This window comes from Eubalaena glacialis, chromosome 16 (genome assembly GCF_028564815.1).
Source record: "Eubalaena glacialis isolate mEubGla1 chromosome 16, mEubGla1.1.hap2.+ XY, whole genome shotgun sequence".
In the NCBI taxonomy this organism is placed as follows: Eukaryota; Metazoa; Chordata; class Mammalia; order Artiodactyla; family Balaenidae; genus Eubalaena; species Eubalaena glacialis.
In genome coordinates, this window is record NC_083731.1 from 70,804,952 (window position 1) to 70,877,040 (window position 72,089).

The window sequence follows — 72,089 nt, forward strand, 5'->3', positions numbered from 1 at the left end:
CTCAAGGACAGTCAGCTCTATCTCCAGTCTCTTCTGCATCATCATGGACAGGCCTTCATTGCCCAGTTTTCTCCTCACCAGGCTGTCACTTAGACACCAACTTTCACATGATTATTATTTTATCCCTTCACGTTCACGGCTTCATTTTAAATCAAACTTTAAACAAAAATTGATTTACCAACCTCTTATCTTTCATTTTAGATTGCAAACCTCTAAATCTCATTTCAGGTTATCACCACACGATAAATTACATAAATCTGAAAATTGATTTTTCCACAGGTTTTTCTCACCCTTTAGTTTCAACATGACCCAAGAGCATGATTCTAATTACAGCCCTGCACACCTGACCCACGGCCTGCTAACATTTACATACATCATCTTTTAATTTCTCTAAATAGAATTCTTTGCCAGGCAGAAACAACTCACTAAAATGTAAATAGCTTCAATGTCCTGCTGGGGTTGTGAGTGTCGTTTCTCTTTTTTGGTTTTTGCTTGTTTTCTCCCTTAACATGTGTCAGTTTTTTAATCCCATCTGCTACAAAGCACCAGTATCTATCGGGCTTACTGTCCTAGGTTCTGTAGCTATGAAGTTGATACAATAGTCAAAATTGATTATATTCTATGTAGAAACTGGAGACGTGTATATGTATCTACTCAATTGTAACTTAGAGAATTTAAATGTTAAAGTAGGTTTTTCCACATGAAGCAGGTAGAGCTGTAGGGAAAGAAGCATCAAGACTGTATAAAGAATATTCATGGGTATACAGGCACACTGCGTTTTACTACACTTGACTTTATTGTGCTTCACAGATGCTGTTTTTTACAAGTTGAAGGTTTGTGGCATCCCTGCCTATCGGTGCCATTTTTCCAACAGCATTTGCTAACTTAGTGTCTCTGTGTCACATTTTGGAATTCTTGCAATATTTCAAACTTTTTCATTTTTATTTTATTTGTTATGGTGATCTGTTGGGATCGGTGATCTTTGATGTCGCTAATATGACTCACTGAAGGCTCAGAAGATGGTTTCAATTTTTTAGCAATAAAGACATTTTAATGAAGGTATGTATGCTGTTTTTTTAGATACAATGCCATTGCACACTTAATAGACGACAGTATAGTATAAACATAACTTTTATACGCACTGGGAAACCAAAAAATTTGTGTGACTCCCTTTATTGGATATTTGCTTTATTGCAGTCTTTTAGAACCATACCCACGATATGGCTGAGGTGTGTCTGTATGCGTGCTTGGCGGATGAGGTCGAAGGGTGTATGAGTAGCCACCAGCCAGCTGTTTCAACTCTCCCTTCTCCACAGAACGGACTTCCTCCCCCACCATTACATTATAATCATTCTTACCACGATTAGCTGTAGCCTGTTTCAACTGCACTAGATAGTTTTTGTCCCGTTACCTGACTTCTCAGCTGTAACTGATACTATCAATCGCTCCGGGTCCACCAGTTAAAGCAGGGTTTGAACATCAGCACCCACGGCCCTCTCCCGCTCAGTGGTCTGAGCATCAGAACTCTTCCAAGCTCCTAGATTCTCATTACTACCTCAGTCCTAGCAGTTACTAATCTCTGAGTGAACTCAGCATGCACTGTTTGCTTTCAGCACCCAGCAGGAGTTGTGATGGTTTTAAAATATGTCAATAAACTCCCTGATACTTCCCCCTTCAAGAATGGAGCTGGGAGGAGCTTCAAGATGGCGGAAGAGTAAGACGTGGAGATCACCTTCCTCCCCATAAATACATCAGAGATACGTCTACATGTGGAACAACCCCTACAGAGCACCTACTGAATGCTGCCGGAACACCACAGACCTCCCAAAAGGCAAGAAACTCCCCACGTACCTGGGTAGGGCAAAAGAAAAAAAAAAAAAAGAGACAAAGAATAGGGATGGGACCTGCACCTCTGGGAGGGAGCTGTGAAGGAGGAATAGTTTCCACACACTAGGAAGCCCCTTCGCGGGCAGAGACTGCGGGGCGGGCAGGGGGGGAAGCTTAGGAGCCACGGAGGAGAGCGCAGCCACAGGGGTGCGGAGGCAAAGCGGAGAGGCTCCGGCTTCGGTCGGATCCCAGGGAGAGGACTGGGGTTGGCGGCGTGAACACAGCCTGAAGGGGGCTAGTGTGCCACGGCTAGCTGGGAGGGAGTCCAGGAAAAAGTCTGGAGCTGCCTAAGAGGCGAGAGACTTTTTCTTCCCTCTTTGTTTCCTGGTGTGCGAGGAGAGGGGATTAAGAGCGCCCCTTAAAGGAGCTCCAGAGACGGGCGCGAGCCACGGCTATCAGCGCGGACCCCAGAGACGGGCATGAGACGCTAAGGCTGCTGCTGCCGCCACCAAGAAGCCTGTGTGCAAGCACAGGTCACTATCCACACCTCCGCTCCCGGGAGCATGTGCAGCCCACCACTGCCAGGGTCCCGTGATCCAGGGACAACTTCCCGGGGAGAACACATGGCGCGCCTCAGGCTGGTGCAACGTCACGCCTGCCTCTGCCACCGCAGGCTCGCCCCGCATCCGTACCCCTCCCTCCCCCCGGCCTGAGTGAGCCAGAGCCCCCTAATCAGCTGCCCCTTTAACCCCATCCTGTCTGAGGGAAGAACAGATGCCCTCAGGTGACCTACACGCAGAGGCGGGTCCAAATCCAAAGCTGAACCCCAGGAGCTGTGCAAACAAAGAAGAGAAAGGGAAATCTCTCCCAGCAGCCTCAGGAGCAGCGGATTAAATCTCCACAATCAACTTGATGTACCTGCATCTGTGGAATACCTGAATAGACAACAAATCATCCCAAATTGAGGAGGTGGACTTTGGGAGCAATGATATATATATATTTTTTCCCTTTTTCTCTTTTTGTGAGTGTGTATGTGTATGCTTCTGTGTGTGATTTGTCTGTATAGCTTTGCTTATACCATTTTTCCTAGGGTTCTATTTTTTTCTTTCTTTTAGTATACTTTTTAGCACTTGTTATCATTGGTGGATTTGTTTTTAGGTGTGGTTGCTCTCTTCTTTCTTTTTTTATTACTTTTTAAAATTTTTTATTCTTAATAATTATTTTTTATTTTATTTTATTTTTTCTCCCTTTTATTTTGAGCCATGTGGAAGACAGGGTCTTGGTGCTCCGGCCAGGCATCAGGCCTGTGCCTCTGAGGTGGGAGAGCCGAGTTCAGGACATTGGTCCACCAGAGAGCTCGCAGCTCCATGTGATATCAAATGGCAAAAATCTCCCAGAGATCTCCATCTCAACGCCAAGACCCAGCTCCACTCAACGATCAGCAAGCTACAGTGCTGGACACCCTATGCCAAACAACTAGCAAGACAGGAACACAACCCCACCCATTGGCAGAGAGGCTGCCTAATGTCATAGTAAGGTCACAGATACCCCAAAACACACCACCAGATGTGGTCCTGCCCACCAGAAAGACAAGATCCAGCTTCATCCACCAGAACAAAGGCATTAGTCCCCTCCACCAGGAAGCCTACACAAGCCACTGAACCAATCTTAGCCATTGGGGGCAGACACCAAAAACAACGGGAACTACGAACCTGCAGCCTGCGCAAAGCAGACGCCCAACACAGTAAGTTAAGCAAAATGAGAAGACAGAGAAACACACAGCAGATAAAGGAGCAAGGTAAACACCCACTAGACCAAACAAATGAAGAGGAAATAGGCAGTCTACCTGAAAAAGAATTTAGAATAATGATAGTAAAGATGATCCAAAATCTTGGAAATAGAATGGAGAAAATACAAGAAACGTTTAACAAGGACTTAGAAGAACTAAAGAGCAAACAAACAATGATGAACAACACAATAAATGAAATTAAAAATTCTCTAGAAGGAATCAATAGCAGAATAACTGAGGCAGAAGAACGGAGAAGTGACCTGGAAGATAAAATAGTGGAAATAACTACCACAGAGCAGAATAAAGAAAAAAGAATGAAAAGAATTGAGGACAGTCTCAGAGACCTCTGGGACAGCATAAAACACACCAACATTTGAATTATAGGGGTCCCAGAAGAAGAAGAGACAAAGAAAGGGACTGAGAAAATATTTGAAGAGATTATAGTTGAAAACTTCCCTAATATGGGAAAAGAAATAGTCAATCAACTCCAGGAAGCGCACAGTCTCATACAGGATAAATCCAAGGAGAAAAATGCCAAGACACATACGAATCAAACTATCAAAAATTAAATACAAAGAAAAAATATTAAAAGCAGCAAGGAAAAAACAAATAACATCCAAGGGAATCCCCATAAGGTTAACAGCTGATCTTTCAGCAGAAACTCTGCAAGCCAGAAGGGAGTGGCATGACATATTTAAAGTGATGAAACGGAAAAACCTACAACCAAGATTACTCTACCCAGCAAGATCTCATTCAGATTCGATGGAGAAATTATAACCTTTACAGACAAGCAAAAGCTAAGAGAATTCAGCAACACCAAACCAGCTTTACAACAAATGTTAAAGGAACTTCTCTAGGCAGGAAACACAAGAGAAGGGAAACACCTACAATAAAAAAACCCAAAATAATTTAGAAAATGGTAACAGGAACATACATATCAATAATTACCTTAAATGTAAATGTATTAAATACTCCAACCAAAAGACACAGACTGGCTGAATGGATACAAAAACAAGACCCATATATATGGTGTCTACAAGAGACCCACTTCAGACCTAGGGACACATACAGACTGAAAGTGAGGGGACGGAAAAAGATATTCCATGCAAATGGAAATCAAAAGAAAGCTGGAGTAGCAATTCTCATATCAGACAAAACAGACTTTAAAACAAAGACTATTACAAGAGACAAAGAAGGACACTACATAATGATCAAGGGATCAATCCAAGAAGAAGATATAACAATTGTAAATATTTATGCACCCAACATAGGAGCACCTCAATACATAAGGCAAATGCTAACAGCCAGAAAACGGGAAATCGACAGTACAAAATCACAGTAGGGGACTTTAACACCCCACTTTCACCAATGGACAGATCATCCAAAATGAAAATAAATAAGGAAACACAAGCTTTAAATGATACATTAAACAATATGGACTTAATTGATATTTATAGGACATTCCATCCAAAAACAGCAGAATACACTTTCTTCTCAAGTGCTCATGGAACATTCTCCAGGATAGATCATATCTTGGGCCACAAATCAAGCCTTGGTAAATTTAAGAAAACTGAAATCGTATCAAGTATCTTTTCCGACCACAGCGCTATGAGACTAGACATCAATTACAGGAAGAAGTCTGTAAAAAATACAAACACATGGAAGCTAAACAATACACTACTTAATAACCAAGAGATCACTGAAGAAATCAAAGAGGAAATCAAAAAATACTTAGAAACAAATAAGTGATAACATGATGACCCAAAACCTATGGGATGCAGCAAAAGCAGTTCTAAGAGGGAAGTTTACAGCAATACAATCCTACCTTAAGAAACAAGAAACATCTCAAATAAACAATCTAACCTTACACCTAAAGCAATAAGAGAAAGAAGAACAAAAAAAACCCAAAGTTAGCAGAAGGAAAGAAATCATAAAGATCAGATCAGAAATAAATGAAAAAGAAATGAAGGAAACAATTGCAAAGATCAATAAAACTAAAAGCTGGTTCCTTGAGAAGATAAACAAAATTGATAAACCATTAGCCAGACTCATCAAGAAAAAAAGGGAGAAGACTCAAATCAATACAATTAGAAATGAAAAAGGAGAAGTAACAATTGACACTGCAGGAATACAAAGGATCATGAGAGATGACTACAAGCAACTATATGCCAATAAAATGGACAACCTGGAAGAAATGGACACATTCTTAGAAAAGTACAACCTTCCAAAACTGAACCAGGAAGAAATAGAAAATATGAACAGATCAATCACAAGCACTGAAATTGAAAAACTGTGATTAAAAAACTTCCAACAAACAAAAGCCCAAGACCAGATGGCTTCACAGGAGACTTCTATCAAACATTTAGAGAAGAGCTAACACCTATTCTTCTCAAACTCTTCCAAAATATAGCAGAGGGAGGAACACTCCCAAACTCATTCGATGAGGCCACCATCACCCTGATACCAAAACCAGACAAAGATGTCACAAAGAAAGAAAACTACAGGCCAATAGCATTGATGAACATAGATGCAAAAATCCTCAACAAAATACTAGCAAACAGAATCGAACAGCACTTAAAAAGGATCATACACCATGATCAAGTGGGGTTTATCCCAGGAAGGCAAGGATTCTTCAATATACGCAAATCAATCAATGTGATACACCATAACAAACTGAAGAATAAAAACCATATGGTCATCTCAATAGATGCAGAAAAAGCTTTCGACAAAATTCAACACCCATTTATGATAAAAACCCTCCAGAAAGTAGGCATAGAGCGAACTTATCTCAACATAATAAAGGCCATATATGACAAACCCACAGCCAACATCGTTCTCAATGGCGAAAAACTGAAATCATTTCCACTAAGATCAGGAACAAGACAAGGTTGTTCACTCTCACCACTATTATTCAACATTGTTTTGGAAGTTTTAGCCACAGTAATCAGAGAAGAAAAAGAAATAAAAGGAATCCAAATCGGAAAAGAAGAAGTAAAGCTGTCACTGTTTGCAGATGACATGATACTCTACATAGAGAATCCTAAAGATGCTACCAGAAAACTACTAGAGCTAATCAATGAATTTGGTAAAGTAGCAGAATACAAAATTAATGCCCAGAAATCTCTTGCATTCCTATACACTAATGATGAAAAATCTGAAAGTGAAATTAAGGAAACACTCCCATTTACCATTGCAACAAAAAGAATAAAATACCTAGGAATAAACCTACCTAAGGAGACAAAAGACCTGTATGCAGAGAACTATAAGACACTGATGAAAGAAATGAAAGGTGATACAAATAGAGGGAGAGGTATACCATGTTTTTGGATTAGAAGAATCAACATTGTGAAAATGACTATAGTACCCAAAGCAATCTACAGATTCAATGCAATCTCTATCAAATTACCAATGGCATTTTTCACAGAACTAGAACAAAAAATTTCACAATTTGTATGGAAACACAGAAGACCCCGAATAGCCAAAGCAATCTTGAGAAAGAACAACAGAGCTGGAGGAATCAGGCTCCCAGACTTCAGACTATATTACAAAGCTGCAGTAATCAAGACAGTATGGTACTGGCACAAAAACAGAAATATAGATCAATGGAACAGGATAGAAAGCCCAGAGATATGGTCACATATGGTCACCTTGGTCACCTTATCTTTGATAAAGGAGGCAAGAATATACAATGGAGAAAAGACAGCCTCTTCAATAAATGTTGCTGGGAAGACTGGACAGCTACATGTAAAAGAATGAAATTAGAACATTCCCTAACACCATACACAAAAATAAACTCAAAATGGATTAAAGACCTAAATGTAAGGCCAGACACTATAAAACGCTTAGAGGAAAACATAGGCAGAACACTCCATGATGTAAATCACAGCAAGATCCTTTTGACCCACCTCCTAGAGAAATGGAAATAAAAACAAAAATAAACAAATGGGACCTAATGAAACTTAAAAGCTTTTGCACAGCAAAGGAAACCATAAACAAGACCAAAAGACAACCCTCAGAATGGGAGAAAATATTTGCAAATGAAGCAACTGACAAAGGATTAATCTCCAAAATTTAAAAGCAGCTCATACAGCTCAATATCAAAAAAACAAACAACCCAATCCAAAAATGGGTAGAAGACCTAAATAGACATTTCTCCAAAGAAGATATACAGATTGCCAACACACACAAGAAAGGATGCTCAACATCACTATCATTAGAGAAATGCAAATCAAATCTACAATATCACCTCACACTAGTCAGAATGGCCATCATCAAAAAATCTACAAATAATAAATGCTGGAGAGGGTGTAAAGAAAAGGGAACCCTCTTGCGCTGTTGGTGGGAATGTAAATTGATACAGCCACTATGGAGAACAGTATGGAGGTTCCTGAAAAAAGTAAAAATAGAACTACCATACAACCCAGCAATCCCACTACTGGGCATATACCCTGAGAAAACCATAATTCAGAAAGAGTCATGTACCACAATGTTCACTGCAGCTCTATTTACAACAGCCAGGACATGGAAGCAACCTAAGTGTCCATTGACAGATGAATGGATAAAGAAGATGTGGCCCATACATACAATGGAATATTACTCAGCCATAAAAAGAAACGAAATTGAGTTATTTATAGTGAGGTGGATGGACCTAGAGTCTGTCAGAGTGAAGTAAGTCAGAAAGAGAAAAACAAATACCGTATGCTAACACATATATATGGAATCTAAAAGAAAAAAAAAATGGTCATGAAGAACCTAGGGACAGGATGGGAAGAAAGACACAGACCTATTAGAGAATGGACTTGAGGACACGGGGAGGGGGAAGGGTAAGCTGGGACAAAGTGAGAGTGGCATGGACATATATACACTACCAAATGTAAAACCGATAGCTAGCGGAAAGCAGCCACATAGCACAGGGAGATCAGCTCGGTGCTTTGTAACCACCTAGAGGGGTGGGATAGGGAGTGTGGGAGGGAGGGAGACCCAAGAGGGAAGACATATGGGGATATATGTTTATGTATAGCTGATTCACCCTGTTATAAAGCAGAAACTAACACACCATTGTAAAGCAATTATATTCCAATAACGATATTTTAAAAATAAAAGAATGGAGCTGAATTCCCCTCTTCTTGGGGCCTGGACTTAGTGATTCATTTCTAATAGAGTGTGGCAGAAATGACAACGAGAGGAGAACACAAGTATCTGAGATTAGAACACAGAAAGAATTGTAGCTTCCTTCTTGTTCCCTTGGATCACTTGCTCTGGAGGGAGCCAACTGCCCTATCACAAGGACACTCAATCAGCCCCGAAGACAGGTGGACACAGGGAGAAACTGAGGTCAACAGCCATGTGTGGGGGCCATCTTGGGAGTAGTACTCAAACTTGCAAATAACCGCATCAACAGAACTACCACCCAGCTGAACTGCTTCCAATCTTCTGACACATAGAAATGATGAGATTAAAATTTTGTTGTTTGAAAATCACTAAATTTGGGGATAATGTATTATGCAAGAATAGATAACTAGAACACTGGCATTACATCCTCTCTGACATACCAAGCATTGTCGTTAATTCCTGACTAGACCCAACCAATACAAATGCCAATATCTTCTGAGCTAATCACTGGCTGGCATTCTTTGGAATGATTTTTTTTAAATTAAAAGCCAAAGACTTGGACTTTTAATTATAACTTTATCACAATTTTAAATGGTTTAATGGCTCTGATTTAGTGTTTTAATGTATAGGCAGGGAAGACAGACCAATATATAATCATATGATATACATATAGTTGGTTTCAATATATATATATTTCATGTGTTCTCTATATAATTTCCCTCCCTCTCTCTCTTTGCCTCTGTCTCCCTCTCCCCTCCAAATAATTCTAGTGAAGATGAGAAAGGAGCTTGAGGAAACTGAGGTACACTGAAATTTAGAAACTTGCCCAACTTATATAGCTAGTAAGTAGTGGAGCCAAGATTCAAACCAGATTCAATTTCAAATTCTGCACTCATAATCAATTATGCTATGCTGCCTCTCATTGTGTGTGTGTGTGTGTGTGTGTGTGTGTGTGTGTGTGAGAGAGAGAGAGAGAGAGAGAGAGAGAGAGAGAGAGAGATCACGTTTTAAGAAATAGGTAGAAGTTCTCAAATTCACCAGCATGTTTACATACATAGTCTAATGCTTGGCTGGTATTTCCTTCCATGGTACTTACACTGTTATTATCACATGGTTTGAACATTGTTAATAGTTAAATATCAACTGTTCTATGCAATGAAGAAAAGATGGACATGTACATATATACATACACACATACACAAATTGGGACACAAAGGACAATGTGGGCTTTTTGGAGAAGGTACGAGATGGCACACATGTAAACAGCAGAATTCAACTGAAATATCTGTAGATCACTTTATAATATGTAATATCATGCCCCAGTACATGATCTACAAATCAGTTATTGAGAGGTGTTTAGTGCAATGATAAACACATTACCTTCAGTGTTTACTTAAAAAAGAAAAAAAAAACATTAATGCAAATCACATTGGGAGATTTTTTATTAATTTAAATTGACATTGTTAATTTTGTCTGCCAAGTCCTTAGTAAATATATCCTTACATGATACAAACCTACAGGTTCTTCTCAATACCACAAGATCATGAGGACTTGCAGATATCAGTGTTCTGTAATGATTAAAACAATGCTCAAATAATTCACAAGTTACTTTACTGAAATACTTAAAAGAATATTCTGGGGAGTGTTTGAAAGGTCTGTTTATAAATAGTGACTTGATATATTTAGTTAGGTATTTGGTGTTGAACATAGACACTTCTTATATAAACATTGTTTTAATACACTGCTCTACTAATGAAACTAGTTATTAGATATAATACATTTCTAACACTAAAGAATAAAGCTTTGTCTTCATATTTATTTCATTCATAAGACTCTTATCAATGAAGAATGCTGTACCCAACAATAATAAACTGGCATATTGCAAGTGACATTCTGTAAAACTGAAAAAGAAAGCTGCAACAAAACAAACTAGATAACTGCATTACACATTCTTTATACAAACAGCCCATTCTGAACAGAATTAAATGCAGACCAAATGCTTTTAAAAATTTTTGTGCCTAGACGGTAATTACAATCTTCACACACTAAAGAGAAAAGGAACAATAATAATACAGAACTCAGTATTTTTAACAATTATAACACATTTAACATCTTCAGTCAACCACTGGGTTCTCAAATCAGATTGGCAACTGAAATTTCACATCCACCTGGGCTTGCTTGGCTAAGGTCACTATCTCAGAGAGCTTTACAACCTGAAAGGAAAAAAACAAGCTTTGTCTCTATTTTCATAAAAACAGAGAATCAGAACGATTGGTCAATGTAAAATTAATTGCATGTTCAGTCTTTTTCATTTAAAATATCTGGGCTATTCTGACATTGTTATAAATCACTTCACAGTCTTATACGCATTTGCCGCTCTTGAAGGATAGTCAAATCTAACACTGTTCACAACCCACACCATAACCCACACTGGATTTTATTCATATATATAATATCAGAAGGTATTAAATAGATACATATCTGATATATGTATATATCTCTTTGTCATTGCCTAAATTTTATCTATATTTTTTTCCTTTTTTAAAAATTAGTTGATTTACAATGTTGTGTTAGTTTCAGGTGTACAGAAAAGTGATTCTGTATTTTATATATATATATATTCAGTTTTATATATAGATTCTTTTCCCTTATAGATACTGAATACTGTTCCCTGTGCTATACAGTAGGTCCTTGTTGGTTATTTTTTTATATATAGTAGTTTGTATCTGTTAATCCCAAACTCCTAATTTATCCCTCCCCATCTCCCTTTCCCCTTTGGTAACCCTAAGCTTGTTTTCTATGTCTGTGAGTCTGTTTCTGTTTTGTAAATAAGTTCATTTGTGTCATATTTTAGATTCCACATATAAGTGATATCATATGGTATTTGTCTTTCTCTTTCTGACTTACTTCACTTAGAAAGATGATCTCTAGGTCCATCCATGTTGCTGCAAATGGCATTATTTCATTCTTTTTTATGGCTGAGTAGTATTCATTTGCATATTTATACTACATCTTCTTTATCCACTCATCTGTTGATGGACATTTAGGCTGCTTCCATGTCTTGGCTATTGTAAATAGTGCTGCTATGACCATAGGGGTGCATGTATCTTTTCCAATTATGGTTTTCTCCGGATATATGCCCAGGAGTGGGATTGCTGGATCATATGGTAGTTCTGTTTTTAGTTTTTTGAGGAACCTCCATACTGTTCTCCATAGTGGCTGCACCAATTTACATTCCCACCAACAGTGTAGGAGGGTTCCCTTCTCTCCACACCCTCTCCAGCATTTGTTATTTGTAGACTAAAATACAGACTGGCCATTCTGACCAATGTGAGGTGATACCTCACTGTAGTTTTTATTTGCATTTCTCTAATAATTAGTGATGTTGAGCATTTTTTCATGTGCCTGTTGGCCATCTGTATGTCTTCTTTGGAGAAATGTCTATTTAGATCTTCTGCCTTTATCTTTAAAGATAGAAACAGTGACTGTCTTAGCTGGATACTACAGAACGCAAAGCACATCTAAATAAAAGCAATTCCCTAGTGGTCCAGTGGTTAGGACTCGGTGCTTTCACTGCCAGGCCCCAGTTTAATCCCTAGTCGGGGAACTAAGATCCCGCAAGCCTCTCAGTGCGGCCATAAATAAATAAATAAATAAATAAATAAATCTTTTTTAAAATGTAAATAATCTTAACTTACAATGTTGGGATAGGAGCTTGGGTTTAGGAGTTAGTATTTTACTTTCTGTCAGTAAGTTAACAATTATCAAGTTGAATTCCAATGTTCTCTCTATAATCTGTCTGAGAATATCCAGCTGGTACCATACAACATATACAAATTAAACATATCTAAAACCAAACAACAGATTTAGCTTCTCTCCTCCCCAGCAGAGTAGTTAAGAGAAGGTTTTAAAGTTAGACACCTTGAGTTCAGATCCCACTCTGATGCTTATGATACATGATCCTGAATAAGTTAATTTATCTAGCCTCCGTTTCTTTATCTGTAAAAATGGAGATTATTTCACCAAACTTTTATTAAATAAGATAATACTTGAAGAAAAAAAGGCTTAGCATTGCATGCACAATAAATTATAAATGGTAGCAGTTGCTAATATTATCATATTATTAATATTGTCATGACTTCCATAACCTCCTACTCAGTAGAAAAACACTACGGACACAACGAAAATCAAGTGTTCACTTTTATCTTTCATGGTCTATTTGATCAAGCTCTTATTGATTCTTCTCCTTTCTCTCCATGTCCACAAAGCTTTTCTTAATTCAGGCTCTCATTGCAAACATATTTTCAGAGAAAAGTTCTAACCTATCCATTACCTTCACCTCACAGCTAATTATTACACTAGCCAGACTCCTACTGTCTCTCACTCTTCCCTTCAACAATTGACTCCACATCTCAAAGTCAAAACAGGCTTTCTGAAACACTTTCTCCCTACCATTCCCTTGTTCAAAATCTTAATTTAAACTCAGGACTGAGTGTAAATTCCTCTGTCTCTAAACTGCAGTTGAATTTTATTTACTAGCTAAGTTTTTTCCCAAAGTATGTCCTAAAGAAGGAAATAAGACCTTTATTATTCTTATGAAAAGATATCACATTAACAAAGCAAATCTCAAAAGCCTAGTTACTGATTAAACCATATAGCACCAAAGAGTATTCTGTGAAACGTCTATAAACATAGGTGGGAAAGAATCAGAAGTTCTCATTTAAAAACATCTCTGTATCTACTAGGGAGTGTGCACCAAGATATAGTGTTAAGTAAAAGAAATGAGGTAAAATACATGTTACCATCATATAATGTGGGAAAGTGGAGAGATATATGTATACGTACATCTGTATGTATACACATACATTATTTGCTTGTGTTTTTAAAAAAGTGAAAAGAACAAAAAAATCCTAAGAAAACCAAAAAACTGGTTACCTATGGGGAAGGAACAAACAGGAATAGGTATAAAGGCTAGATTCTCTAAGTATACCTTGTTTTACAGTTTGACTTTGGAAATATTATAACAAAAAAATTTTTAAGCAATTCCTTTAAAATAAATAAATGAAGCTAACCATGCATCAAAGGTGGGATAAAACAGAGAACTGTTTCATGTGAATTTTAAAATCCAGCAAATTATGGGAAATACTTCAAAGGACAAAAAGAACTGTGCATACAAGTCTTGAACTACTTTCAGTAGTCATATTGTTGGTATTATTATTCTAAAACTGTCATGTCTGTATCGAGGGACAAAGCAAAGGAATATTTATGTTAGTACAGAATGGGAAAAAAGAGAAACAGATATCAGATAAGAAAAAAAAAACTGTACCTTGGATTTGCATTGGAAATATTGGAAGTATGTACTCATATATTTATCTCTTTAAAAAATACATATTTTCCTAGATTTGTCACTTAAAAGTATCTAGAAACAATGAGCAACCCAATAGTTGTAAGTACCCTTAAAGCTTAAATTGTGCTGTCTATAAACACCATCTGGCTGATTCTAGGTCTGCAGCAAGAAATGTAAAGATGAGCCTGAAAAATCTCATCATATCAGAAAGCATATCACAGGGCATGTAGGAAGGACTCAGGAGTCAACTTGAAGAGGTTCCCACTGACCAAAGGTGAGATAATCTAAGCATCAATAAAAATAACTAAAATGGACTGAACCACATCAAATATATTTAAATCCACGAGTTCAAAATAGCATGTGCATACATGCATGAATGCAACACACAACACACACACCTAAAAACAAAAACTAAGAAACAAAAAAGCCTGGGTCACTTTAGTAGGCCATAATGGAACAAACCCATTATTTTGAAAACTGATCAATAAAACCAAAGAATTAAGTAAGTATCCTGCTTTTTCTATGAAAAATGTACTTCACGCCAACAAATAGTTGATACAAGAAAGTTTTGCTTTTTATAAGTATTCCATATAATAAATAATCACAGAGTTAGAAAATCACCACTTTGCATAAACAAAATATTGGATCTAAGTTATGAATGTCAATGACTGCTAGTATTACAAAAAGAGAAATTATCTGACATTTATATACCTCCTTATGGAATTACACAAAATCAACCATAAAATATTCTTGCTCCCCGCTCCTCAAAATCAAATACATATATGATCAAACCTATAGATTGAACTACCAGTTTACAGGAAATACAGGAGCAGAGGAACATGTTAAATGACACCCCATGAATACAATCATTAAAATCCAGACTATAGGAATCACTACAAGACCATCAGCCTGGTTTTTTCAACAAATAAAGTTAAGAATAAAAAAAGAGGCAAGGGAGAATCTATAAAAAGAAATTTAGTGATATATTAACCAACTGCAAGCATAGACTTATTTTGATCCTAATTCTAACAAAGAACCTAGGCAAAAAATATTTAAGAGAATCAGGGAAATTTCAACACTGACTCGATTCTTTTTTTATTAAACATAAACATAACACCACTATCCCAACTGAAACAAGTAATAATAATTCCTTTATACCATCAATACCTTTATCTTTTACAGATACATGATGATAAGTATGAAATAATATAATGTCTGGGATTTGCTTCAAAATAATCATGGGCAAGGAAGGAAGTAGGTAAGAATAAGATGAGACAAGACTGAGCATGAGCTGGTAATTGTTTAAGATGGGTGATAGGTATATGGGGTTCAATACTCCTAGTGTTTAGCTGAAACACTAATTATTAGCAATATTAGCTGGTTCATTTTAGAATCTAAATGTTTATAAATCTTTCATACACTGCAAATTTATCCTCAGATCAACATAACCTGTTTACCATTTTAGCAGCTTCATCCAAGTCATCACAAGCAAGAATTTTAAGTCCACTGTCCGCTATCAGTGCCTTAGCATCATCAACTCGTGTACCTGGAAATGATTTATGCAAATACAGACATTTTAAATATCTACACAAAATCATTTAAAATGTTTGTCACAATATACATTCACAAATATGAAATTTCAACTAACTTCTGTCATTTAATACAAATGCTTCTAAACCAAAGAAAATACTATAAAAACCTGGAGTTACCTTGTGAAATACTTTGCCTTATCACATTAATGGTAATTCAGACAAGTAAGAATTCAAGATACACACAACAAATAAATAATGTATCAACTTACACCAAGCAAAACTATGAACAATTTTGCTCCAATGTTAGAATTTTTTTTTAACCCACGTTTTAAAAATTCCCTACTACACTCTCATTTTAAAAATACAGCTATTGGACAAAGTGAGAGAGTGGCATGGACATATATACACTACCAAATGTATAATAGATAGCTAGTGGGAAGCAGCCGCATATCACAGGGAGATCAGCTCGGTGCTTTGTGACCACCTAGAGGGGTGGGATAGGGAGGGTGGGAGGGAGATGCAAGAAGGAGGGGATATGGGGATATATGTATTCGTACAGATGATTCACTTCGTGATAGAGCAGAAACTAACACACCATCGTAAAGCAGTTATACTCCAATAAAGATGTTAAAAAATATATATAGCTATTTAAAACTAAATTTAAAACTAAATGAACCAAACCCCTTGGAATTATGAACTTTTAAGCAATTAGAGTTCACAGAACAACTGCAAGATCCTTTTACACTTACCTTGTAACCGTACCACAATAGGTATTTTAATTTCCAAATCCTTTACTGCCATGACTATACCCTGTGCAATAACATCACACCGCATGATTCCTCCGAAGATGTTGACCAGAATAGACAGTACCTGCCAATAAAATGTTTTAGTAGATTAAAATTTTAAGGGAATGACTATTTTTCCTTCCTTCCCAAGAAAACACTAGTATCTGTGCCTTATGATAAAAGTTAACTCCGTGGAAACATTTTCAGACCAAACAGCCATACTCTCTGCATACAGCTCTCATCATTGAAGTCTGTGCAGTCCACCACCCAGCAAAACTTATTTCCCCTCCTTGGGTTATTTCAACACCTGGCTCACAGTCTCTTCTCTCCTGTCACATATTAACAAGACCTCCTGATTGCATTTACTTGTTTCCTATTAAGCATAGCCATTACCAACATTACTAACCCAGACCACGTTGTAAGACAACATCATATGCAAGATCTCCAATTTAGTCCTCATTAACTATCATCTCTTCATTTTTCCCCATTAACTCTACCAAGTTTTCACACAAACCAGGCCCTCAAAATTACTCAACATCTGTATGGCCACTCCTGGCTACACATCACATCCAAACCTCAGGGCCTATTTGGGTTGGCATTCTTTCATCATCACACTGATAGTCTGAATCGCTGTTCTTCTACCCTTTAGAAAAAAACCTTATTTGTTTTTTAAAAAGAGGCTTAGTTTATTCAGCTACACTAGAACTTCTCAACCAGTGAGATACCAATGGGTTATACACACACCAAGATATTGTTCCCCTCACCCCTTAGAGCAGGGGTCCCCAACCCCCGGGCCACGGACCGGTACCAGTCCGCAGCCTGTTAGGAGCCCGGCCGCACAGCAGGAGGTGAGCAGCGGGCAAGGGAGCGAAGCTTCATCTGCCGCCCCCTACCGCCCCCCACTGGTCCCCACCGCCCCCCCGCTCCCCATTGCTCCCCCCCGCTCCCCACCGCTCCCCATTGCTCTCCCCCACTCCCCACCGCTCCTCCCGCTCCCCACTGCTCCCCATCGCTCGCGTTACCGCCTGAACCATCCCCCACCCCCACCCCGTCCGTGGAACAACTGTCTTCCACGAAACCGGTCCCTGGTGCCAAAAAAGCTGGGGACCGCTGCCTTAGAGCAATTAGGAAGGTTCTGGGACAGCTGGCACCTTGAGCCAGTGGTCTCTGACAACAAGCAACCTTCCCCATGTACCTCCCGTGCCCCACTGAAATGTTACTTTCTGTGAATGCCATGACAGGAAAAAAGTTGAGACACACTGAGTTATACTACGCATTCCTTACCTTTACCACTATTATTTCTATACTTCAAGAAATAAAGGTCTAGAATTCATAATGGAACAGAACTCACAGTGGACTCTGGCACCCTCCCATCTCACCCCCTCCCACCGCATTTGGGATAACTACAGTATGCACCACAGGCATCATCTAGCACTTGAGCCTTAAAGTGACTGGAGCTCTACCATGTCACTTTTACCTCCAGTGCGTATCAACTGATTACTACCAAGGACAAATCCTTGACCTGACCAGAATGAACGTCTCTAGAATATCAAATGTGTAAATCCCACTCTTGCTCAACCTCCTCTCCTTTCACTTAACGCCTTTCATCTCTAACTCTATCAAATCCAATCTTTTAAAGCCTCTAGTCCCTCAACCCCTTCCTAATCAACCAGTCTATCAGCTCTCCCCCAATCTGGCGTGCTTCACTATAGAGCCTAGAAGCCACAGCTGAGCAAATCAATGACACTGTCGTGGGCACACTCAGCTTCCTCATAGCCACTCCTCTCTCATACCCAGTCTACCTGCTATCCCCATTCAAATAATGCATGATTCCAGCCTATTAGTTTATCCATTCCAACTTCAAGAAAAGCAAAAGAGTGGGAAAAAACAAAACCAAACACCAAACCTGTGAAACACGAGCATAACCTGAAGAGCAGTATAATAATGATTCATCAGCAATAGTCTGACTCATACCTTAGGAATCTGACTCATACCTTTCAACTCTCTTCATGAGCCTCCTATCCCACTTCAAACTCTCTAACTTCTAGCATATGATCTTCCTTTTCCAGTAATACCTTAAGGAGTAACCTCCTCTCCAAAACTAACCTCATCACTAATTACTGTACTGTGTCTCCTCCAGGTCTTCACTCCTTTAGCTATATTCACTCTCTTCTTTATCTTCAAATCTCTTCTCCAGCTAGAAACAGCCCATCTTCTTGGTCTTCTGCACAAACACGCGTACACCGCACAGCTCTTCTCAAGCCGACCTCCACTCAACTGCGAGCACTACGTCCTTCTGTGCCTCCTCAGACCCCACCGCCGAAGGAGTAACTCTCCTGTATGACTCCACACCCTCAATTCCCAATCACAACTCAACCCACTGCAGCCTGGCCTCTGCCCCCCTCTCCTCTCTTTCAGCATCTAACACTACTGCCCATTCCCTTACTTCTCAGAACTCTTCACCCTGGCCTTTGATGTCACCACTCTCTCCTGATCTGCAACTATCTCTGTCAGTTTGTTCTCTCCCTCTTTTATTGGGTCTTCCTTCCTTATTCAATCCTTCAGCACTGGGTGGGAGGAGCCAGGTTCCATTCTTGGTTTCCTCAAATCACTTGCATGAGTCATATCACCAATGCCTAACACTTCAACTTTTCTCAATATACTGAGGACTCTCAAATACACATCTGACCATTATAGGAAGAATATCTTTACAACTATCTACCAGGTATAATCACCACAGGGCAAACTTAACACATTCATTCAAAAATACCAAATTTCTTTACTTTGCCTCTGACAGCACAAAAGATATCACCAACCAATGATTCTCTGCAGCCAGAAGTCCTAACCAATCCCTCACCATGCCACGCCCAAAAAGGAAAAAAATGAACTTAAGGATTCTATCTCAGCAGTGTAGGTTTCATTGCTTTATTCTTACTGACACTGCCTTTGTTATGGACCTCTTCATCCTTCCAAACAAGCAGGTATAATAACCAAATTGATCTCTCCTGCCAGTGTCTCCCTATTCTCCTTTTCACCCTTTACTAACAGAATTACCTTCTTTTTTAAAAATAAAAAAACAAAAAGGTAAGGAGTTGATATATGTATTTGTAAATGTGCTGGGGTAGAAGTGTTAAATTCAAAACTCCTTAGCTATAGATACAGGGATCTTCACAACTTGGGTCTCAATTTGCCAACATTACTTCTTATCATTCATCCCAATAATGCTATATCTTTATGCATAAGCGTCTTACCAATCCATGAACACAGTGGCCCTCTCTGGACCCCATGCCTCTGCACATTTCCTTCCCCTTGCCCAACTCATTCAATTCGCAACACAGTTCAAGGTATCTTGATCCCTACCAATGACAAATTCTCAGTCTAAATTCAGTAAGACTAGTTACATGAAGGCCATTATCTTATTTCCATAAGCCTTAAAAAACCCACATTGGTCACAGAGTAGATATATTCCTTAAAAAAAAATCTGATGAATGATAATATGTCTGTTTCTTGGATCACAATGCTTCACATCTCTTGTATTCTGATAATCATTTATAAATTCATAATTATAAATTATGGCATATCTATATATGACAGATTATGCAAACATTACAATGAGTGCTTTAGAATAATACTTTACACAAAAAGTGCTCAAGAGATGTTAGCAAAAAAAGACTCAAAATGTGTGTATTAAAAGATATATATATGAATGGGTGAAATATATGGAATGTGAATTATATCTTTTTTTATTTTTGGAAGCCGGGGTTTTTTTTTTTTTTGGTTTATTTTTATTTTTATTTATTTTATTCATTTATTTTTTGCTGCACTGGGTCTTCGTTGCTGCGTGTGGGCTTTCTCTAGTTGCGGTGAGCGGGGGCTACTCTTCCTTGTGGTGCACAGGCTTCTCCTTGCGGTGGCTTCTCTTGTTGTGGAGCATGGGCTCTAGGCACGCAGGCTTCAGTAGTTGTGGCAAGCAGGCTCAATAGTTGTGGCGTGCGGGCTCTAGAGCACAGGCTCAGTAGTTGTGGCGCACGGGCTTAGTTGCTCCACAGCATGTGGGATCTTCCCGGATAAGGGCTCGAACCCGTGTCCCCTGCATTGGCAGGCAGATTCTTAACCACTGCGCCACCAGGGAAGCCCCGTGAATTACATCTTAATAAAGCTGTTTCTAGAACGATACATATGCAATGTGTATGAGTGTATGTGTGAAATATATAAGCATTAACAAGCCTTAAAGAAAATAAATCAAATCAATAGTAACAAAAGTTATGTCTGGATAGAATTAAAGATGATTTTTATTTCCTTTTTAGCTTTACAGACTTTCCAGATTTCTGGCTTTTTTGGTCAACTAACATCTCCAAAATTTTTTCTATAGTAATGGGTTCTCATGCCAAATCACTACCATTTATAGTATTATCTAATACCATCCAGTATTTCTTCACCTTGTTTTCTAAATCACAATGGGAAAGTTTATCTTTCTTGCTAACTTTTATTTTATTGATTTCAGCAAATTTTTCCAAACTATTGAGGACTTCTGAATTTTAACGCTCAACTACTATAACGACCACATTTACTAATTAATCAAGTTACTTCTCGCCATTCAAATTCTAAAACATAAGTTCTGCCCCTACCTTTTTATCTGAAGTGATAAGTTTAAATGCTTCTGTTACTTGATGGACTGTGGCACCACCACCAACATCAAGAAAGTTGGCTGGAGTCCCTCCATGAAGCTTTATTATATCCATTGTGGCCATTGCCAAACCAGCACCATTTACTATCAAGAAGGGAAAATGATTTGTATAAGCAACAAACAAAGAAAATAAATTAAGCTTAGCCAATCCAACTCTTAACACAAAAACAGGTGGTACCTAGACAGCCTATATTTCCATCTAGGCCAATGTAGTTGAGATCTGCCTTAGCTGCATCTTTGTCCCTTTCATCTTCCTGGGTCCAGTCCTGTAGGTCAAAGATTTTCTTCTGGCGATAAGCTGAATTAGAATCAAAATTGATCTTTGCATCCATACATAGCACTTTGAAGGAAAAAAAGAAAGTGATGTTAATTTCAAGATAGACACAATAAACTATAATCAAATGTTTTTGACTTCAGAAGAAAAACACATTTTGTTACTTACTGAAAGTATTTCAATTTATGTTCACAATTAATTCAAACTGTTTCTTGAAAAAGAATATGTGAGAATTAAAACTGCCCCATCAAAGTTACTGGTTCTACACCTATCCTAAGCAACAGATAAAGAAGGGAAAAAAAAAACCCTCAAAAGCATTTAATTTTCTTTTTAATTACCAAGAATTAACTGTCCATGCTCCTAGCTAACTCCTTTGCTTGGGCTCAGGGTCTCAACCCAAGGGGATTGTTCCACTAATTCTGTCTTTCCTGCACTGTAAATTCCACCCCACCCCACTTTGCTATTGGCTAAATCAAACTGACTTGTAAAAATGCTGTTCTTTCCCCCACCTTAATAAAAAGAAAGAAAAAACTCTTTACTCCCTACCTCCCCCCACCCCCTTACTCTCCTCTTTCTATACAGCATAACTCACGGAAAGAGTTGTCTCTTTAAACCTGGGGTCAGCAAACTATGGCCTATGGGCCAGATTCAGCCTGTGCTGGTTTTTTTATGGCCTGTGAGCCTACGAAGGGTTTTATATTTTTAACAGGTTATGAAGAAGAAAGAAGAAAGAAAGGGTAAAGGAAGAAAGAGAAGAACAAGTAGAGAAACAGCAGTAACTGAGACTACATCTGCCAAGCCCTGCTTAAAAAACTCCCTGTACCAAGTTTTTCTCCTGCCATTCTCTCTTAAATCCACTCTAATCAGGCTTTTACCTCCAGCACTCTACCAAAATGGCCCTTATGAAGGTTAATTCTCTGACTTCATCTTTCAATATGTACTCTATCCCTTCCTTGCTCCAATGTAACTACAACTTTCTCCTTATTCCTGAACAGATAGAGGCTAAAAGAACTGAGCAGTTTCAGCTGTTGCACAAAACAAGAGACAAAGTTTAGAGTCAGCCAAGTTAACTATTAACAACAAAAAACAACATTCTTTCAGAGGAAGATGACAGAATTCAGTCTCCCAAAATGTCTAGTATACAACTAGAAATTACTAGATCTGTGAAGAAACAGGAAAATGTAACCAACAGTAAAGAAACAAAGCAGTCAAGAGAAGCCAAACTCAAGATGACTCAAATTTTAAAGTATCAGAGGACTGTGAAATAGCTATTTTAAACATGTTTAATGATTTAAGGGAAAATATGGTCATAATAAAGCACCAGGTAAGTAATCTCAGCAGAAAATAAAACTATGAAAGGAACCATATTGAAAATTTGGAACTACAAAGTACAATATCTGAAATCACTGGTGAATAATATGTATGTTTCTTGGATTGTGATCCTTCAGATCCCTTGTATTTTGATAATCATTTATAAATTTATAGTTATAAATTGTGTCATATCTATATATGACAGATTTTACAAATATTAAAATAAGTGTTTTAGAAGAATGCTTTAGTAAATGCAAAAAGTGCTCAAGATATGTTAGCAAAAAAATCTGCATATAACTTTACAGTTGGCCCTCCATACCTGCAGTTTTGCATCCACAGATTCAACCAACCACGGATTATGTAGTACTGTAGTACATACTTATTGAAAAAATAATCTGCTTATAAGTGGACCCTCATGGTTCAAATTCGTGTTGTTCAAGAGTCAACTGTATATCTATTAAATTAATAAAATTAACATGCCATTCAAAAAACAATGAGGAACACATAGTAAAGGCATTAATCCTTAGTAGGCCTCTAAAGTATATAGACTCAAGAAGATAAAGACAGGTTCACTCAGGTGATGGTGATTCTCCAATAAAAACATACTTGGGGTGAAATACCTAGGAAGCATATTTCCTAGACCTGAGCTCTGCAACAGTCAGTAGAACCAGCCACTGACAACTCTGCTAACAGCAAGGGTATGTGTAATATCAGTAAACAGAGCCCATACTCAATTCATAGTGTTCAAAAGCGGAAAATCTTTTAAGAAATGTACATTTTGGGTTTTTTCCCCCCAGAAGTCACAAATGCACCAGGCCAAAATTAATTCCTTACTTGGAGATTTCTCTCAACTGATTTCAGGTCCATAGGTAAGATAATCAAGACAACTGGCATCCTGGGGAGACTAATATCAGTCCATTCTCTTTCATTCAGCTTTCACTGAGTTTCTGCCATGACCCTTGATAAAACGAAGTACATGGTTCTGAGAACATTATCGTGCCTGAGATCACTGTCCCTGGCAGTGGGAATGGCTTGAGATTTGGGGGGGTTTTTTTCTCCAAATTTGGTAATTGAGGGCCAAAGCTGTGATAAACTTATATGTATTATTAACCTTTTGTACACTTTTAGAATTCAGGCACATAAGAGGTCTGAAATTCAAATAATATAACTTCTGAGATCACAAAGAAACTCTACCCATTCTTATGACAGACAGTCCAAACTGCCATGGCTAAAAGAATTTAAAAACCATCTAGAATTCATAACCTCTCATTCAATCAAAATATTTACAAAATTAGAAAGAACATTAATTTCTTTGAACTTCTAACTCAGATAAGAGAATGTGACTTGGGACTTCAGTTCTCTAGGTCCTCTGGACTTTTATCACATTTGGACTTTAAATCCAGCTGTGTCTTTATGTAATTTACTATTAGAGTATTTTAATGCCATAATCTAATCTCACTGATGAACTTTTGAAATTCCGATAGACAACCTGACTGAACATACTGTGGTGTCAGAAACAGAAAAGAATAAATTTTCAGAATTGAGCATAACACTTTCTTAAAGCTGATACTGGTGTACTATTTTGACCCATTTTAGAAATTTCTGGGGGTAAAAATCCAAACTACCTATAGATGCTCCCATAATAGCCAAAGGAACAATGGCTGGGATTGGAAAGGCAGCCTCAAAGTCAGAACAAGATTACCCCAACAGACAGCTAACCTCTCCTCCCTCAAGAGCTCCACATCCACCCTGATAGATCACAGGCTTGATGGTTGAGCTCAGTGGGTAAAGAAAATACTAAGGAATGTTTGGGGAGGAGGGGGCGGGATCAAATCTTCCCCACTCCTGATGCTTCCTTTCACATTCAAAGGATTCACTTAGTTAAGATCTGTCTCTCACTGCCTCTTTACTTAATTCTTCCCAGAGGAAAGGAAGCAAATTATCTGTCTAGTTAATCTAGATATTATAAAACTAGGCATGCATAATTCTGCTCAATCCTTCTTCCTCTTGGGAGTAAGCTTCCCACAGCGAGCAACCATTTCCAACTGCTATTCCCAAGGCATAGTCTATCCCTGAAAGGACTGCCCTGTTAAAGCCTCATATTTGAATAGATTTATTAAGTCTGTCTAATTGTGTAATTTAGTTGTCAGATCCATTTTAATTAGAACTCTGTCAGGGAAGATCAGTAATCACTGGAAGATCTCTCAGAAACTCCAATGATGGCAATGGTATGATAAGCTATTTAAGCAACTGTATTCATATATATATATACATATATATATATATATATATTTTTTTTTTATTACCCTATGTTTTCAGAGCGTTACTAGGAAAATAAGTCTAGAGTCTATAAACTTTCTTCTTACAATTATTCAAACAATTAAACTGGTACAAATTAAGAGGTATACTTCATTCTATGCAGCATATATGTTCCAAAAAAACTGTGCACAAAGGAAATAATTCCAAATTTAGTCATTCAAAATATCCTTAAACTACTATTTTAAGGAATACTATGATAATTTCCCCAAATGTATATTCTATCTTGTCATATGGTAACTTAGTACCAAAAGGAGACAAATATCTATATTTTCCATTTTTTAAAATATTACTTTTGAAACTCAATATGAACCTTATAAATAAAACATATCAATCTGCATATGTTTATAACTACATAGTCTGCATTGGTCTAAAGCCTCCATTCAAAATATATAAAGAGGGCTTCCCTGGTGGCGCAGTGGTTGAGAATCTGCCTGCCAATGCAGGGGACACGGGTTCGAGCCCTGGTCTGGGAAGATCCCGCATGCCGCGGAGCAACTAGGCCCGTGAGCTGCAACTACTGAGCCTGCGCGTCTGGAGCCTGTGCTCCGCAACAAGAGAGGCCACGATAAGTGAGAGGCCCGCGCACCGTGATGAAGAGTGGCCCCCACTTGCCACAACTAGAGAAAGCCCTCGCAAAAAAAAAAAAAAAAAAAAAAAAAAAATATATATATATATATATATAAAGAAAGTACAGTGAGAAATGTAGATCTGCTAACAGAGCCTGAGCTTGAACTCATCTGTAAAATAAAGCCTTCTCCTTTCCATTCCCGCTGCCTTTGTTACCTCCTGCTTGGACTACTGCTACAGCTTCCTAACCTAAAATATATACCTTATCGCTAATCTCTTCCTACTCCAATAATGCTGATATACTACTACTCTCGACCCAAAATATCCCCGTCATACAACTGTGTCATATATAAGAGTAGAAATTCTGCAGTTGACTGTTTAGATTCACCGCCCAGTTCTACCACTAGCCATGTGTCCCTGGGCAAGTCACTTAACCTCTTGGTAACTCAGTTTCCTAACCTATAAAATAAGGATAGTAATAGTATCTACCTCACAGAACTGCTATAAACATTTAATGAACTATAGGGGTCCATATCTGAAAAGTTCTTACAATAGTGCCTAGCATATAGTATTTGCTATGTTTTCGTTAAATAGAGGGAAAATATTTTTTAAAAAAATAAACTTTACTATTGGAAACCAAAGTATACTTAGAATCTCTCTTCTGTATGGTCAAAATTCAAAACTATGTACGAAAGAAGAAACTGAAAATAAACCAAAACATGGGAGACAAGCTGAAACTGAGTAGAGATATTTTTCAAAGACTAAGGAAAACAAATACAACAATAGAATTAAAATCTTCAAATGAAGAACAAAATCAACAGTCTCTGTATACCAGCAATAAACAGTAAGAAAATACAATGGCAGAAAAGATCCCATTCAAAATAGCAACAAAAATATATTTCTACAAATAAATCTAAAAAGAAATATAATACCTACCAAAAGAAAATAAGTCTTATTTAAAAAAATATAAATCAAGACTTACATAAATGGAAAAATAAGGTATTTCTAGTTGGAAAAACTGATTACTAGGAAGATGTTAATTTTTCCCCAACAATTTATAGGATGAATACAATTCCAATAAAATTCCAGTATGATCGGTTTTGAAACCTGACAAAAGGATTCTAAAGGTTGCCTAGCAATAGGAGTTAGTAATTTGACATCCAAGTACCAAATGCAGGACCAAAGGCTTCAAGGAGTTTGAGAACCCCTAAACTGCATGAAAAACAGTGCATATGCACATGCACACATGGGAACACTGGTGCAGACTCCTTGGTGAGGGTTACTCGCTTTCATGCAATTTTCACTGCATTTCTTAAAATTTGTCCTTGACCCACGAAGGGTTAAGTAATGCCAATCTAAAAGAATAAATAGGTAAGAACTGCCTCCCTTAAAAAAAAATATCGGTTTCATACAGATAATTCTCCTTCACTGGACATTTCATTTTTAAAATGTGCATCAGCCCTCACTCTTTAAAAAAATTTAATTATTTTTAGTTTTATAAACTACCTCTACAATCACAAGAAAATTTACTCATTTTTCTTTATACAACCATATAAATGACCAGCTAAAACTTGACTTCTATAATAATGAATATAACTAATTAGAAGTATAAAAGTGAAAGAGATCTACAAATGCTTAAGAAGATTAGAAATGTCCAAAGAGACTTGAAACAAAATCAAACAAATCACAGCAACAGAAGCAATTAATGTAAAATATCAAGAAAAACTTAGGCTACAATAAAGCAACTTATATTTTTAGAAAAACTATACATGGAAGGCATGATAATTCAAAACCTGATTTACCTTTTAAACATACGTAAAAGAAAAGCTGTCAAAGTGACAAGCTAATCTTACTTCCCTAATATTAAAGGACTCTAGTATCAGAATACACACTTTGTACAATAACAATCATGGTGTCTCTAAAGTTTGAAACCTGGGGAGACTAAAATGGCTAATTCCCCAAAACTACAACTATTTATTCACTACCGTAGTGGATACTCTAATCCATCACTGCCCAACAGAACTTTTTGCAATGACGAAATTGTTCTTTATGTGTGCTGTCCAATACATGGGGCTACAGAGCACTTGAAATGTAACTAGCACAACTGAGAAATATTTTAATCTTATATCATTTCAATTAATTTTAACTGCCACATGTGCCTGGTAGCTGCCATACAGTGCAGCTTTAACCCCTCTGTGTGTACATAAATATATATTTAAGGTGTTTGTTTTAAAGGGTCTCTTTAATATTTGTTCACATTCACTCTTTTCATTATAAAATAAGCTTCTACATAGAAATGAGTTCACTTCCTTATGAGTTCAACTTCCTCAGTGAAGAATATGATAAGTGGATAAACAATCAATGTTTGATAAAAGAAGATACGTTACCAGCTCCGTCTGAATCCTCTACCATTGGATTTATTTCTACCATGGTTGCATCATATTTCAGAAAAAGGTTGTAAAGCTTGATCATGTTTTCTGCTGCAGAATCCACAATATTGGCTGGAAATCCCATCTTCTGTGCAAGCTGAAAGCAATTTGTCTCTTTATTATAGGAATGCTGTATACATCCCATCAACATTAAATTATTACAAATAAAAAACCTTGTAGTTTATCATTTAAATAATAAGCATGACTCATTTATGGTCAAACATTAATCACTGAAATAGCATCTACTATCACTAAATGGTTAAACAAAAGTTTTTATTCAAAATCCTCACAAAGCAGGTAGTATGCCCATTTTACAAAGAAAGAGATCCAGAGAGGTCAAATGACTTGTCATTCGCCTCAATTCCTGTTCCTGTGTTATTCCATAGCCTCCATACTACCACTAAGCCTTATGGCCAACCTAAATTGAAAAAAGAGGCTTATATTTTATTAAAACTACATATAAAAGGTAGACTGATAATCCAAATGGTCCAAAAACAATGGCCAAAATATTAACTCACCCTATTTTACCTTTTAGGTAATTTATGAAGAGTGTCTACCAAGCAATGAAGACACATCGTCAAACAAGTATTATCCTATTCATTCAAAAATCTACTGAACACCTAATATATGCTAGATTCAAAAGATATACAGGTACTTAAGCTTCTAATCTAGTAGAAGAGTTTACAGTCTTGAGCAGAGATTCCTCCCTAAATATACCTGAAGAGCTTTTTTTTCCTTTCAATTTTTATTTATCTATTTATTTATTTTTGGCTGCGTTGGGTCTCCGTTGCTGCACATGGGCTTTCTCTAGTTGTGGCGAGTGGGGGCTACTCTTCGTTGCGGTGCACGGGCTTCTCATTGCGGTGGCTTCTCTTGTTGCGGAGCACGGGCTCTAGGCGCGCGGGCTTCAGTAGCTGTGGCGCATGGGCTTAGTTGCTCTAAGGCATGTGGGATCTTCCCGGGCCAGGGATCGAAACTGTATCCCCTGCATTGGCAGGCAGATTCTTATCCACTGTGCTCTTCAGGGAAGCCCTGAAGAGCTTTTTAAAAATACATACACCAAGGTCTCAACCCAGAAGTTGTGGTTCACAAGTTCTATAGTGGACCAAAAATCCATAATATTTTAAAGTTCTATAAGCAATTCTGAACCACTGGTATAGAAGCCACATGTCTCTTTTTTTATCCTAACTGTTGCAGCTGCTCAGGAAACCTATGGAGTAGTTTTCTCCTCTCTTCCAATTGCTATCTAAGGCTACGATACATCTGACTTTCAATAACAGAAAATATTAAATTCTTTGAAAGTGAATGTGATTCTTGCAAGAAGACAAATGCAAATAATCAAATGAAAATAAAGTGGATGATCAAACTAAGAAATGTAATTTTGGGTTAAAACATTTCAAAAAAAGAATAATGAGAAATAAAGTGCCATTTCATTTAGAAAGATTTTCACTAGGTTACAATCGACTGTTTTAAATGTAAACATCTGAGAATTGCAAAAGTATTCTGATCAGCCCAGTATGATATTGGTTTGTCTAGCACTGTGCTGGGAACTATTTCTGTTCATCCATCACTCAAAAAGGTACAATCTTAGTAGATTATTCCTTCAAGTATTCTTGTAAATCAAGTGTTTTCTTTCTCATTTAAATTTAAGTCTCCAGTCATCACTCTCACATAACTACCTAATGAATCAAATCTGTCCCCTTTAAACATTTATACCATTCACTTGCCTAAATGACTTGCTTCACGCTTTAGCAGGGAAATCTTTGTATCAGTCAAAATTCCTGCTCTACTGTACTTCAATACCATAAGCTTCTTTTGACAGTGTCCTAATAAGAGATGTTAATTTCATTCAAACTTTAATATTCAAACTTCTTTTTAAGATGGGTCACTCATTTTTTATATATAAACTAAACAATTTAATAGCAGTATTACAAACATTAACAAGCAGCTCTCACAGGCCATAATACTAAACTTCATGGTTAAGTTTTTGTTTTGGGGGGCTTTTTTTTGGGGGGGTGGGAATCGAATGGGAGGAAGAGGCACACAAGAAGGATGGTACAGAAAACTAGTGAAACTGTAGGCAAAATTTACTGAGTATGTGCATACACTGAGAGAAAGTCCACAGCCTTAAACAGATTCTTAAAAGCGTCCATAAAACTCCCCAAAAATAAAATCACTGATCTATCATAGGGATATATGAGACAGTGTCCCTACCATTCCATACAACTTACAGGAAATAAAGGGGGGATAGGACATGTTAAATGCCACCATGGGGATGTAAAATCCAGACTATGAAAAACGATAAAGTATAATTAACCCAGGTTCTTCAACAAAATGAAAGAAAATGGATGAAGAAAGTGAGGGAAAGGAAACCTATAAACTAGAAGAAGACCTATGAGACCTATTAACCAACCACAATGAAAGAACTTATGTGAATCCCAACTCAAACTGTAAAAGAAAAAAAAAAATTGAGACAATTAGGGAATTTGAATGACTGGGTGAGTGATGATATTAAGAAGTTATTGTTAGTTTTACTAGGGATGGCAATGGTATAGTGGCTATTTTAAAAGAATCCTTATCTTTACTAAAGATACATAGTAAAATATTTATGGAGGATATGAAGAAAAACGTTTTAGATACTTCTAAAAAGTTTCAGTTTCAAACTACATATTAACATGCCTTGACACTCAAAAAAAATTTTTAAGAAGTTTTGTCAATCACTTCACATATACAGAGTTAATTCTCTTTAAGGGTTGTAATTATCCAATCAAAAGCTAGAAATGTTTCGGAGTACAACATACCCGAACAGCTTGTTCCTTTTTGATGCCTTCTACAATATCAATAGGTTCTTTAACTATGGCCTCAGGAGTCTCAGCAGCAACATCTTCAATGTTGACACCACCTTGAGAACTTCCTATCAATACAGGACCCTAGCAGGAGGGGAAACAGCCAAAATATCTAGATTTTATTTTGGAACCGTCAATAAAATCTTAAAATCTATTTGTGTACACTATCAGACTTATACATCTATCACTCCCCACTATTTTTAAATTCTCTTGAGAATTTATCCTTGCACCTCCTGCAACAATCCCTCCTAAGTGTTCAACTGAAATAATGGAAAAGAAGTGAAAAGGAAGAGGAAGACAATGGCTCACCTGTGAGGGAAAAAGATTAAAAATAGATACAAATGTATACCAAACAACTTAATATAAACATATACATATGTGAAATATAACCTATGCATTTTTCACAAGAACTGAAGGGACATTAAAGTATTGTTTAAAGAACATTAAAAAAATCAGAAAACAGTTTACTGATATTTAATAGGGAAAGCCTAATGAACAAAAGGTCCTGATTTTGTAAGCTCTAACCCTACTGGAAGTCAGTAAAAAAGAAAGCTACCTACCTTGAAAGAATAGCTCTGGCTATTATCATGAGCAATTAAGAAGGTAAGATGATAAATACCAAACAATTAAGTTAACTTTTAAGTCTTCTAAAATCAATCAAGAAAAAACAAAGTAAAATTATCTAATAGATTTGCTAATTTATGCACAAAACCAGAAATAATCTTAACATGCAAAAACAAGGAAATGGTAAAACCATGCTACTAAAGATTATTTAATGCATCTGGAAAGGAAAATGATCTCAGCAGTGTAATCTGGGAAAAAATGATACAAAACCTTAGATTCTATTCTCAACTGTGTTTTTTTTAACATAAAGTGTATTTAAATATGCAACCTCCCACTATTCACACAAGCAGAAAAAAGATAAGAAATAAAACATTAAATGATAAGACTTTTGTTATTTTATGTGTCACTACTTTCCAAAAAAAATTTTTACAGTGAATATATTATTCTTAATCCAGAAAAAAAAAAAAAACCTCAAAAGACTAATTTCACTTTTCTATCCCAGCACCTAAGTGTTTCAGTAACAAATTCATTTCAAGGTATAATGTAAAGAAATAATATTATATTCATTACTGTTTGGAGAACAATACAGTCCTTCAAATCCTCAAAATATGGCAATAGCCAAAGGGACCAGGGTGGGGGAGGCTGGGGGGATGGAATTTATTATTTTTTAAAGAGAGTTAACTGTTATTTAGGCAAAAAAAGATTTAAGTATCAGCCTTCCAGGAGAAAAACTGGGTGGTTGAGGAACAAGGATGGGTGGAAGATTTGTATTTCCCTGTACATCTTTGTACCTTTTAAATTTTATACTGCCTGACTAGATTTCAATAAACATGTGTAATAAAGAATTTGGCTGGCCTTTGTCCCCAGTGCGTGGGAGGCAACTTCTAAACCCTCCCCTACATCTGAGAGTTTATGTTAATGAGGTGACTCACAATGGACCCCTAGATAATACAAAGGAGATGACTCAGGTGGGCACTGACCAGGTCAGAAAGACTAATGATGTGATTAGAAGGTTGGAGCTTTGAGCCACATGATATCAGCCTACACTTCCAAGAGGGAAGGAAGCCTGAAGATTAAGTTTAACTCAGTGGGCAATGATTCAGTCAATCATTCCTACTTCATAACCCCTGCACACCCCCACTGCCACTACCCAAAAATACTCTGGACATCAGGGTCAGCAAGATGGTGGAAAATAAAGCCCCAGATTTTGCTCTCCCACAGAAACACTAACTTAACAACAATATATGACCCCAAATGCCTATTAGAGAAAACCAGAAACCAGTTAAGAAGTTGCAGTACCCCATGCAAGTTCAACTGCAAGGAAATGGGTAAGAAAAGTCATTTTATTTCATCTAAGTGAGCCCCTCCCCCAAGCCAACACAGCTCAATATCCGAGAAATAGCCCAATGCGGGGCTTCCCCCTTGGGAGGGAAAGAGAAGAGTGAAATGTTCATCGAACATTTCTGCTTTTCAGGGGTCTGTCCAAGGAACTGGTTCCTGTCTCACCTGCCTTGGAGGGCTAACAGGGAACCTGCAAACTCTGAATGTCTCATGAGGGAGAGGCATTGAGAACAAAAGAAAGCTCAGCAGCTTGTGACAGCACCAGAGAACTTGTAATACTACAGACAGAAGCCAACACAGCTCACCAAAGTTGGAGGAAAGCACCCAACTCATGGCTTTCTTTTTAACAACTCAAGGAAGTAGAAAAAGAAGAACAAACTGAACCCAATGTTAGCAAAAGGAAGGAAATAATAAAGATTAAAGCAGAAACATATGAAATAGAAAATTTTTAAAAAAAGAAAAAAATTAGCAAAACTAAGAGTTGGTTTGTTAAAAAGATCAATAAAATTGACTAACCATTAGCTAGACTAAGAAAAAAAGAAAAGATTCAAATAACAAAAATCAGTAGGGAAAGAGGAGACATTACAACTGATGCCACAGAAGTGAAAAGGACCATAAGAGACTACTATGAACAATCAAACACCAACAAATTGGGTAACCTAGAAGAAATAAATTCCTAGAAACATACAATCTACCAAGACTGAGCCATGAAGAAATAAAAAATCTGAACAGACCTATAACAAGGAGATTGAATGAGTAATCAAAAACCTCCCAACAAAGAAAAGCCCAGGACGAGATGGCTTCACTGAAGAATTCCACCAATCTTTCTCAAACTATTCCCAAAAAAAAGAAAACTGAAGAGGAGGGAACACTGACAAACTCATTCTATGAGGCTAGCATTACCCTGTTACAACATCAGACAAAGATACTACAGGAAAACTACTGAGCAATATCCCTGATGAATATTGATGCAAAAACTCTGAACAAAATACTAGCCTACCAACTTCAATAACACATTAAAAGGATTATATGGGCTTCCCTGGTGGCGCAGTGGTTGAGAATCTGCCTGCCAATGCAGGGGACACGGGTTCGAGCCCTGGTCTGGGAAGATCCCACATGCCACGGAGCGACTGGACCCGTGAGCCACAATTGCTGAGCCTGCGCGTCTGGAGCCTGTGCTCCGCAACAAGAGAGGCCGCGATAGTGAGAGGCCCGCGCACGGCGATGAAGAGTGGCCCCCACTTGCCGCAACTAGAGAAAGCCCTCGCACAGAAACTAAGACCCAACACAGCCATAAATTAATTAATTAATTAATTTTAAAAAAATTAAAAAAAAAAAAAAAAGGATTATATATCATGATCAAAGGGGGTTTATTCCTGGAATGCAAGGATGGTTCAACATAGGAAAATCAATCAGTGTACCACACCACATTAATAGAATCAAGGTCAAAAACCACATGACCATCTCAATTGCTGCAGGAAAAGCATTTGAAAAAATTCAACACCCTTTCATAAAAACACTCAACAAACTAGGAAGAGAAGGACTACATCAACATAATAATGGCCACAGATGAAAAGCCTACAACCAACATCATATTCAATGGTGAACAACTAAAAGCTTGCCTTCTAAGATTACGAAAAAGGCAAGGATGCCCATTCTCACCATTTTATCCAATATAGTATTGGACGTCCTAGCTAGAGCAACCAGACAAGAGAAAGAAACAGAAAGCACCCAAATAGGAAAGGAAGAAGTAAAATTACCTCTGTTCACAGATGACATGATCATGCATATACAAAACTCTCAAGAATCCCCCAAAAAACTGGCTAAGAATAAATGAGTTCAGCAAAGTTACAGAACAAAATCAACACACAAAGATGTCTTGCATTTCTATACACTGACAATGAACAATCCAAAAAGGAAATTAAGACAATGATCCCATTTATTGATATAATAGAGTCAAAAAGAATAAAATACTTAGGAATAAACTTAACCAAGGAGACAAAAGACTTGTACACTAAAAACTACAAAACAATGCTGAATGAAATTGAGGAAGACACAAATAAGTAAACATCCTGTGTTTATGGATTGGAAGACTTAATATTATTAGAATGTCCAATACTACCCAAAGCAATCTACAGATTCAATGCAATCCCTATTAAAATCCTAATGGTATTTTTTCCCCAATACAATCTTTTCTCCACTGTCCATTTTCTGCAAAAATAAGGGGAAAAAAAATCCTAAAATTCACATGGAATCTCATAGGACCCTGAATAACCAAAATATCTTGAGAAAGAAAAACAAAGCTGGAGGCCTCTTACTTCCTGATTTCAAAACATATTACAAAGCTATAGTAATCAAAACAGTATGGTTCTGACACAAAGACAGACCTCAATGGAATAGAATAGAGAACCCAGAAATAAATCCTCATATATATGGTCAAATGGTCTTCAACAAAGGTACCAAGGCTACACAATGGGGAAAGGACAGGCTCTTCAACAAATGCTATTAGGGAAACTAGATACCACATGCACAATAATGAAGTTAGACCCTTACCTTATACATATACAAAAATTATCTCAAAATGGATGAAAGACCTAAATGTAAGACCTGAAACTGTAAAACTCCTAGAAAACACAGGGGAAAAGCTTCATGACACTGGATTTGGCAATAATTTCTTGAATAAGACAGAAAATCACAGGCAACAAAAGCAAAATATACAAATGGGACTATATCAAACTTAAAAACTTCTACAAAGCAGAAGAAACAATCAACAAAAAGGCAACCTAGAGAGTGGGAGAAAATATATGCAAACTGTATGTGAGAGATTAATATTCAGAATATATAAAGAACTACAACTCAACCAGAAAACCAAACAACCCAATTTAAAAATCGGCAAAAGACTTGAATAGACATTTCTCCAAAGGAAATACATGTCTTAGCTTAGGATGCTATAACAAAATACCAGACTGGGTGGCTTAAACAACAGACATTTATTTCTCACAATTCATGGTTCACACCCATACTAATCTCCTTATCAAATGGTTCTTCAGCCACACCCTTCATAATTATCTTCCAAATAGCTTTCTAGTTTTTTGCAATATAGGCAGGCTGAGAATTTTCCAAACGTTTAAGTTCTGATTCCTTTTTGCTTAACAATTCCTTCTTCAACTCATTTCTCTCTTCTCAAATTTTACTATAAGCAGTAAGGAGAAATGAAGCCACCCCTTCAATACTTTGCTTAGAAATCTCCTCACCTGGGACTTCCCTTGTGGCGCAGTGGTTAAGAATCCACCTGCCAATGCAAGGGATATGGGTTCGAGCCCTGGTCCGGGAAGATCCCACGTGCCGCAGAGCAACTAAGTCCACACTCTAGACCCCGCGAGCCACAACTACTGAGCCTGCACACCACAACTACTGAAGCCTGCGCACCTAGAGCCAGTGCTCTGCAACAAGAGGAGCCACCACAATGAGAAGCCTGTGCACTGCAATGAAGAGTAGCCCCCACTCGCCGCAACTAGAGAAAGCCCATGCGCAGCAACGAAGACCAAAAGCAGCCAAAAATTTAAAAATTAATAAATAAATTTGTTAAAAAAATCTCCTCAGCTAAATATTTAATATCATCACTCCCAAGTTCTACCTTCCACAAAACACTGGAACATGAATACAATTCAGTCAAATTCTTTGCCACTTTACAACACGGATCATCTTTTTTGCATCATCCAAAACCATGTTCTTCATTTCTGAGACCTCATCAGAATGGTCTTTACCATCCGTACTTCTACCAACATTCTGTTCATGATTATTTATATAATCTCTAAGAAGATGGAAGCTTTCTCTGTATCTCTACTCTTTTCTTTCTGAGTCCTCACCAGAATCAACTTTAAAAGTCCTTTCATGGCAATCTCAGCTTTTTCTAGCATGCACCTCAAAACTCTTCCAGTTACACAGTTCCATGACATTGGCGGTTAGGGCTTCAATATATGAATTTTGGGGAAGACATAAACATTCAGTCCATAAAAACATAGAAATGGCCAACAAGCATGTGAAAGGGTACTCAATATTATTAATCATTGGGAAAATGCAAATCAAAACCACAATATTACCTCATACCTATTAGGATAATTTCTGTCAATAATAATAATAATAGTGTTTGTGAGAAAGTGGAGAAAATGGAACTCTTGTACCCTGTTGGTAGAAATGTAAAATAGTGGACTCACTGTAGAAAACAGTATGGAGGTTCCTCAAAAACTTCAATATAGAATTACCATATATGATCCAGCAATCCCACTTCTGGGTATATATCCTGAAAAACTGAAAACAGAACCTCAAATAGATACTTCCATGCTCATGTTAACTGCAACATTATTCATAATAGCCAAGACGCAGAAGAAACCTGGATGTCCACCAACAGATGAAAGATAAAGAAAATAATGTACATACATACAGTGGAATATTATTCAGCCTTTAAAAGTAAGGAAATCTTGACATATGCTACAACATAGATGAACCTTGAGGACATTATGTTAAGCAAAATAAACCAATCGCAAAAAGACAAATACTGCATGATTCCACTGATATGAGGTATCTAAAATAGTCAAAATCTTAAAAACAGAAAGAATGGTGGTTGCCAGGAGTTGGAGGAAGGGATAAAGGGGAAGGTGTTTTTCAATGGATATAGAGTTTCAGTTTCACAAGATGGAAAATGTCCTTGATCTGTTGTACAACCATATGCACAAAGTTAACATTATTGTACTATACACATAAAAGCTGTTAAAGATAGTAAATTTCAGGAGCTTCCCTGGTGGCACAGTGGTTGGGAGTCCGCCTGCCAATGCAGGGGACACGGGTTCGAGCCCTGGTCCGGGAAGATCCCGCATGCCGTGGAGCGGCTAGGCCCGTGAGCCACAACTGCTGAGCCTGCGCGTCTGGAGCCTGTGCTCCGCAACGGGAGAGGTCGCGACAGTGAGAGGCCCGCGCACCGCGATGAAGAGTGGCCCCCGCTCGCCGCAACTGTAGAGGGCCCTTGCACAGAAACGAAGACCCAACACAGCCAAAAATAAATAACTAAATAAATAAATTTATTAAAAAAAAAAAAAGATAGTAAATTTCATATTCTATGTTTTGACCACAATTTAAAAAATAAAAACAACTCGACTAGAAACTCAGTGAGCTTTTGTGGTTGCCAATATTCTGTGTATTATCACATATCAATGTGTCAGGAGGGTGACACATCCCTGAAGCAAATGGAAACTTTATGCTTGGGACTCTCCCAGACCTTGCCCTATGCATCATCTGTCCATTTTGCTGGTTCTGATTTGTATCCTTTGGCAATAGTAAAACTGTAATCACAAGTATAGTATTTTCCTAAGTTCTGTGAGTCATTCTAGCAAATTATGAAACCTGAGGGGTACTAGGAATTCCCAAACTTGTTGCCAGCTCGTCAGAAGTGAGGGTGACCTGGGGACCCCCAAACTTGAGGCTGATGTCTGAAGTGAGGGCAGTCATGTGGAGGACTGTGTCCTTAACCTGTGAAGTCTGGCTCAGTTCTGGTTACTTGGTGTCAGAACTCACTGCAACAAACACAAAAAAAATTTAATAGAAGAATTCATTGTGCGTTTCTGAGACTAAAGAAGAGAATAATGGCACGCTTAAGTCAAGGGAAATGTTTGAAATTAAAGTCTAATTTTTACTTTCTCTATAAACTTCAAATGAAAAGGTATTCTTCATTTCCTCCCTAGAAAGGCAATTCATAATTATAAGCTTTTACAGAGATCTAAAGAGAGAAGAAAAAACTCAGATTTAAGAAGAATCTATCAACTACTGTCATGCTATTAAAGTAAAATATAGATAAATGAATCTACTGCCATGCTATTGAAGTATAATATAAGTAAATTAATCTACAGATAACCCCCAAATACAATTTTATTCAACTGAAAAGGTAGAATCAACAAACTTTTAAAGTATTTGAACATTTTATTCTAGTTTTACTGTCCTTTTCTTTTCATATCTACTGATAAGAGAAGTGAAGAGCCACATAAAAGGCAGCACTACTGGGGGAAAAAAGTTAATATTAAATTCTCACTAAAGTAATGATTAGATCTCCAAGAGTTCGCTATAAGTTAGAGAAAAGTCTAAAATAAAATACATATGAAATAATAAATATATAAAAGAAAGTGAACAAATTCTCTTTGTACTAATTCCCTGACCAACTAGAAAGAAACCCCCAAATTTATAGCCAATTAGTCAGAAGAAAGCTTACATAGGTAAATAAAATAGAGATCAGTTAAAACAATGACTGTAGTTTTGCATATGGTCATGACTGCTGAATGAATTGGTGCTTCTGTTTAAATGATTTGGTTTTAACTTTTAAATTTTAGTAATAAGCTTTCAGAACAATTTAAGTTCTAGCAAAGAACTGTAATTTCAAATAAATTAATAATGCTATTTTCACCTTCTTAACCTAAATTCCTCTTTTCTTGTTGGTCTTGCAAAAGGTTTTGCCTTAAAATGGATTTGAATTTAAAACCATATGACAAAGAGGCTACTTAAAATAAATATCTCTTTTTAAGAAAATAAAAGTATGGAAAATAAAATTTGGAATTCTCGCAGCACATTTTATATTTAATCCAAGCAAAGTAAAAACCTGACACAGTTAAACATACCATTCATTTACAGCAGATTGCAATGTTTTACTAGGAAAATAAAGCAGCAAATGTGATTTGTTAAATCAGATTTGTCTCAGCCCAGAAGTTCCCAACAGGTACTGGGCAAATGTTAAGAAATCTGACTTTTAAAAAGTACCAAAACACAGAATAGGAATTTAAATTGATTTTTTTTTTGGCACATCAACCCCATGGTACATATCTGCCCAGGCTTCCTGATGCAATACATACAAAGAATACCAGTAGAGTTTATGATTCATCTCCTGAAAACAGATAAGCAACAAAAGCAATTTTTAAAGATCAGTTAAGTCCTGGACTTCCCTGGTGGCGCAGTTGTTAAGAATCCGCCTGCCAATTCAGGGGACACGGGTTCGAGCCCTGGTCCGGGAAGATCCCACATGCCGCAGAGCAACTAAGCCCGTGTGCCACAACTACTGAGCCCGCATACCGTAACTACTGAAGCCTGCGCACCTAGAGCCCGTGCTCTGCAACAAGAGAAGCCACCACAATGAGAAGCCCACACACAGCAACAAAGAGTAGCCCCCGCTCACTGCAACTAGAGAAAGCCTGCATACAGCAACCAAGACCCAACGCAGCCAAAAATAAATAAATAGTTTTTTTTTTAAAAGCCCACATATTTAAAAAAAAAAAAAAGATCAGTTAAGTCCTAAGCATATGACTTTAATTCAATCAAAATGGGCTTTTCTTTTTAAATAGCCGACTTATTTTTTGTTGTTTAATAGGAACCTGTCCAGAGGGATTCCCAAAATAGTTCTTTTTACCCCAAAAAGTAACACCAACCAACTCCACATTGGCCTAATATGATAGCATCAAAGCACATTATAATGTCTTTGGCCAGATGGTTCAACTAGTACTATTGAATTTTTAGCATGAATTATTACAACTATGTATTACTTGTGCAAATGAAATAAAAACATTTTTCCTTAATAAGACTCAGAGTTCTCCAAAACTTCAAGTTCTTAAAATGAATTCAAATTTGATCATTTTTCCTAATGCTTTAACATATCTTTAATATAATATATTCACTGTGTTATATTCATATCTTTAAAAACACATATTAAGTTTGCTACATTTATTCTAATCAAGATGAGCTACTCTGTGCAATATTACAGGACTCATATCTCAAACTGTCCAGGCACATATACCTTGTTCCTGGCTATAACAGAAAGTAAAAACATTAATAACTAACAAAATGATAGATGTTGATATATAACATCAATGAAAAGGAAAAGAAAATGTAGTAAAAATAAATGAATTTGTAAAAACATAGTTTCTGCAAATATTTGTAATATATAAGGTTATTGTCATGGGATTTCTAAAGTAACTTACAAAACTAAATTCTATCACATAAAGAAACCTACAGAGGTAAAGACATCACTTATGAACAAAACAATGTTCTTTAATCTTATATTCTGAGTGGGTTTTTACTACCATCTAGTGTTATACCTTAAAAAATACTTTCTTATAAAAACTCAAAGTTACAAAAGATATTTTATAATATCACTCAAACATTACAAGAAAACTTAATTAACTGTAAAAAAAAATCACAATATGGAAAATAGCTATTTTTTAAAAAGCTGTTTTATATAAGAAAACATTTTCATGACCCCTTAAAATTTTTGTTACATTACTAATTATGTAATTAGTGATGTTCTACATCAAATCCCGACTAGGGCTACCAAATATGTACCCAGCCTGCTTCAAAAGACAAGCTAGTTACTACACAGATTCAGCTCATAAAAGTTAACCAATGCACTCAAAAAGCCAGATAATTACACCATAAAATCACTGTCAATGCCCTTTCCAAGCCCTAGGTTTATGAAGGAATTTTCTCTTCATGTGATGCCTTAAGTTCATTGCTAGCATTCTAAGTTCCATAAAGAGAGCAGAGCAGAATAAGGTTATGCTCCTTAGAAGCATACTGTTTGCTATTGAATGCCATCCTTGAACCTACCAAGTATCAAATCCTCTTGTGAAACAAACCGCAAACTATAAAAAATACGAAGAGGTTGAAAAAGAAAAAGATGAAGCCAGGGATACACATTCTCTTAGCGGTTCCAGGGACTTTCTCTTTGGTTAGAATATCTTACTGTGCTAGAAATTATTTTCTCAGTCTATGGAATCTAAAGGTGAATCAGAAATGATTTAAACTGCTCTTAGCAAATTAACAATTTGGAAATTCTGTGGATTTTATTTCAGCATGGTTTTGCCTACAGTTTTTATTACCACAATATTATAGTATTAAGTTTGATGGCATTAATCATGTTGGTTTTTAAAAATGACATAAAAATATTGTTCCCATGACATATACAAATAGATTATGGACCATACCTTTTTAACCCTTCCCATACAAATAGAAATAATAATCAACTTTTGAAATTGAATGTAATAAGATCATCCTAAATGTATCATGTCTACAATTACTCACTTGAAATGACCTTTCCATTGTAATAGCAAAGTAGTATTCTCTCCTGGGGTATCTTCGCTCACAAACCAATACTTGATTGCATATTCTGCCCTTTTCTCCTGTTTGCTTGGTAAACAACTTTCTCCCAATCATCTGTGAGGAAACAGCTTTTGCTTCTTCTGGACTAAAATAAGAAAAAGAACTCAAACTCTTTCCTCCTCCAACTGAGAAAAATAAAAGCACATGACAGCCAAAATCTTACCTCATCTAATATTTAAATCTCAGTATTTTTATCAATTCAATAATAAGGGGCAAAAAAAAAAAAAAATAATAATAATAATAAGGGGCATCTTTTACAAATATACATTGTTTTCTTTAATAATGATGTTTGTATGTTTAAAACATAACTTACGAGAAAACTATCTTCACTCCCCCTTTGAGGCCACTTTCAAATGTTCCTTTTCCTCTACCACCAGCTAAAACTTGTGCCTTTATCACAACATCTTTTGAACCTAGAAGAAAAACACTTCTATTAGATACAAAGCATGGAGCAGCATGCGACACACAATATGTTGTTATTAAACATATATATTAAGCAGTGTTATTAAATGTAGTAAAGTCTCATTTACCCACAATGTCAAAAAAGGAGGCATTCCATGTACATAGATTTTCTAGATTAGAACACTAAAACATTCACCACCTAAAGACCCACAAACTTAAAAAAATGAGCCACTCATATTAAGCCATTTCTTAAAGCATACTGAAAATAATTTTACCTTTCCTTGATACTTTAAATATCTAGTACTTTGCAAGGTACTAAAAGTACAAAATTGAGGGTCAAATGTCTTCTTAACAATTTCTTCCCTCAATTGATATGTAAACTTACTACACTATGACAATTTGAGTTATAAATGCTGCTTTGAGTAGAAGTGTACCATGACTTTCAGGGAAAGTGCCACTATTGATACCAATTCACATTGTCCCACTAAGAGAAAGTCCTGTTAATATACATTCTTGAGCTGTACTGTTGTGAGGAGGACTATCAGGAGTTAAGGTATGTTTATCAAAAGATTCTAGAATGTTACACTTCTAAGTCTTTAAAACATTTTTTAAGAAATACTCTGAATTTTTCTTCTTTAACAGGTAAACTGGTCTCTCTCTTTTCTTCCCCTTTCTAGCATGCTGAAGAAAATTACCAAACTAGCTGTTTAAGCCTAGGTACTACTCTTCATGATCCAGAGCAATACATCCTAGAGGGGCATTCTGTCTCCCGAGATGGGCAGAAGTTCAAAGCCTCCTCATGTTGCTTCTCATAGTATTTTGCCCATACTAGCAGTGTAACACCAACATTACATTATGAAAAACAATTAACCTTTGATGTCAGGGTTAAGGACATTGTCTTATTCGTTGTATCCCTAGCACAAAGCAGTTCCTGGGATATAACCACCACTCCATAAATGTGTATCTGAATAGGCTAAAGATGGGAATTCTACTACTGGGGAAAGGCCACTCTAATGCGCATATACCAAGCTGAACGAGAGGGCACTCCCACCTGATCAAGGAGGTAACAAATAGTTTGTGATCAAACAAATTAAAAAATGACCAAAAGTTAACACTTAAACAATTACTACAAAATGTTTAGAAAATTAATGATATAAATGTGTCCACATTGGAAATGTACACTTAAGTCAGAAGACGGCCCTATGAATCAGTCCAGGCAGTGTTTTTAAAAAAAAACCCTCTTTCTCATACTCCACATCCATTCAGTCAGGAAATCATAGTGGTTCCACCTTCAAAATGTATCTAGAATCTTGACCACTCTTCATCACCTCCATTTTAGGCCCTGGTCCCAGCCACCATTACATCTCACCTAGATTACCCTTGTCCCCAAAAGAATATTCTCAAAGCAGCAGCCAAAGTGCGCATATAACTCCTCTACTTAAAACCTTGCACTGAATGCCCACTTCACTCAGAGTTAAAGCCAGAGTCCCTACAATGGCCTCAAGGCCCTGTGTAATCCCCCAGCACCCTTGTCCTTTGTATCATGCCCTCTTCATTGTTCACTCCACACCAGCAACTCTAATCTTCCTGTTCCTGGGCGTGTTCCTCCCTTCCTTTAGGACTTGGCACTGATGCTCCCTCTCTCTCTGAATACTCTTCATCCAGGTATCCGTTTGGGAAAGGTCCTCATTCCCTTCCAGTTTTTCTTTAAGTCTAAATTGTCCATGAGACTTACTCTGATCACCCTACTTAACACTGCATCTGCCCACCCATGACCAATCCCCCTTAGCCCGCTCATTTTTTTTCATAGAAGTCATCACCTTCGAACATAACATATAATCTTCCTATGTTTATCATTTTTGTTTTGCTCCCCCACTAAAATATAGACTCCAGGAGGGCAGAATCTTTGTTATGTTCATTGATGTTTGCAAGGTCCTGGGAGGGTTCCTAGCGCATAATATTTTCTGAATGATCAATAAAAGAACATTTAGAAATCAAGAGAATTCTTATGAATCTAGATCTTCCACTGCTCTTGAGAAACACAGAACTGGAAATCCTGGGCCCTGCAACTAGAACTGACCGCAAGTGCCTTGTTTACACAAGACATCATTTCAATTTGCCACAGTCCCCACCATTCCCAAGTGCCACAACTAATATCAGATGAAGATTAGAGAAAGTTTAGAAATTTCCTTAAAAGTAACAATAATTTTCTTACTGAGAAGACAACAGGTAGCCTCAGGGACTATGGCAAATTAGAGAGTTCATGCCCGAACTAAAAGGAGCAGCCACTAGTCATTCTACCTGTTTCTGGTTACCTGTCAAGTCAGTTTTCTAGTACTTCAGCAATATTCATTTATCTCCAAAGAGGATACCTATAATCCAAACAGTGTAAATGTAATGTAAAAATGGACAACAGCTAAACTGGTGCTTTGCTGGGCTAAATTCAAACATTCTTATTAATTAAGCTGGGAACTTAACATACTGAGCTATTAAGTAAGAGTAATGAAGCTCTATTTTTTCAAAAACATTTTATAAGACAGAGGCTCTTCCCCAAAGCGTCAATTTTCTTTTTTTAAGAAAATAAACTCCTTAAGGGCACAGATGATTCTTCAAAAATTCCTTCAAAAAAGCCCTTCACAGGGACTTCCCTGGTGGTCCACCCTGGCCAGGGAACCAGATCCCGCATGCATGCCGCAACTAAGAGTTCACATGCCATAACTAAGAAGTCCATGTGCTGCAACTAAGACCTGACACAGCCTAAATAAATAAATAAATATTTTTTTAAAAAATAAAATAAAAAAGACCTTCACAACAAAAGAAAAACAAAAACAAACAATAAAAAGTAATGACATACAATCTCATCAACTATCAAGACAGGAAGAAGAATTAGAAGATAAATCTGAGGACAACTGACTGAAACAAAGATTTTATTCAATTCCATTAATTCAGTCAACAGTTACATCTACATACCAGACACTGTGCTGGAGTTGTAGATACAACAATGAGCAAATCAGTCTTGCTAGATTTGGCCCTTTGCTCTAGCCAGACAAGATCGTTTATGGATCCCAAGATTGTCTTTAAAATATATTCACCATCCCTCCTAGCTTTAGTCATTCACAAACGTTGTCAGCATTCCTCATTTACAGTCATCTAATAAAACACTGGAAAAAGGAAAAAGAAGGCAAAGTCCTACTGTATGCCATTAGAAATCTCCCTCTGGGCTGACATTCATTAATTGACACCCTCTGCATGTTTATTCACCCAGAGAGAAATTCTACGTTAACTATACTAGAATCCAAACTATATTTCCACAGTCAATAGGGAAATCATAAGAACTCCGCCAAATGCCTTACTGAAATCATATTTTCTTGTAACTATAAGAAGGAGGTGGGAATCTGCTCTTAGAACTGACCCTAAATTATAACTACTTCATTTCTCTGTGCTTAACAACCATCCCTTTGATAATCCATTCCAGAAACTTCTCCATGATCTTCCAGCTCATCAACCTTCATTTGTGGACTCATACAGTATTTTAAAATATTGGAATTAGATTTCTTTCTAACCATTCTTCCATCCCTAACTTCAGTTATTCACAACAGGTAAAACTTGCCTCCAGGACAGTGTTTTCCAACTTTTATCACATCATGACACACACAGAAAATGACAGAATTTGTAGGGAATACTGGGGAAAGAGGTCAGAGCTATTTTGGGAGGAGTTACCAGCTATAGGGCTCAGTGGCCCCAGTCCCCATGTTAACTCAGCTTCTCTTGCCACCCACAAAGACAAGCAATAGTTTGTCACACCTGTAATGCATTTATGCCCTAGTATACTGCTTGATGAGGTAAGACTTCTTAAATAACTGGGAATTAACATTTTATGAATTTTGCAGCAACTGAGAAGCAAAAATTAGCCAAAGTTAGCACTGGGAATTGCTAGCTAGATGGAAAGAACCAGGTGTATTTCTAGGGCACCTCATATCACACCCTGTGCAATTATATCCCATAATCAATATCTTCTGATATTAATGACTCACCACAAAAAAAAAACTGTCTCAACATCCTCAAAGTAGTTAGGAAATACATCTTTTAAAAAGTAGTATTTCTGCTCCTCTAGATTTCAAGGTCCTTATTAGTCACTAATCCCACTCCCATACTGCAATCATCATTTGCAGCCTTCTTTGACAAAGACACACTTTCTAGATAAACAAGATGCCTTCTGTTCCAAGGAGCTGAAAATCAGAGCTGCCTACCTGCTCCTTACTACTTGTAAGTCCTGGTTCCAGAGAACTTGCCAGAAATACTCACAGTTACAGTATATCCTATACATATTAACTATTCCTTCTTCTACAGCTAAAAATCATTAAGTATTTTTACAATGAGTAAAGAAATCAAGAGACTGGCATGTGAATAAATCCTACTCGTTTTATGAAAAAGTCTGTACACAAATTATTTTTTTCTGACAAAATAGTAAAATTTGACTAAATGAGAAAACATATGGAAAACTAATTAAGAAAACCAATTATAATAATTTGGAAATAGAAAAAGAAATACTAGCTTTCACTGACTTCATTAAATCAGGCCCTTTAATCAGTTGTATGGAAAACACTTTATGCCTTCAGCATTATTAAGAAGGAAAGAACTGGTAAACAAAACATGCATCACTCAAGAGATTAAACTAACAAAATTAAAAGAACAAAGTCAAGGGTCTGAAATTCATCCTTAAGGATAGAAGGGTAGGACAAGAAAACCTTACACTTTCTCAATTAAATTTCCAAATTTTCCTTCTTACTTAGCTGGGTCTTCTTTAGAAATTAACATGTAGGTCATATATATAAGATTGAATCTCAAGAAGGTAGTTAATAAAGTGCCTTTGCAAGAAATACTACAGAAATACAATCACGAGTTTTCTTTAAGCCTTGACCCTTAAGAGTCTCTAACATACATAGCGTTTTAAAGGTTAAAATGAGGTACATCTTTTACCATGGACAAGTTCAAACTACAAGTCACCAATAATTAACAAAAATTTCAGCAAAAGTAGTATGAATTTACATAAGGCTTTTGCTGAATAAAAAGAAGCTTGCTTGTAATCTGAATAAAAAGAATTGTTTTTCTAAGCTTTCGACAAAATTCAACACCCATTTATGAAAAAAACCCTCCAGAAAGTAGGCATAGAGGGAACTTACCTCAACATAGTAAAGGCCATATTTGACAAACCCACAGACAACATCATTCTCAATGGTGAAAAACTGAAACCATTTCCTCTAAGATCAGGAACAAGAAAAGGCTGTCCACTCCCACCACTATTGTTCAACATAGTTTTGGAAGTTTTAACCACAGCAGTCAGAGAAGAAAAAGAAATAAAAGGAATCCAAATCAGAAAAGGAGAAGTAAAGCTGTCACTGTTTGCAGATGACATGATACTATACATAGAGAACCCTAAAGATGCTACCAGAAAACTACTAGAGCTAATCAATGAATTTGGTAAAGTAGCAGGATACAAAATTAATGCCCAGAAATCTCTTGCATTCCTATATACTAATGACGAAAAATCTGAAAGAGAAATTAAGGAAACACTCCCATTTACCACTGCAACAAAAAGAATAAAATACCTAGAAATAAACCTACCTAAGGAGACAAAAGACCTGTATGCAGAGAACTATAAGACACTGATGAAAGAAATTAAAGATGATACAAATAGATGGAAAGATATACCATGTTCTTGGACTGCAAGAATCAACACTGTGAAAATGACTATACTACCCAAAGCAATCTACAGATTCAATGCAATCCCTATCAAACTACCACTGACATTTTTCACAGAACTAGAACAAAAAATTTCACAATTTGTATGGAAACACAAAAGACCCCGAATAGCCAAAGCAATCTTGAGAAAGAAAAACAGAGCTGGAGGAATCAGGCTCCCGGACTTCAGACTATACTACAAAGCTACAGTAATCAAGATAGTATGGTACTGGCACAAAAACAGAAATATAGATCAATGGAACAGGATAGAAAGCCCGGAGATAAACCCACACACACATGGTCACCTTATCTTTGATAAAGGAGGCAAGAATATACAATGGAGAAAAAACAGCCTCTTCAATAAGTGGTGCTGGGAAAACTGGACAGCTACACGTAAAAGAATGAAATTAGAACACTCCCTAACACCATACACAAAAATAAACTCAAAATGGATTAAAGACCTAAATATAAGGCCAGACACTTGCAAACTCTTAGAGGAAAACATAGGCAAAACACTCTATGACATAAATCAGAGCAAGATCCTTTTTGACCCACCTCCTAGAGAAATGGAAATAAAAACAAAAATAAACAAATGGGACCTAATGAAACTTAAAAGCTTTTAAACAGCAAAGGAAAACATAAACAAGATGAAAAGACAACCCTCAGAATGGGAGAAAATATTTGCAAATGAAGCAACTGACAAAGGATTAATCTCCAAAATTTACAAGCAGCACATGCAGCTCATGCAGCTCAATATCAAAAAAACAAACAACCCAATCCAAAAATGGGCAGAAGACCTAAATAGACATTTCTCCAAAGAAGATATACAGATTGCCAACAAACACATGAAAGGATGCTCAACATCACTAATCATTAGAGAAATGCAAATCAAAACTACAATGAGGTATCACCTCACACCGGTCAGAATGGCCATCATCAAAAAATCTACAAACAATAAATGCTGGCGAGGGTGTGGAGAAAAGGGAACCCTCTTGCACTGTTGGTGGGAATGTAAATTGATACAGCCACTATGGAGAACAGTATGCAGGTTCCTTAGAAAAGTAAAAACAGAACTACCATATGACCCAGCAATCCCACTACTGGGCATATACCCTGAGAAAACCATAATTCAGAAAGAGTGATGTACCACAATGTTCACTGCAGCACTACTTAAATAGCCAGGACATGGAAGCAACCTAAGTGTCCACTGACAGATGAATGGATAAAGAAGATGTGGCACATATATACAATGGAATATTACTCAGCCATAAAAAGAAACAAAATTGAGTTATTTGTAGTGAGGTGGATGGACCTAGAGACTGTCATACAGAGTGAAGTAAGTCAGAAAGAGAAAAACAAATACTGTATGCTAACACATATTTATGGAATCTAAAACAAAAAAATGGTTCTGAAGAACCTGGCGGCAGGACAGGAATACAGATGCAGACGTAGAGAATGGACTTGAGGACATGGGGAGGGGGAAGGGTAAGCTGGGACGAAGTGAGATAGTGGCATGGACATATATACACTACCAAATGTAAAATAGATAGCTAGTGGGAAGCAGCTGCATAGCACAGGGGGATCAGCTCGGTGCTTTGTGACCACCTACAGGGGTGGGATAGGGAGAATGGGAGGGAGACACAAGAGGGAGGAGATATGGGGATATATGTATATGTATAGCTGATTCACTTTGTTATAAGGCAGAAACTAACATACCATTGTAAAGCAATTATACTCCAATAAAGATGTTAAATAAATAAATAAAGTAAGTAAGTATGCATATGCCCTTCAAGCCAGCAGTTTCACTCCTGGGATTCTGTACTAAATAAATAAAACCATCAGTCCTTAAAAAAAAAAAAATTGTTTCTCTGATTAACAATAAACAAAACTGTAAATTAAAAATCATGCTTCCTTGACATATATACACTACCAAATGTAAAATAGATAGCTAGTGGGAAGCAGCTGCATCACACAGGGAGATCAGCTCGGTGCTTTGTGACCACCTAGAGGGGTGGGATAGGGAGGGTGGGAGGGAGACGCAAGAGGGAGGGGAAATGGGGATATATGTATACATATAGCTGATTCACTTTGTTATACAGCAGAAACTAACACAACATTGTAAAGCAATTATACTCCAATAAAGATGTTTAAAAAAAAAAATCATGCTTCCAAGTCAAGGAAATCAAGGCTACCTCATTCAAAAACATATCATATAATATATGACAACTTTCTGATCTTCTACATGCCTCACTTTTGAAAGAAAAACCCATTCTAGAAACAAATAAGTACAAATAGAGATGAAGACTTTTACAATTTTAAACAGTTTAAAATGTTCCACATCTTTCTTGAAAAACTAATAAAAGCAAAGTCTCCACCAAAGCACATTTAAAGCCATATTAATCAAATGTACACACAAAGGAGATTAATTATGGTAATCTACATAAAATTGGTGGGATTTTAAATACTACTACTAAGAAAATGCAGTGTATAGCTATTACATTACTCATTATCATGTTCTCTTATTAAATCCTTAAAAATATAAAGTGAAGCATACTTTCCAAACTCAAAATTTATTTTTTAATTAAGAGATTAATATAAATTCAAATTAACAAAACCTATTAAGGTTTCTGTTATCAATAAAATAATCTACTAATAAACATAGGCAACTATTTAATTCATTTAACGATATTAATATTTATTGATTACCTAAGTGTCAGGCCCTCTTCTAAGAGATTGGGATATATCAGTGAACAAAATAAGACAAAGAATCCCTGCTCTTATAGAGCTTACATTCTAATGCTCAGCTTCTTTTTTCCCCCTTCTGGCTCTCTATTTTTCATGTCCAAAAAAAAGGACAGGAGAAATACTGGACCTCTCTTTACAATCGCATAAACAGGTAAGATTTTCCGTCACCATTTCCCTGAAGAATCATCACAGCCAGAATTTTCTTCCCCATAGTTATAACTAAAAACAGGACTTCAGCTTCCTGAAGCTTTGATTCTTAAGTTATCAGCACTACGGGAGCACAGAATAATCTCATAATAATTTTAGGATGCCAACAATCATAAGTTCCACCTTCTTTTACGTTAATAAAACTTATTTTTTAAATATAAAATAAAAGCCAAAAGTTGTTATTAAACCAAAAGTAAAGTTCATATCTTATCAAAGATTCCATGTCGAGATGGCATAAGTTTTTCTTAATTTAGTACCTAATTTTTTGGCAATTGCATAAGCCTCATCTGGTGACTTAGCCACGTGTCCTTTGGGAATGGAGACGCCAGCTTCTTGCAACAATTCCATACTCAGGTATTCATGTAGTGAGAGATTCCTTTGCTGTTGCTGCTGTATTTGGAGTCCATGGTTGTTAAATAATCCAGAACTTCCCAGAACCTAGAGAAATTGGGGACATATTTATACAGAGAGTGATTTAGCAGTAATTCTTGTTAAAAACACCTTCTCAAAATACTTTAGAGTACTCCGTTCTTCAAAACTATAACAAAATTATTAAGACATCAAAATATAATAGTCAGAGTAAATTACAACACAAAACTAAGAGCTAATCTACTAGCTAATATCAAATGTTACCCTTGTAGTTTTAACTATTTCCTCATCACCTCTAGTCCTTATCTTTTATTTGAGCTTTACTACCATATCTCTAATGATCTACAGAGCATTTCTACCTCAATGTCAAATTTCGCAGATCTAAAACCAATCTCCTATTTCCACCAAATCAAAAATCCTTCCCATCTTTCTTCTCTCCACCATTCCTCCGGCACCTAACAAATCGCCTGACACTAGAGATAACTGAATGATCTGGTACGATTAAGCTTTCGTGCATTCAAAGCTCAAACCCCTACTTCATCTGTAGTGCACATTGTGGTGTGCTGCCCAGATCCCCCCTTGGGACCAAGGCATACATAGCCCAGCTGCTGGGAGTGTTGGCAGCTGACAGGTCTCAGCTGAGTCCCCTCACTGGAGCCTCCCTGCCTTAAGTTATACCTCCTTTCCCACTGTCAGCCTGCAGCCAATGATTGGCCAATGAGGGTTAAGGGAAGAATGTAAAAACCTGGCACCTCACCCCAATTTGGGACAATTCAGGACCATCCTAGCTGCAGACCTCCCATAGGAAGAGCAGAGGTCCCCAATGGACTGCACCACAGTTCTATGACTCCCTCTATTCAGTCCTCCTTCCTTCACTCTCCCGCAGGTGCCGCAGGTGTTGATCCAGAGATCACTTTCTAGTAAACTTCCTCCATGAAACTCTCCATCTAATAGTCTGCAAATTACAGCTCAGAGAACCAATCTGCAACATCATCTTTAATGCATTCCTTCTAAATGATTCCTTTAACTGGTGTCTCCTTTACAAACCCAGTTCAGGCGTATGTCCTTCACAACTGGACTGCGAAACTTTCCAAGAAAGAAATGCCCTACAAACTTCCATTTTTCAATCTACGTAGAACATTCATTCATTCAAAAACTTCCTGAGCACCGAGACACTGGAAATAGTGAGGTGAACCCAACAAAACCCTTGCACCTAAAGCTTACAATCTAGCGTGTATTTGTGTGTCGGGGGTAGGGGGAGGCACAGACAATAAACAAAATACATCAAACAGTAGTATAAGAGTAAGGAGATAGAAAATAAAAAATAAGAAGTGCTATTTTATACAGCTGGAGGAGTTTTCTCCACTAAAATATCCCTCAGTAGAGCTGAGTAAGAATTATTTTTTCAAAAAGAAATAAGTAGGAAACAGAAATAAGATGTCCCTCTACCAGCTAAATAAGTCACTGCTGAAAGACAAAGGAGTATGAGAGCTGTCAGCCACCGGTGGCAAGGCCACAACAATGAGAACTATTGAAGGAAGGATGCAATCAGAAAAGATCTCTAGCATCTATGGTCCCAAAGCTCCACTAAGTTAGAGCCTAGTCTTAGGCCATCATTAACAACACACAGAAACACCTCCCTCCCTTTTTTTCAAACTCCTCAATCCTATCAACTTTATATGGTAATATGTAGAACAAATTAAGTGCTATGAAAGCCTTGGAAAACTGCACTGGAATCACACATTTAAGTGTTATCCACCCATACATTCCCATTATCTCCACACAGAATACAGAATACTGAAACATCGTACATACGAAACAGTATCATAAGAACTGAATTGAAAGAAATCTTATACAAAACAGTCTGATTCTTAAAGAGAAAAGTCTGCATCAAAATTACCTGGGAATGCCTCTAAAAATGCAGATTCCAGGGTCCCCCTTTCATCTACAAAATCAGAGCCTCTGGACTGGGCCACAAGAAATCTGCACTTGTAAAAAGTTATTCAGCTGATTCTTAAGTACGCTACAGTTTGAGAACCACTAGTCTAACAAAACAATCACATAGAATAGCAAGCTATTTCTGATTCATCTGGTAAGCTAAAATCCTGGATAACATTTCTCTTGGGTAGCTCAATTCCCTGATTTAGTTTCACTTTAATATTAAAAACCAACAACTTCCCAAACTTCAGTATACATCTACCTTGCAAAATCCCATTCCTGGGTATATACTCAACAGAAATGAGTGCTTAGTCTACCAAAAGGCATATATAAGAATGCTCATAGCAGGCTTATTCATAATAGACAAAAAAATGGAAATGACCCAACTGCCCATCAATAGAAGAATGGGTAAATTGTAGTATATTAATATAATAGAATACTACAGAGCAAAAAAGAAAAAACCTACTGCTCACAAAACAATGGATTAATCTCACAAATATAATTTTAAGGGAAAGAAGACAGACACAAGAATACATACTTATATGATTTCTTTTTATATAGTTCAGACCCAGTCAGAATTAACATACAGTGATGGAAGTCAGAATAAGTGGTTACCTTCTGTTGGTGAGTATTGGTAAAGAGAGTGCCTTCTGAGGGCTAAAAACATTGTATGTATATCTTGATCTGAATGGTGGCTACACAGATGGACACATACATAAAAATTAATCTAGCTATCCACTGAAGTTGTACATAAATTACGCACTTTGCTGTACATAAACTATACCTCAAAATAATAAAAATAAGGGGGAAAGGGGGAGTACCTAGCATAAGCTTGGTGAAAACAGTCATACACTGAAACATTTTTGAATGCCTATATACCAGACACTGTACCAGGAACACATAAAGAATGAGGCCAACCACAGAGTTCACAGATGTATAAATAAACAGCTGCAACACATATAAGAGCAATCACAGTCACTAGGTGGCACCTAATTAGCTGGACGGACCAGAAAAAAATACCATAGAGGCCTGATCCTAGTTTAAAAAAAAAAAAATCTAACATTTATAGAGGACACTTTGGGGACAACTGGGGAAATATGAATCTGACTTATACACTAGATATAAGTATTTCAGCAATTTTAAATTTCCTAAGTATGATAACTATATTGTGGTTATTTAGGAGAATGTCCTTATTCTTAAGAGACATACACTGAAACATCTAAGGGTGAAGAAGTGCCATGTACCTACAACTTACTCTCAAATGGTTCAGCAAAAATAAGTGAATATAATTTGTACATACATACAATGGTTCAGCAAAAATAAATGAATATAATTTGTACATACATACATATGTATATAAATTATATGACTGCATATCATATAATTTTTTTAAAGGTAAAGCAAATGTGGCATAAAGTTAAATGTAGGTGAAGGCAACATGGGTGTTCAATGTAGTGGTTGGAACATACCTATCAGTTTGAAATTTTTCCAAAAAAGGCTGAGGATAAATCCATGATGCAAAACTCTAAGTATATTTTTATGGTTTCTTTCAAATATCTATATCTATTTTCAAATATCTTTATTTACAAAGAATTAGTAGTACTCATAAGGTATTGCTGATAGCTTTTTATACCACTTTAAAGTTTTTTTTAAATATCTGAAATATTTTGATAATCCTTTCCTTGCACCACTAGAAGTTGTAACTTGAAATATCATCAGCTGTGAATTATGTTGGTAATACAAATCACTGCATAATCACAAAGATTCCCATATTTAAGTATTTTTCTTTCCTGATATTATCACTTAGAAGATTCCTACTGCCAAAAGGCCACAAATTCCTGGCCAAATTCCTACCCCACCACCTATCCAATCACATACCAAGTTTAAATAATACTTAGTCAAAAGTGGAAAAATGTAGTTACTGGGGAGTATGATTCACAACAAGAAGATACCTTAAATTATTTAACCTGAACTATTTTTACCAAATATACACTGGACGAAAGATACAGAGAAACTAGAAAAGGGTCACAGAACTAAACAAAATGTTTAAGAGAATTTGCTAAACTCAGTGGGTGACCTTGAACAAGATTCCTTAGGCCCTGCACCTCTATGTCCCCATGTACAAAAGCAAGAGGTTAGACCCAATTTTCACTGCAGCACCATTTACAATAGCCAAGACGTGGAAGCAACCTAAATGTCCATCTAAAGACGAATGGATAAAGAAGATGTGTTACACATATACAATGAAAATACTACTCAGCCATAAAAAAGAATGAAATAATGCCATTTGCAGCAACATGGATGGACCTAAAGATTATCATACTAAGTGAAGTCAGTCAGACAGAGAGAGACAAATACCATATCACTTACATGCGGAATCTAAAAAAAAAAATTGATACAAATGAACTTACTTACAAAACAGAAACAGACTCACAGACACAGAAAACAAACTTATGGTTACCAAAGAGGAAACGTTGGGGAGGGGGAGGTGGAGGGATAAATTAGGAGATTGGGATTGACATATACACACTACTATATATAAAATAGATAATCAAGAAGGACCTACTGTATAGCACAGGGAACTCTACTCAATATTCTGGAATAACTTATATGGGAAGAGAGTTTGAAAAAGAATGGATATATGTATAACTGAATCACTTAGCTGTCCACCTGAAACTAACACAACACTGTAAATTAACTATACTCCAATATAAAATGAAAATTAAACTAAAAAAAAAAGCAAGGGGTTAGACTAAGGTGATTCCAAACTCTAAAGCTATGTTACTTAATGTGAGGGTGGAAGAGAAGGTGTTTAAGACAATATATTAGGCATCTCTATATGGAGAGATAAAGACTTTTAAAGGAATTTCCAAAAGTATAAAGACAATGTTTAGAATGGAAACATATTTGTTCACCAAAGTCTCATTTTCTAAAAACTAGACTGCCCCCTTTAAGACCCATAAGAGGGAAGTTCAAGGCCAAAAAAGAATCACTTCTCCTATTAGGAAGCAAACTCACAGAATTCACTAGGTTGAAAGTATGAATAGCTTTAAAAAGAAAAAAAAAAAAAGTCTAAATCAATTCATTTATGGCATGTCTGAGGTTACTTCAGAACACAACCTAAAATTCTGGAATTGACTTAGGAAGCTAATCATGCCCTTCCACAAGTTTATCAGTGTCAATGTTGGAAAGAATTGTTTAATTCTTATGCTCTAGGAAAAACCATAGAGCAGATTCAAGCACACAGGTTTTGGAGCCAGACACTTCTGGAATTAAGCCTCAGCTCTGACCTCACCTGCTTGGTGACCTAGACCAAATTACTCGTTCTCTTAGCCAAAGTTTCTCCATCAATGATGCGGAAATTAATGACTGACTTACAGTGTTGCTGAAAAGCCTACTGAGAGATTACATGTAAAATGCTTGACACAGTTCCTGGCCTACAATAAATGCTCCAACTGAGCCCTCCTACAACCAAGTTCCCTTACTGAACTTATGATTAATCTCTCTACCCAAAAGCTTATTCCTTTTCTTGTCCCCTCCAACTTCAATCCTGTGCTAACTGAACACTAATCAACCAGAGTCAGATGACTAAAACTGCTGTGTTGATAACATCATTAATGCACTAAAATTGCTATTGCAGATACCATCATTAAAGTACAAACTCAGGTTGTTTCTCCAGGGCAAGATGAGCTAATAGGCCCCCAAGCCACGGACCATTTGGCCAGACAACCATGAACAGGAGACAACCTGACACTCTGAAACTAGAATTAAGAAGTGTCACAGAAATTACACAAGCCAATGATTAATCCCAGCTTCTTTGTTCTTCCCCTTTAAAAACAACTCCTAACTCAAAGACCAAGTTGTAGTGGATGTGTGACTTGTCTCACACTCCCTTGCTTGGCGCCCTGCAAATAAACGCTTACTTTGCTGCAAACAACCCCTGACAGTTTGGCTTTCTGTGCCACGGGCACACAAGCCCTTGCTCCGTTACTTACACACACACACACACACACACACACCCTGCGTCTATTATACACACACACACACACCCTGTGTCTATCATACACACACACACACACACACGCACACACCCTGCGTCTATTATACTATATTCTATGCAAAAATGAAGTGATCCAAAAGACTATCTTATTTCCCCAGTTGGTAAGCTGGTAAACATCATCTCATTACCGCTATTAAACAGAACAGTACACCACTACTAGGGGGAAATGGGAAACTTCCCGGCCTCGTCCCAGAAAAGGCCAGTCAGCAAGCACGGCTGGTTCTGTGAAGCCACTCCTACGTGTGACAGTTTCCAAGGGACGCAAAAGTACATCTGAAGGGCATTTTCCCCCTCCCCAAAGAGGGGCCGCGGAAGCCTCGGCCCACCGCGCCGGACGCCGGAGCAGCAGGAGAAAGCGTCCGGCCGCCGCCTCTCCACACGGAGCCCACCCTGGCTCCCCGCCGCCCCCTCAGTAACTGGGTGAGCAGCCCTCGCCAAAATGCTGGAGCTCCTCGCAGACTTAAGCCTGGAACAGAAAGGCGTAAACACGAGCCCGCTCGCAGTCTTGGCGGGCAGCACTCCCGGGCAAGCAGCCCGCCGGCCCGGCGGGGCACCCCCTGCTACCCAATGTCACCGACTGCGGGGTGACCCCGAGCCGGGCCCCGGATCCCCTCACACCTCGCCCACAGGAGCCAGTCCCCCACCTCGCCCTTTCTCCTGCCGACCCTCAAAGCGAGAGCAGGCTGGGCCGCAATACCTGGGCGGCGGCCCGCAGCGCCGTCCGGGGCCGGTGGCTCCTAAGGGCGGCGGCAGCCAACAGCCGGCTGTAAAACATGGGGGCCGCCATTTCTGAGTCCGACTCTGGGCGCCGCGCGCAAGCGCAGAAGCTCTAGGCGGCTGGCGTCGCATCAGCTCCCGACACGCGGACCGCCCCTGGCCCCGCCCATGGGGCGGAGTCTCGGGTTAACTCTGCTGCGGCGGCTCGCCCCGGGCTGGCAAAGCAGGAATTGCTCCTGAGAAGCTGGGCTTGGTGGGCGTGGAGCAAACTTTGACCTTTGTATCTGTTCACCGCAGCCTCAATATACGACCTTCGGCCATCGCTCAGCAACCTGAAGTTTTCCTAGCGAAATGTAATGGAGAGACGACCAGCGCCACCACCTGTGTGATCTTAAGTTTTCTGAGCCTCAGGTGCCTCATCTCTTTAAGATGGGGTTCATTCAGAAAATAAGAACTGCATGTCTGTTTTGTGCCAAACACTGCAGTTGAGCTTTGGGATACAGCAGTGAGTAAAACAGCGCGGTTCTGCCCTCTAAGAAGATGCTCAGCCACTGGTTACTGAGAACTGTTGCCGGGAGACAGCCTCTCAGATAGCTCTGAGGAACTGCTCCAAAAAGGTAAGGGAGGAGCCAGGTTGTACAGGAGTTTTTTGCTGGGGAAAAAAAAAAACATGCAGTCGAACATAAAAGGATCACTGCTAATCACAAAGAGCAGACATCTCAAGTTAATGATTTTAGTGCCCTTCTAGGTATGGGAAGATGCAAGGATCTGGGTTCATTGAAATTATTACTCAGAAATGCATCTTAACTAACTAGGACCAGTATCCAGAGCACAGAATGCTTCCTGGTTTTCTCCATCCTGAATTCCCCTCGGGGCACACCCAGGAGAGGAGGTGTGTGTGTCTGGGGCTCCGGTGGCTGATGATGGCTTGATCCTTGGGTAAGTGGAGTGGGGGGCAACATTCGCTGTCCACATTACCAACCCAGAGGATGTATCAGAATCACCTGGGAAGCTTTTTTTAAAAATACTTTCACCAGAACCCATCTAAGGAGTGGAGTCAGGCCATCTGTATTTCTTAGAGTTCTGTAGGTGAATCACATGCACACACTGTGCATGGAAAACCCTGAGATGACATGTGCCCCACCAAAGAGTTGACCACTGGACAAATGATTGGGTGCCTATTCTGCTCTGAACAGCGAGCTTTAAAATATGTCAAAGCGATTTCTGTGGGCAAGATCTTAACCTAAGAGTAACTGGGCGTTGCTGACAGACATTAGCCAGGCTCTGGCACCTACCTCTGATGCACAGTGACCCGATCCACAGAACAGCACTCTGCAAAGAAAAAGTGAATCTAAAACAAGCAGCCTATTGAATTAGGGAATGGAAAGGAGCTTTTTGCCTCCGCCCTTCCCCCCCCCCACCCAAATCGCTTAAGTTCTTAAAGGTAGGACTTTCTTAAAGACTTTATTGTTTCATTGACACTCATGCGGGGACTGACCTCAAGGCTCCTTTCATCACTAATTGATATTTTGTGCAGTTGGAAACAGGAAGAGGGGAAACAGACATTAGCAGTTCAAATGTCTCTTGCTCCACCTTTCTACTGCCCAATCTAACCAATCAAATAAAATCTGGATAATGTCCCAAAACCCAGCATTGAGACCTACCAGTTTCTGTTAGGAACAGCTATCCCATTAGATACGAATAGAGCTTATACTTATTTTCAAGCCAGCTCTTTTTAATGGACAGTAGACACAGTAGTTGAGCTACCAAGTACCACCAACCGTCTGAGTCCAAGGCCAGTTATTTAAAGGGCACCTGGGTAAACCCAGAATAAGTCAGCATACTAAAATAAGATGTAATGCTATAGCCCGGCTAGGATCCTGACTGGGTTAACTTTGCTTCACAAGCTTCAAGTCGGTCATAGGTGATTCATTAAAGGAAACATCTCCACTGCCATGCCCTCTGCAATACTGGCTCAAAAACAAGAACAGCAACAGCAGAAGTAGGGAATAGGGGCAGGAGTGAGACAGAGACATGCAGGTCCCATGGGCCCCAGCTCCTTTGGAAGCGTAGGCAAGGAGGTGGGAGCAAACTCGTCCCACAGCATTTCTTGGCTGTGCTCAGAGCTCTGTACCTCTAGATACCTCATTAAAGAACTGAGTAGGTAAAATGATGATGGGCGTTGTACCTGCTAAGTGCTTCACCACTACACAACGAGCCTTAAAAAATGAAATCATTTTATCAAGAAACGACTTTTTGCACAGCAAAAACTTGTGCAGTCCTTGTCTACGAGGATCTTAGAAACTAGTAATGAGCAGTAAAGGATAGCAGAATGTGATTAAGGAAAATAGACGCTGAGGTCTTGGTTTGCTTTTTTTTTTTTAAGTTGGGAGAGGTAGGAGGGAGAATCCTTGAGGAAGAGGGGAAAGGAAGAATTGTTCTTCAGGTACAATGGCATTCCTATCCTTAACCTTTAGTCTCCCCCTTTGTCTATCTCTTCCTTTTACTAGGTGATTAATGGTAGGATGGTATGCAGGAAGAAAGGCAAAAGAAATTTCCTGAGGGAAATTTAATTTTAATTTTTAAATTAAATTTTTCACAGTTTTTAAAAACATTAAAGGTTTACACCCGCTACATTTCAATGCCCAGAGCAAAGCCTTAGCTAAACTGTCCTATTGTTAACTATAGCATTAATAGAATTACAAAGTGCTGTGGAAACAACTTGCAACATATCTGCTTACCCCAAACTTCTGAGGGCTAAGATGAATAATAGCCATCTACTGAACACTTAGTTTTTAGTGCCAGATTCTTACATACATTTTCTTTCTTTTTTCTTTTTATCCCCTATCCTTTATTTTGCCGTGAGACATTTTCAGAATTCTCTGGTTTTCATCTTACTCCATTTTACACATCCAACCTCTGCAAGAGAAAGAAACCAGATATATACAGTCTCTTGAACTAAAGTTTGGGGGTGAAGGAAGATCAGTAACACAACATGGGACAGCTGGATGTTTATACAAGATTTCTCTTAGTTCTCTTGAAGCCTCAGAAATGGTAGAAGGAGAAACCTCATCTAGCCCACCCTTGAATGGCTGTGGCAACAGATAGAGAAACATACATTTGCATATTAATCCTCACAACAAATCCTGCATTTTACATAAAGGAAAACTGAGGCTCAGAAACAGTAAGTAACTTGCCCAGTGTCACAGCTTTTACTTGACTGTTGCAGCACAATATTTGAACCCAATTCTGGGTGGCAGGATGAGAATTTGAGATAACAACTGAGATTCAAATCTTCTTCTTTTCTTTAATCCTTTACCTTTCACACCATTTAGATAAAAGTATTCATCACCTAAAGAAAAAAATGATAGTGCAGACCAGCAGAGGACAGGTTTTGAATTGCAAGTTCAAGAGCTTTGAATTGCAGGAGACTGAACTTTAAGTCAAAGTCCAGTAGGACTCAAGGAAAGTTTGTGCCTCAGAAATAGAATTGGAATTACCTTGCCCCTCGAGACCATGGGCAGGAAAGTAGAAGGGAAGCAAGACACTCTCTGGTGGTTCCTTGAGGAAGGTCCCCTTGCTATGTACTTGCCAAAGCCATTGTCTCCAGGACAAAAGGCAATTCCACCCCCAAAGAGATTCAGGAATCTAAAACAAGGAGCACTGGAGGGAGACCCAAAATCCCTTGAGTACAGGGATAGCACAGGGGTGGAAACCTCTGGCAGGCTGGTGCACCCCTGCAGATGGAGCTGAATAATAGTCTCAGGATTTGCAAAAGTCTACAAGGGCTTTCTGAACCCTTGAGAGTTATGTCGACAAGCATGGAGAGCCAGCAGGCCAGAACAAGAAAGGATAGACCTGTAAGGAGAAATGATCCAGAGCATACAAGAAGAGGGTGAATCAATATATGCCAGCTTAGTTAAGTATATGCCAAGGACTAGATGTTCCCTGCTGATCTGTCCTGCATGTATCTCCTGGATCTAAAGACGAGGGAGAGAGAGAGATCCTAATTTAACAAAGGTTAAGTTTCTGGCACTTGATGTAATAACAGTTAATAATAGAATTCAAATTCAAATGTAGAAAAATATACAAATATTTTCATAAACATGAATATATGGAATGAACTTGGAATCACTGCACCGCTGGTTCTCAACCTTGGCTGCCCCCTAGCATCACGTGCAGAGCTTTTAAAAATACCTTTCCTTGGGCCCCACCACCAAAGAGTCTAATTCAGTTGTCCAGGTTGGGTCCTAGAGTGGTATTTTGTAAAAGTTCCCCGAATGTTTCTAATAAGCACCCAAAGATGACAACCACTTCTGTCTTGCCCTTTCTGTGATCCTCTCTGTCTCACTGAGGGAAGGGGCTCAGTAAGGGAGGAGGCAGCCACCATGGGTGAGCATTGGATTTAAAGTCAATAGACCTGGATTTGAATTCCAGTTCGGCCACCTGCCAGCAGTATGGTCCTAAACAAGTTGTTTACTCTCTCTGAGTTTCAGGTTCTACGTTTGTAAACGTGGGTGTATTCATTTCCAACAGCTGCTGTAACAAATTGCCACAAACTTGGTGGCTTTAAAACAACAGAAATTTATCCTCAGTTCTGAAACCAGAAGTCCAAAATCCTTATCATTGGGCCAAATTGAAGGTGTCAGCAGGGACATGCTACATCTGGAAGATTTAGGGGAAAATCTGTTCCTTGACTTTTCCAGCTTCTGGTGGATACTGGCACTCCTTAGCCTGTAGCCACATTACTTCAACCTCTGCCTCCTTCTCTTCTATCTGTGTCAAATCTCCTTCTGCTTTTCTCTTATAAGGATACATGTACATTTAGGGCCAACCATAATCCAGAATGATCTCCTCATCTCAAAATCCTAGTTTAATCACATCTGCAAAGTACTTTTTGCCATATAAGTTACAAAGTATGTAAGGTAAATGTATTTAGGAATAACTAATATAAGTATGTGAAAGCTCCTTAAATTTTAGACAAATATAAGCTGTAATCAATATTGCCAGTTTTCATGACTTAGCTTTTAAACCCCCCAATGACGTGTGCTGTGCCCTTGGCAGCCCTGGCAGCTTCCCAGCTGCTCTCCTAGAACATCTCCCTTGAGGCAGGACCAGCACCACCCCAAGTCTATACAGTCCCTTATGAGAATTAGAAAGGGAAGTGACTCTATCCTCAAGACACTTCACTTCTGCCTGTTGGAAAATTAACAAACTGTATTCTACCATCTCTCAAAAACTTGTTGTAAGAGGAAATTGAGCAAATAAGTGACTATATTAAAAATAGTGGAAGCCAGGTTTCTCTCTATCAAAGAAGGAACTTAAAGCATAGCAAGAAAGAATTTCCTCTCAATTGGAATTAAGTATTAGTGTAAACTCATGGTTTTCAATATATAGATATAGATATATAAATAAATATACATATTGTATTAGGATTCTCCAGAGAAACAGAACCAATAGTATATGAATATGTAGAGAGAGAGATTCATTTTGGTAAATTAGCTCATTCAATAATGAAAGCTGGCAAATGCAAAATCTACAAGGTGAGTCATCAGGCAGGAAACCCAAGGAAGAGCTGATGTTATGGTTCAAGTCCAAAGGCCATCAGGCAGGAAACCCAAGGAAGAGCTGATGTTATGGTTCAAGTCCAAAGGCCATCAGGCAGGAGACACAGGGAAGAGCTAATGTTTCATTCAAGTCCAAAGTCCATCAGGCTGGAGAATTTACTCTTTCTTGGGAGAGGTGAGTCTCTTGTTCTAGTCAGGCCTTCGGATGATTGGGTAAGGCGCACCCACACTATGGAGGACAATCTGCTTTACTCAAAGTCCACTGATTTAAATGTAAATCTCTTACAAAAACACCCTCATAGACACATGTAGAATAATGTTTGACCAAATATCTGGGCACCATGGCCCAGTCAAGTGGACACATAAAATTAACCATCACAGATATAAATATGTGTGTGTGCTCTGTCCACTGAGAAGGCCTGGGAGCAGCAACCCCCAATAAAAATAAGCACATCTAGTGCCCATATATAACTACCCTCCTCCACTAGAAGGTACTAGAGCTTCTTAGAGAAATGGCTGCTTACAGGATTGGGCAGGGAAAGTACAAGATGAGCCTGGAATATTTTGTTAGCCCAAAAAATTAGGATGTGTTCAAAGGATGATGGAAATGCATCAGAAATATGCAGAAGCCAATTTGAAGGGTCTCCCAGTGGCCAGTTATGAGACAGTTTGAATAACAAAATAAGTAATAGTGGGGAACATGGAGCAGATGTACTTCTCCTATTCTTCCCATTTAGTACAACTAAAAACTGTAGACATTATATATAAAACAATCATAACAAGACTCTGATAGGAGGCGAGAAGAAGACAAACCAGCTAGGGACCTCTGGAACCAAGGAACAGCATGGTGGTGAGTCCCCTGGGTTTTCCTTTCTGCCCTATATATCCCAAATTGGTGCTAAAGAGGCTAGCAAGCCAGAAATGCCATTGGGTGCAGACCAGAAAAAAGCACTCACATCCAAGCCAGCTCGCTGTAGCTAAAAGACTAGGAAATGTACAGCCTAACAAGATAGAAAGTTTTCAGACAACAACACTCTACTCTGGACAAACACCACAAGTAAAACTGTGGCCCCGGGCTTCCCTGGTGGCACAGTGGTTAAGAATCTGCCTGCCAATGCAGGGGACACGGGTTCGAGCCCTGGTCTGGGAAGATCCCACATGCCGCAGAGCAACTAAGCCCATGAGCCACAACTACTGAGCCTGTGCGTCTGGAGCCTGTGCTCCGCAACAGGAGAGACCGCGACAGTGAGAGGTACGCTCACCGCGATGAAGAGTGGACCCCGCTCGCCGCAACTGGAGAAAGCCCTCGCACAGAAACGAAGACCCAACACAGCCAAAGATAAATTAATTAATTAATTAATTTAAAAAAAAAAAAAAAACTGTGGCCCCACTTCCACCAATGCCAACAAAGTCTGAGTGGGGCATCAAGAATTTCATCCTTGCAAGAGTGTAGCTAGTTACTCCAGCACCCCACTAAGGGTGGTGTGTCAGAGAAGGACACTGAGAACCTTATTTCCACTGACTGACATTGAGCCCCCCCCCATCCCTCAGTGTTAGCAGAGACCATACAGGGAACCTGGACTTCAGCCCCAATCCAGAAGTAATGAGATACTCCTCCCTTCCCCACTGGGGTGGTGAAAGAAGAAGCCTAATGGAGAGTCAGTACTTTCATCATTGAGGAGTGGTAACAAAACCACCTCCACTGTGGTGTCAGTGGAAACCAGAACTCCCATTCCCATTCGGCAGTATAAGGATCTCCCCACCTTGGGGGGTCAATGAAGGCCAAGAGGAGAACCTGGTCTTCTACCTCTACCTGGCAGTATCTAGGCAGCACTCCCCCTTTTCCCTGACAAAGCAGTGTCAAAAAAAAAAAAAAAAAGTTTAAATAAAATGCAGAATCTCATAACATAATACAAAATGTCCAGATTTCAATACAAAATCATTCGTCATATGAAGAAGCAGAAAATCTCGAACTGAATGAAAAAAGACAATCAATACATGCCAACACAGAGATGATACAGATGTTAGATTACCTGACAAAGATTTTAAAGCAACCATGATAAAAATGCTTCAATGAGCAATTATAGACATGCTTGAAACAGATGAAAAAACTAAAAACCTCAGCAAACCATCAGAGATATAAGGAAGAACCAAATGGAAATTTTAGGAATGAGAAATACAATAACTGAAATAAGTGATGGGCTCAACAGCAGAATGGAACAGAGCAAAAACTGAGTGAACTGGAAGATAGAAGAATAGAAATTATCCAATCTGAACAACAGAAAGGAAACCATAAATAAATAAATAAATAAATAAATAAAATAAACAGAGCCTCAGGGACTCAAAAAACTGTAACAAAAGATTGAATATTTATGACATCAGAATTCAGAAGGAGAGAAGAAAGAGGACAGGGCTGAAAAAGTACTCCAATAAATAATGGCTGAACACTTCCCAAATTTGACAAGAAACATAAACCTATAGATTGAAGAAGTTGAGCAGACTCTAAACAGGACAAACCCAAAGAGATCCACACAAGACACATCATAATTAAACTTATGAAAACTAAAACAAAGAAAAATCTTGACAGCAGCCAGAGAAAAATGATTCTTACCTGAGGGGGGAAAACAATTCAAATCATAGCAGATTTCTCATCAGTGATCTTTGAGGCCAGAAGGAAATAGCACAATATTCCTCAAGTGCTGAAAGAAAAGGATTGTCAACCCAGAATCCTATACCTGGTAAAAATATCTTTCAGGAACACAGAGGAAATCAAGACATTTTTGAATGAATGAAAACTAAGAGAATTTGTCACCAGAGAACTTAAGACCTAAAAGAAGGTATAAAGGGAGTTCTCTAAACAGAAGGGAAAAGATCAAAGAAGAAACCTTGGAACATCAGTAAGGAAAAAGAACATGGCAAGCAAAAATATGATTAATACAATAGGTGTTCTTTTTCCTCTTGAGTTTTCTAAATTATGTTTGATAGTTGAAGCAAAAACGATAACACTGGGCTTCCCTGGTGGCGCAGTGGTTGAGAATCTGCCTGCCAATGCAGGGGACACGGGTTCAAGTCCTGGTCTGGGAAGATCCCACATGCCGTGGAGCGACTAGGCCCATGAGCCACAGTTGCTGAGCCTGCGCGTCTGGAGCCTGTGCTCCGCAACAAGAGAGGCCGCGACAGTGAGAGGCCCGCGCACCGCGATGAAGAGTGGCCCCCACTTGCCGCAACTAGAGAAAGCCCTCGCACAGAAACGAAGACCCAACACAGCCATGAATTAATTAATTAATTAATTAATTAAAAATTTTTAAAAAATGATAACACTGTCAGACATGGTTCAAAATGTATGCAGAGAAAATATTTAAGACAATTATATACTATAAACAAATGACAGTAAAGGGACATAAATGGAGGTAAGTTTTCTATACTTCACACACCTGAAAAAACAACAGTATTCTATGGTAAGTGAAGTATGTATAATGTAATACCTAGAGCAACCACTAAAAAAGCTATAAAAAGAGACACAAAAACAGTATAAGTAAATAAAATTAGAATTCTAAAAAGGTATTCAAGTAACCTTCAGGAAGACGGGAAAAGGAAAACAGAGAAACAAATAACAGAGAACAAACAGAAAACAAAAAATAAAATGGCAGCCTTAAGTCCTAACATATCAATAATTACATTAAATGTAAATGGTCTAAATGCGCCAATTTAAATACAGATATTGACAGTGTTGCTTAAAATACAACTCAACTATATGCTGTCTTTGAGAAACACTTCACATATAACAATGTAGGCAAATTGAAAGTAAAAGGATAAAAAAAAGTCTTGCAAATATTAATCAAAGGAAAGCAGGAGTGACTATATTAATATCAGATAAAGTACTTTAGATGAAAGAAAATACCAGAGAAAAAGAGGGACATTATATATTTTAAAAGAATTAGTTCACCAAGTCATAGGAATCCTAAATGTATAGGCACCAAACAACAGAGTGCAAAATATGTGAAGCAAAAACACAGAAGTGAAAGGAGAAATAGACAAATCAACAATTATAGTTGGAGACTTCAATGCCCCTCTCTTAATAATTGCTAGAACAACTATACAGAAAACCAGCAAGGATATGGAAGAACGCAACAACATTCTCAACCAGCAGATCTCAATAGACATTTATACAGCACTCCACCCAACATCAACAAAATACACATTCATTTCAAGTGTGTACCAAGATAGATCATATCCTAGGCCATAAAACAAATCTCAGCAAGTTTAAGGGAATTGAAATCATACAGAGTATGTTTTCTGGTCACAGTGGAATCAAACTAGAAATCAATAACAGAAGGATAACAAAAGAATCTCCAAACACTTGGAAACTAAGCAACACACTTTAAAATGATCCACAGATCAAAGAGAAAGTCCCAAGAGCATTTTTTAAAAAAATACATTGAAGTAATGACAGAGAAAATACAACATATCAAAATTTGTGGGACACAGCCAAAGCAGAGCTGACGGGGAAATTTATAACACAAATGCTTGCCTTAGAAAAGAATAAAATTCTCAGATGAATAATCTAAGCTCCCACCACAAGAACCTAGAAAAGAAAAGCAAAGTAAACCCAAAGCAAGCAGATGGAAGAAAATAATAAAGATGAGAGCACGAATAAATGAAATCGAGAAAAGTAAAACAGTAGAGAAAATCAGTGAAACAAGGAGCTGATTCTTTGAAAAGATCAATAAAATTAATAAAACTCTAACAAGACTAAGAAAAAAACAAGAGAAGACATAAATTACCAGTGTGAGCAATGTAGCAGGGAGTATCATTTATAGACCCTACAGATGTCAAAAGGATAATAAGGGAATATCACAAATAATACCGCACACACATAAATTTGACAACTTTGATGAAATGGACCAATTTCTCAAAAGGCACAAATTATCACAACTCATCCAGTATGAAAAAAATAATTTGAATAAATCCTATAACTATAAGGGAAATTGTAATTTTAAAATTCAAAAAAACTCCAAGTCCAAGTGGTTTCACTGAAGAATTCTATCAGATGTTTAAACAAGAATTAACACCAATTCTATACCATCTCTTCCAGAGATTGAAGAGGAGAAAACACTTCTCAATTCATGTTATGAATCTAGTGTTACCCTGATACCAGAACCAGAAAAATACAGAACACACACAAAAAAGAATACAGACCAATATCTTTTATGAATAGATGCAAAAATTCATAACAAAATATTAACAAATACAATTCAGCAACATATAAAAAAAATTACACACCATGACCAAGTGGAATTTATTCCAGGGATGCAAGACTGTTTCAATATTTGAAAATATGTAATCCACCATATTAGTAGAATAAAGAAGAAAACTCACTGATCATATCAATCAAAGCAGAAAAAAAAAACATTTTACAACTTCAAGACCGCTTCATGATAAAAACTCAGATAAACAGAAGTATAGGAAACTTCCTCAACTTTGATAAAGAGCATCTGCAAAACACCTAGTTAACATTGTAATTAATAGTGAAAGACCGACTGCTTTCCCCCTAAGATTGGGAATGAGGCAAGGATGTTCACTCTCACCACTCTTATTCAACATAGTTCACACAAAAGTCTGTACATGAATGTTTATAGCAGCTTTATTTATAATAGCCAAAAACTGGAAACAATCCAGATGTCATTCAATGAATGAATGGCTAAACAAACTGTGTAACATTTATACTATGAAATACAACTCAGCAATAAAAAGGAACAATTGATACACCCAGAATTATGCTAAATTCAAAAAGCCAATCCCAAAAGTTTACATATTGTATCATTCCATTTATATAACATTCTTGCAATGACAAAACTGTACACATGGAGAGCAGATTACTGGTTGCCAGGGTGGGGTGGTGGGGTGGGAGAGAAATGGGTGTAGCTATAAAAGGGCAACATGAGGGATTCTGTGGTGATAGAAATGTTCTATTGATATATCTTGACTGTATCAATATCCTGTTTATGATGTTACAATTGTTGGAAACTGGGCAAAGATCTCTCCGTATTGTGTCTTACAAAGCGTGTGAATCTACAATTATCTCAAAAGTTTAAAAAGTAAATTGAAAAGGTTAGTATTGGATTATAACCCATGAATAAAATAGAAATCCATGAGCCCATAATTATATAATTTAATACTTGAATTAACAAATGGGGGGGGAAGTAAATTTTTCCTTATAGCAGGATACCAACAAATAGATGTAGAAGAAATGGTGGAATTTGGCAACCATGGGAGAAATAATTAATCAGGACAGGAAGCATCATTAGATACTGAAACTAGTGGGTGGTTTAATGGGGAGTGAGATGTTTTTCTGGTCTCAGTGTATCTCCCCACAAACTACTCATTGAATGCAAAGTAGGGAAAGTAACTGCAGCGGGGAGACCTAGGGGACACCACTTTAATGAATTGATCAAGGTTAGCATTACCAATATTAGGATAAGAAGCAAGCATGTGCCACTTGATAGGATTCAATGGGAAGAGCATGGCATCATTCCTGTGATATTCCTGCCAAAACCTCTTAGCCTGAATCTAGTCACGAGGAAACATCAGACAGATCCAGATCAGGGGATGGTCTGCAAAATGACCAGCTATTATCTGCAAAAGAGATGAAAGTCAAGGAAAGACTGAGAAACAGTTCTGACTGAAGGAGACTGGAGATATGATAACTGCATCAGATACTTTTGCTATGAAGGACAGGATTGGGACAATTGAGGAAACTTAAATGGAGTGTGGGAATTGGATGATAAAAATATATCAGTGTTAATTTCCTGATTTTGTTCACCTTGCTGGTGTATTAGTCTGATAGGGCTGCTGTAACAACATATCACAGACTGAAAACAGACTGGAAAACTCTGTGTGTCTTCAAGAACAGAAATTTATTTTCTCATAGTTCTGGAGGCTAGAAGTCCAAGATCAAGGTGCCAGCAGAGTTGGTTTTCCCCAAGGACCATAATAGGAGTCTGTTCCAGGCCTCTCTCCTTGTCTTGTAATTGGCCACCTTCTTGCTGTTCTGTCCTCCCATGGTTGTCCCTCAGTGCATATATGGCCTTGGTGTCTCTTCCTCTTCTTATAAGGACACCAGTCATATTGGATTAGGATCCCATCCTAAAAGTCTCGTTTTAACTTAATCATCTCTTTAAAGATCTTATCTCCATGAACCGGTTTGCAAGGCAGAAATAGAGACACAGACGTAGAGAACAAACGTATGGACACCAACGGGGGAAGGGGGAGTGTGGTGTGAATTGGGAGATTGGGATTGACATATATACACTAATATGTATAAAATAGATAACTAATGAGAACCTGCTGTATGGCACAGGGAACTCCACTGTACAGTAGAAACTAACACAACATTGTAAAACAACTATACTCCAATAATTAAAAAAAAAAAAAAAAGATCTTATCTCCAAATTCCATTCTGGTGTACTGGGGGTTGGGACTTCAAATGTTGAATTGGGTGAGAATGGGTTGGAGAGGGGACACAAGTCAGCCCATAGTAGCTGCAGCTGGGTAAGGGAATGTCCATATTTGTGGAAATCTGCACTGAAGTATTTGGGGGTGGTGGGGAATCATGCCTGTAGCTTTCTTTTGCTCAGGTGGTTCAGAATGGAAACACTCTTTGTACTATCCTAGCAACTTTTCTGTAAATTTGAAATTATCTCAAAAGAAAAAATATTAAGTGATCAAATGTAAAAGTTTCATGGACTAGTAGGACCAAAACAATAATAATAATAATAATAATAATAATAATAATAGGTATTAGTCATATCTTTGTTTTCTAGTACTGTTAACCAAAATTTTAGAAACAGATCTGATTGAAATAAAAAGGTGTTTATTTGGGGTTTGTTAAGACTGCAGCCCAGGAGACACAGATTCAAGAAGCTCTTGAACTGTGTCCCACAGGACTACAAAATGGGGGAGGCAAAAAACGCAAGGTTACAATTAGTTACATGAATTGCATATCAACAGTTATAATTGGAGATGGCAAGAAGTAAGGGTGCTTGTTAAGTAACAATTGGTTGGGGTCCAAAACAGTGGCATAGTTATAAGGGAAGACCTTGAGACCATAAGTTTGCAGCTGGCAGGCATTATTCTGAATACAGCTGGTGGTATCCTTAGGTCTGGTACAGTTCAAAGAAAGTTCAGGTTTTCCGTGATGCAGAGATGTATCTGAGACCAGATCCTCAATGGCCGCCCAACTCCATTTTTGTCTACCTGAACTGTGATTACTCCATGATAATTTCAATTTGTCATCAGAACATGCACCTTTTGTGAGTGCACTAATCACACATGTGTGATACAATGAAAAGGACACAATTATGCATGCATCTAGCATGTGGATACTAGTGTGGAATATAGAGCTAGACTGCCTGGACACAAAT

The 72,089-nt window shown here is 37.8% G+C and overlaps 1 protein-coding gene across 2 annotated transcripts; it reads right to left on the reverse strand.

The window, feature by feature from the left end:
• Window positions 1–10,146: 10,146 nt before the first annotated feature.
• On the reverse strand, window positions 10,147–58,207 carry SUCLA2 (succinate-CoA ligase ADP-forming subunit beta). 2 transcript variants are annotated; one of them, XM_061170607.1, is made up of 11 exons: window positions 58,080–58,207; window positions 51,273–51,453; window positions 42,233–42,332; window positions 41,842–42,004; window positions 30,781–30,909; window positions 27,938–28,076; window positions 21,258–21,419; window positions 21,021–21,163; window positions 16,357–16,477; window positions 15,533–15,621; window positions 10,147–10,941 (listed from the first exon to the last, which is right to left on the reverse strand). In XM_061170607.1, exons 1-11 carry the CDS (start codon window positions 58,167–58,169, stop codon window positions 10,867–10,869), a joined length of 1,392 nt encoding a protein of 463 aa, XP_061026590.1. In that variant the 5' UTR covers window positions 58,170–58,207; the 3' UTR covers window positions 10,147–10,866. The 2 variants fall into 2 exon arrangements, with proteins under 2 accessions (XP_061026590.1, XP_061026591.1); XM_061170608.1 differs by lacking the exon at window positions 30,781–30,909.
• Window positions 58,208–72,089: the final 13,882 nt, after the last annotated feature.

Excerpts from the sequence above, each read along its gene's own strand:
- SUCLA2 (XM_061170607.1), bottom strand. The coding sequence starts at position 58,169 with ATGGCGGCCCCCATGTTTTACAGCCGGCTGTTGGCTGCCGCCGCCCTT. Across the intron at positions 21,164-21,257 it reads TGGAAATATAGGCTGTCTAG|TAAATGGTGCTGGTTTGGCA; the intron begins GTACCACCTGTT and ends CCTTCTTGATAG. Across the intron at positions 16,478-21,020 it reads TTATCACTTCAGATAAAAAG|GTACTGTCTATTCTGGTCAA; the intron begins GTAGGGGCAGAA and ends TTTTATTGGCAG.